This window comes from Acipenser ruthenus, chromosome 27, assembly GCF_902713425.1.
Source record: "Acipenser ruthenus chromosome 27, fAciRut3.2 maternal haplotype, whole genome shotgun sequence".
NCBI classification, from domain to species: domain Eukaryota; kingdom Metazoa; phylum Chordata; class Actinopteri; order Acipenseriformes; family Acipenseridae; genus Acipenser; species Acipenser ruthenus.
In genome coordinates, this window is record NC_081215.1 from 21,627,368 (window position 1) to 21,688,315 (window position 60,948).

Here is a 60,948-nt window from a genome sequence, read left to right on the forward strand (position 1 = left end):
AGTCAGGTTACGCAGCTCTATTAACAGTTTGAATGGCTTCTTCTCCTTGCTAAAATTGTTATCAGTATACCAATATTTTAAGCGAAACATGTGGATAAAGTGTGGAATGTACTATGTATAACATGTACTGTGTATAATCTTGGCATGTTGACCCTGCTCAGAAACACAGCTGTCTCCATTTCCGTCTGTCATACAAAATTATTTTAAAATTGCTGATGACTTCTGCAGGTAGGTGCATCCCTGGGTGAGAAGTCTTTATCAACATCATCATGGTGAGCTGTGTTCGTGAATACAGGCATACAGTAACTAGTGTGAAATCAAATAGGTACCAGGTTCTTACTCATTTATGCATTGGCGTCACTGGTTACCAGGACGTGCACTGCCAGAAGGTTATGATCTCCATGTTATGTTGCAAGAGTTTCGATGAAGAACTCATTCTATATGACATTCCACGTGAAGATGACTTGTTACTCAAATGAGAGGCCCATTACCTGGGCACTCATCACCATTTCTTACTTAACAAATGTTTACTGTTGATACCTGTTTTAATCAACTCGATTGCCTAATTCCATATTGGAGCAATTTAGCTTGAGTTTTAGAAACTTTAGTCAGGAGTTTATACGTCGTTCTATCCCAATCCCCAAATATACAAATTAAACTTGCTTTGTTTGGCACAAGTCTTTGTTTGGGCTATCCCCATGTGACGATGATTGATTCATTGTTAAAGCAAGTGTTGAATATGCTTGGAAAGCCATGCTTCAGATATTGGCAGAATATTTCATACTGGCAAGTAATTGCTCTGCATCATTTGTTGCAGAACACTCAGAACAGGATATGTATATGACTGCATACACATGCTTTAATGACTAAGTGGTCATTTCCCACTCATCTAATTGGTAGTACAGTAGGTGATGTAATGTCTGCTCCAATGAAGCAGAAATCACCCTTTGTCTGGTTTTTGATACTGCACGTGACCTCTGGACCAAGAATAACAAAACCTGTTTCCTCCACTGAAGCCACACTGTTTTTCCCATCATGCTCTGGAACACTTTTGACCCTACAGACTGCATGAAAAAGGAGGCAGCAGAGAAGTCAATGACATGAATTGTTAGCAAGTTCATGTAAACATCGTCTGTTCCAAAGCCAATTCAAACATGATACGGACGTTACACAGAGCTCTGCCTCGTTTTGTTGATCAAAATCTGCCTGGTTCAATAGCAACACAAGCAAATAAAAGGAGAGCAACAAAGGCCAAAGAGAAATCTATTTTTTTGTCTCATTTAAAAAAAAATAAGTTAAAAGCCCTCTATTGTTTAAATGGTTTACAGTATAATGCACCATGCACATTAAAAAAGATAAAAAGATAAAAGCTCTATAACTGATCAAAACCTTATAAAAAAGTACATGAAAGTATTGTTTTTTTTTCACCATTATAGATACAGACTTGCAGCCAACCCAATCAATTTCTTCTGGTGCCTGCACTGACCATTAAGAAAAAAGTTGAAAGGTGAATGCCAGACAGTGCTCCTTTCATTCAAAGTTCAGTGTTTCCTATTTTTGGAAAATGTATTTCTTTTGTATCTCTTAGATACTAGTATGTGTATAAATGATATCTAGAGTGATGGAGCAATGGGCCAATCAGAACCAATAGAAAAAGGCCATGAGCCAATTACAGTCAGGAAAAGAAAACTAAAGGGTTTGTGCAGGCCCACTTTTGAGTACCTTCTCCGTCTTTGAACATTCGGTATATCTTGGCTATTCACTACAGCCAGGCTGCTCCCACAAATTCCCAGTTACTCCACACAGTTCCTCACCAGCATCAATTCCAATAATGGTCAATTTACATCAATTGAAACTGAAGTTTCCTTAAGTTAAACTTGAATCGATACTGCTTTGATTTGATACCAGTTCTCCATGAAAACAGACACAAGTAACATTGATTTTAAAAAGCAAAGAAAGAAAGAAAGAAGTTTATGTCATCTAGTTACAAAATTAGTGTCAAACACTTACATAAGGCAGTGTTGCACCCAGTTGCAGTATATACTTTGTAGCTGCGGGCTTGTTTTTTTTCAGATGTATGACATAGTGGAAAAGGAATGCAGCTACAGTTCCATGGAATTCAAGAAGGTGTGGTGAGCAAAACAGGAACAAGAATAAACACAGGTCACATGTACTCGGGTACAGTTCAGTAAATAGACAGAGCAGCTGGAAGGCAGATTAAGTTCTGTGTTGTTCACTGAAAGGCCAGACACATGCTTTATACTGTTGGCCAAACACATGCAAATATTGTTTAAGGACTGCCGCTTTTTTATTTCTTTGTTCAATAATGCTATTCAATCAGAAACAAGAGGAACCTGTGATAATAAAAAATATGAAATGATTGTGTTAATATCTGTAAAGCCTTTAATTGGAAACGCTTCCCTTTCGCTCTGAATAGGGAAAATAACGTGGGTCACGAAGAAGGACAGTGTTCTTTTTATTGTCTCTCATCTAGTTTGTTAAACTAATTTTTGGCTTCTGAACAGACCTGGGACAAATATAGGTGTATTTGATATTGCATTTGTAAACACCAACTATTTCAAATAGTTGAAATATTTAAATATATATGCTCGAATAAATCAATTTTGTTTTTAAATTTTCAAACATTAATTGCACAGTCAAATATTATTTGAAAATATTTAAATTGTTTTGCAGAAAACAAATACTATTTGAAAATATTTAATATATATATATATATATATATATATATATATATATATATATATATATATATATATATATATATATATATATATATATATCTTCAACTATTCCCAAATAGTTAATGAATAATCAAAAACTAAAATCTAATTATTACCCTGTATAATTTATAATTATGTACCAAGTCTTGCAATTACCACATAATGGTTGAGGAGGATTTCTAATGAGGAAAATGCTAACGTGTTCAATTCAATAACTTCAAAACAGGTCATTAAACCAGTGGTTAAAGAAATGTAATTGTTTTCAAATATTTACCCACTATAATAAAATATTCAACTATTTCAATTAATTGATCAAATTAAATCTAATTGAAATAGAGCAGTTTCCAAAAGATAATTGAGTGGTTAACAAGGACAAGACTTAACCTGCTTAGAATGCAGGACAATAATTAGGCTGCTGTATGTTACAGTTACATATTTATGAAGAGTTTAAAGTATTTCAATGTATTTCAACTACTTTACTCACTTAAATATTTTCAAATGATAATTGCTTTCCTCAAACCATATTTAAATATTTTCAAATAATAGTTACTTTCTGCAATCTGTATTTAATTATTTTCAAATACCTGTAATAGTTACTTTCTACAATTTGTATTTAATTATTTTAAATTATTTACAATTTGTATTTAATTATTTTCAAATAATAGTTACTTTCTGCGATATGTATTTAATTATTTTCAAATAACAGTTACTTTTCACAAACCATATTTATAACTATATTTACCCCAGGTCTGCTTCTGAACCCTAGTGCAGCAATGGTTTTTGAAAAAAAACATTACAATAAAACCTTGACAACAAGTGTAACAAAAACTGCCTGAATTAAAGTAAGACTAAAGTTAGAACAGATGTATTTATTTTGTAGAACCTAGGGAGCCTGTCAGAGAGATGTAGAATCACACTGGCTTTGGATGAATAGCCAGCACTAATCATTAGAAATTCTGTATCTGTAAAGAATTCAAGATTTTGCAGTGCAACATCTTTTAGACAAATCTGCAAAATACAGCCATGAACATCAGAGTGATTTTGGAAAATAAATATATAATATGTTAGTGCAGTTATTAAGTTTGTATCTCTACAGTGCAAATTCATCTTAACCAGGTTAGCGTCTTGGACCAAGCTGAACATGATACAGGTGTCATTACAGAACTATACTGGTGAATAAACCAACTCATTCCACTCAGAAATCAATTTCTTCCGTCCCTGGTATACTGCAGAACAGTGTTCACATGCCAACAAGATTTGTAAACTGTATTGCAAACACAAGCCTTAAAAGGCAGTGATAAGCCAAATTGCAAATGACGCTTCTGGCCTTGTCAGTTTGAAGGCTATATCCTGGTGCACCCATTCTGATTACAGTAGAGTTTCTGTGGAAAGTTTATCTCACGATGATGGCCTTATCCCACAAGAATCCCATTAATGTTTCTGATACAGCATGTCAACCTGCAGGTCTTATCAGTGATGGAAAGCATCTAGCAGACCTTCACAAAACTTGATCAAAGGTAATATCATAGCCAGTGAGGTACCTCAATGAACTATCTGAATGGCTTCTTCTCCTTGCTCATTTTTGTATCAGTTAATCAATATTTTAAGCAAAATGTGTGGATAAAGTGTAAAATGTTAAAGTAAAATGTACTGTGTATAGTCTTGGCATCATGATCCTACCTCTACTTAGAATCACAGCTGTCTCTAATCCTGTTCATATTTATTCTGAATAATTCAGATTTAACTTTCTTCTTGCAATGTATGTGTCTTGGTTAAGTTTCAAGTAATTACACAAAGTGCAGTTACTCTGAATCCAGATGCATGTTCCTAATGCATATTCTTCCTTTTTGTCTCTTATCTCAAACACAGATGAAGGTTACAATCAGCCTAAATATCAAATCCATTATAATGCCATTGAAGGCAAAGACAGGTTTGGATAAAGCAGTCAATGACACAGTTGCTTTAATTAAGAGAAATTGTGCAGAGATGTTTTTTTTGGAATCTGAGTTAATGATAACATTACAACACAAGATTTATGTGAGGATTGGTTTAAAAGAATGACGACACCCATGAACATTGTAACGCGACACAATAAATCACTTTATTTAAACACACGCTATCAACACATTGTTTAAGAAAACTCTGATGTCTTTTAAACTTTTGGCAGGTACAATCTGTACTTTTCATGTTACTGGAAAGTACAGCTTTTTTTACAATTTATTAGGTGTTTAATAAACATTACAGTACCTGTTTAATACATAATTATTTATCATCTCCCCCCAAGTTATTTTAAAAGGATTTGCTTATGGTTAGCAGAGCTGTTTCCAGGCAGTTTCCTAGGCAGTTTTAAAATATTTTTTACATTTCAGAGAAGGTTGTAAGTCCAGGATGACAATATCAGCTATAGGTATTTTATGTAACAAGGAACATTCTCTGGAGACAAATTTGAATACCCTGTGTTTAATTTCAGCTATTACAGAGTTTGAAGGGGCCATTAAAAACCTCCAACTGCTGCAAGTAATACAATATATTATGAACTGAACATCTCTTATCTGTTAACCCTTTTGACAGTAATAGAATAGTATTCATTTTTTAATTGCTAGGTATTGCAGTTTGAACTTTTTAGTAATTGGATATAATACAAAAAATGAAAGAAAACAAGGGTAGTAAAAAAACTGAGGAAACAAGTAAGTGTATAAAGCATTCAATCCATTTATTTATTTTTCTTACAGCGTTAAATATTATAAATAAAGCTAAACATGTTTTCACTGTGTGCAAAATACAGGACTGCAGGTGATTTTATAGATACACATTTTAATGTAATTCTTTAATTGCAAAATGAAGACCATCTGAATGAACAACAACAACCCAAATATTTAGGAAGAACAAGACACATTTCTTGGTTGGCTTTCTGAAAGGTAAGCGGGTGCTGCAACAGAAGATAAAATAGGAATATATATATATATATAGAATATACAGAGAGACAGAAAGAGCTGGCTATTTAAACAAGGCGCAGCCTAAATAAAACGTGCAATTTTTATGTTTTTTAAGCCAAAAAAATGTTTATAAAAAAAAAAAAATGCTACAGCACTTCTGTTAGTAAAATAAACCCCATCAAACATACCATAGTAAAGCATTGAAGGGATTCTTATGTAGCAGTTTCAAGTCCCTTGCTATCTTTTTGAACTGCGTGTCAATAATACCAAGTTACAGTGTTTGATCAGATATCTGTTTTGGAATATTAAAGTTTAAGGGGTAAGAAACAACTACTTGATTTAAGCTCTCTCACAGTCAGTGCATTGCTAGGTTAGAATGGTTTCTGCCAACAATGTTGACATGCTTCAATATGCAAGACCCATGCCGTTTTTTTCAACAAGGTTAATGTGTTATAACAAGCCACAAAACACAACATAGGCCATTCACCTTCCAGCTGCAATGCTTCAGCTTACAACTGGATGCATCATTGGAAAGTTCAAACGGACTACAAGCAAATTGAAGGAAGAGAGAGAGATTGGGGAAAGAAAATAAGAAAAAAGAGTTTTTAGTTTTGTTAAAGCAAAGAAACAGAAGGAAAAATCTGAGGAGGTTTGCCATTAAAAAAATAACAAAAAAAAACAGACCAACTTATAAAAAAAAAAAAATCTTTTCTTGTTTTAGAATAGAACAAATAACGAACCTTCTCATTTGCACTCAAGCAAGAAGCCAATGTAATGGTACTATAAGTCAATTAGAAATCTTTATCTAAGGAGCATTAGCAGGAAATTCAGAGCTCATAGGCTACTTGTTTGATCATGATTGTTATTTTAGTCCCTGTGCTTTGTGAACAATGTTTAGATTGTTCAATGAGAATGGTTCATTGTTGGAGCACAGTTTCCTACCACAATCACGTTTAGATGATGCTGTAAATCTCAATTATCTCCTCAAAGCATCAACTGTACTGTAGGTATCAAACATCAACAGACTTCGTAAAACTGAACTGGTAATAAAGTGTCATAGGACATAGTACATGATCCCTGAACTGAACATCTATCTTAAAATTAATGAATGTATTCAAATGTAATAACTTCCAGTGTACAAATTCTGGTTTAGATCTAAAGCATAAACCTTTGGCAACATCAACTTAATATATTTATTGTTGCTACTTTATATTGCATGTATATGAAAGTATTTAATTTTATACCGGATAATGAAATGATATCCTGTATTAAACCCTGATTTCTTTTGGTTAGTATTTAATAAGCACAGGGGGGTTGATCTAAGTAAAATGGCAATGGAAATGGATTTGCATGGATTTGTGGAAACCCATAATGTTTAGCATTATTTCACACCCATAAACACACAATTTTATGCATGGCATACAGCTCAAGTACCGTGTGTCTCCTCCCAGTGACATGTGGTTGCACATTGAATCTGAAGATGCTTTTTATATAGAAGCTGGTGTTGACAAAGGTTAGAGTTTTAATAGTAAAATGTGTAAACTTGTTGTTGGCTGTGAATTGTTACAATAGTAAATAAAACACATTTAATAAATTCAAACGCGTATATTCAAAAGCAAAGCACTGTGCATACAGTTAAAAAAACACAAACACACTGTCATACAAAACATACGTTTCAGCCAACCGTGACTTTTAAATTTAGTTTCATATTTCTTGGCAACAAAATGACCAGTATAAAAATGTAAACTTCTTTCTTAAAAAGTTAAAAACAATACTTAAAAAATGGCTTGTAAAAATTGTTTTTGGCAATTCCATTGCACTTTGCAAAATGCATAGCTGCTGCACGTATATAGTAACAGGTTCTGCACATTTCAGTAAACCCTCTGACTGAATCAGATCACTATTCATATGAAATCAACCTTCGACTCTTCTACAGCCCAGGTGAAGTTACAGGGCTTGAGAGTCCAGGTTAAAGTGCTTTCAGTATATCTACCTTACTTACTTGCACAGTATTAATGAGATTTTAATACCAAGTAGTAACCTGTTCAAAGCCTGAATAAAATAGGTCAGGCAATCTTTCTTTGCCTTAGCCAAGTACATACTTTCTCGTTCGGTAACCGCTAATCTGAAATGCACATCAGGTACCCGGGGGACCATATCTTCAAATAAGTTTCACTCCCAAGTAGTTCTCCGCCCATTCAAGCATGTATTCAAGTGTGGGGGGAGCTGCTTCTTGGTACATGTGCACAAGGACCTCTTGAAGCATGCACAGCAATGGCACACCGAGACTCAAGAGCTCATACAAATAGGCATAGTCGTCAGCATTGTCCCTTAAATGGAGGCCGGTGGCGTGCACCACACCATGCATCCAGCAAGACAGGCGCCTGGGGATATCAAACAGATCCCGCATCACACGCATCGGCCAGCTTATGGTTTTCCTAAGGAAGGAATCCATGGTACCTGCGGGGCTGTCCTCCAAGGTGCTGGCAGCAGAGTAGGCATTTGCTGAGTCTGGGGAAGACCAAGCCTCCTCCTGCTTTGACAGCCCTGTGTCCTCCTAAAAATACAGTCTGCAGTCAATCTCTGATAACATTGAAATGGCAATCTAATAGGTTGTGGCCATTTAGCCTCTTAGCAAAGAAACATCGTGGTTAGTAAACCAAAATACAAGTACCGTGTGTGTAACCTTAAAGCAGATTCTGAAAACTAAGCTGTTGATGTACAGTACTTTTTCTTTACCAGTAACTCATTGGAACCACATTGGATATAATATATTTACATATAATGCATATTACCTAACATAGGATTGGCTACTATCACTTAGAAGGACATGTATCAATATCGACCGACGCAGAGCTAAATAGGTGGAGTGAAAAGTAGTGCTCTTATTGTCATATGTGAATTTCATTTCAAAATACAGTGACTTTTCCGGGCCCCTATGACTGCTGCCATAATGCTCTTTCTTATCAGCTGCTTTCTGAATTTTTCTTTGCGCCCAAATAAGACCTATTTGAAATCGTCTTGTTTGTGGACCCTTTTAGAGCCGGTGTTGCTGTTCTGCCGCTTCATAAATCTCATTTTCATATCACAGACTTCATTTCCAAATGAGCCCCATCTACAATTTGCCCACGCATATAATTAAGGCTTGACACGCCTTTAGGTGCATGGCTTATGAGCGTCGGAGCGCATTTTGGTGGTGCTACCACAGCTTTAACTAACCAAAAGTGTCATGATACATACGGGGCAATCCCCCTTCATTTATTAGTGTTTTGAGAATTTGTTATAGATTTTTTTTACCTTTTGTAACTCAGTTCTCCGTTTTCTGTGCTTGTTGTTGGTTTTGCGTTGAGCAAAATGTGTCTTGCAGTAAAATTTACCTGGTAAAAAATATGAGAGGTGTTACATTATCATAGCATGATAACTCTTTAAGATGATAAGCCATTTAAAGGATGATCAGCAGCATACTTTCATAACATAGTCAACAGAATAAAGCAACCCAAACAGGGAGAAATAATTACAAATACTAATGTTAGTACAGAAAGAAAAAAAAAAAAAAAAACGTTTGCCAATAATTGAGTGTTGACAGTGCTTCACACAAAGGGATTTCATTCTGAGACAGTTTCTTTAATGGTGAAAACCTTTTGCTGTCCCATATTACCTTCCTCTGTGTCAAAGGCGTAGATGCCCATGCGCAGAATGGTGTTGCAAGAGTCACACCTGAAGCACTCCCTGTGGAAGAACCTGCCTTCCGCGCTCAGCCGCTCCATCACATACACACGCTTCGTACAGAAGTGACAGCTGTCATTGCCACCCAGTGTCTGGGGGAACTCTTTACGCAGATAGCCCTGGGAAGATCAATGAATAATACAATGAATAATTATACGATAGTCCGTCGCATATCCACCCGTCACATATCTGCCCAAACTGTTTATCCGCCATGATCAACCTCTTCAGCAACGCCAAAGTTTTCGTACACTGTGTTGTATGTGCTCCGTGCGCAACCATTGCTGGTAGTGTCACATGAGCTGTTCATTGTGTTGCTATGCAAATAAATCCTGTTCGCCTGCGGGGGGCGTATCAACTTTAACCTCCGTCTCGATTGCCTGCCTGTCACTCAGCAGCGAATGCACGCATTCACACGGCAGACGGCTACTCTGTCACAAGCATCAATACCCTATATCTTCCTAAACAAGGGATCTAAGGGAGCTCCCTAATAAAAGCTGAATCTCAAAACAATAATCGTGTCAATATAATAATTGTTACAGCTGTGTATAATGGTATTTAAAACAGGATTCACTTATCCACCTTTTTACATATCCGTCCTTACTCTGGTACCACAGCAGCCAGATATGCAACGGATTACTGTACTTGAAACAGTGACAACAAATTATTAAGGATGTGCAAAATGTGCTTTTTTTAATAGCTTGAATTAGCTTTTTGTTGAACTCTTTCAACACTTCATAGAAATATATCTGTCTAGGAAAGATAATTCAACAGACAGATAAATTGTCCTTGGTGTGACCTTATATATAAAAAGTATACATGGGTGTGGTAGGATAGCTTGTGGGTGACGGCAAACCAGGAAGAAGCCGGACATACTGGGGTTGAATGCACTGGTGCGCGAGTTTTAATTATAAATAAAATATTTAAATAAACAAAACAAAACACTTATACAAAACAAAATGGCATGGTGGCCAAAATAAACAAACAGATACAAAAACAAGTAACATGCTGGTTTATAGCCAGCACGAGTAGCAATTGTTTTTATTCTTACTTTCTTTATCTCACTACTCACGTCTCTCCACTCTGAACACCAACCCCGTTCAGCCAAAGCTGCAGATTTTTATACATGTGACCATCTCCAGATTAACAATAAATTAATAAATCTGGAGACGGTCACATTCTACACAAGTTTAGCATAGATGGGGAATTTTAACCCCATCCATGCTGTAAAATACTTAACAACAAAACAACGTTCAAACAAAAGACAGTACCTTTAAATAACAATACTAAAAATACAAAACATAAAGTATGCACAGGGGGTGACGGGGCAGGGAGTACCCCGTCACAATGGTTTATCTTTCTGTTCAGTTACTTATGGTAGGAGTGGGCCAATTCAATCAAAAATACCTGTGTTATTTCCCTGTCCCATAGCGAAATGTAATCAAACGTTTCAGAGGCACCATATATAGATATTGAAATCCTTTGTCTTGAAATTTGATTGAATACCTACTTAGAGCAGGGAAATAGCACAGGCCATAATGCAGTGCTGTATGTTTTTACTGAATCTACCCCTTGGGCATGCGCATGGAGCTTAATTATTGAAAGCACAGCCCATCACCACAAGCGACTTTGCAGCCTTTTGCAACCAGTCAGCCCTTTGACTTCAACAGCATATATTCCAGGAAGGGGAGTAGCTAATGGGATAGGAAGCCACTACCATTACCTCTGCAGAAGATCTGGCCGTCTCAACACAAGCCAAACTACTGCATAGTACTGAACAGGCATTGATTATGGCTTATTTCAGTAAGACAGTAAAAAGAATGGTATATGAAAATATGTTTTTTACAATGCAAAGCCTTTAAACTGAAGTGATTTGCAATCTAGAAACAACTGAAACAAAGTGAAACTAATGTCCTTGGATTAGTAGAGTAAAGTTTATTGTACACTACAGTACCTCGTGTGTGTACTAGATCATTATTGTAATATAATAGGAAATCGTATTACAATATGTTGCCAATACAGTAAAATGCAGCTGTTTCTGTGTGAGATTTTCATGACTGCTGTGGCAGCTCAAGTCACTATTTTTTCTATACTTTATGAGTGGCACACACTACTGAAATTCATGGTATTGTTTCTGTGAAAGAAGCAAACAAACTGTATCAATGCAGTGTTGGCCTAAATCATAATACACAATATAACGGTAGTACCTGAAAGTTACAACACTACACTTACAAACTGAACGGTCAACCAAACTCACGACTTCAAACCAGAAACAAGGCACCTGGCGACTGTAAAAGACCTGAAGGTCCAATGCTTAACAGTTATACAGAGCTCTCCTACATTACTTTATGGTGTATTATTATTACTCCTCATGTTAAAGTGTAGACATTTTATTAATACAATACACACATATAAAACCAGGTTAAAAATAATAATACAAGCTTCAGAGTTTTAGACATTTCAGATTTAGGAACGCCCTTGATACCTGATGTGTTCATATCTTTAGAGTTCTATTGTACCAGAAGTTTGATATAAGCGATTTTCCCTGAAGGTGCAAAGGGAGGGGTGAGCCATGTGGTCTGCAAGATAAAATATCTGCCAGTATTTTTCCATTTGCGCTTGTATCAGTTACCTTTCGGCTACAAGATGGAGAGGAACAGGAAAGGGAAGCAGCACATTCAGCAGGAAAGGGACTTGCAGAGAGGGGAGGTTCACAAGCAGCAGGAGGAGCAGATGAAGCTCAACCAGGGGGCTAGTACAGCGTTCAGCATTAATACACTGGGTACAACAGACCGCCTGCTTATGGCAACATTGTCTTAACCATTTAGGGCATGTGAGTACTTAAAAAACAACAGGAAGTCAACTGTATTATGGGAAAGTTCTACTGTCATATTGTCCTACTGAAATATGTGCAATTGTACGTTTATGATTGAGATTATTAAAGCCCAGTAAATGCATTCGACAGGCAATGGTCATGTACCGGATTTTAGCGCATAAGCTGGCTTTTAATATGACCCTTAACCAAGGACAATATTGTTACCAAGCCAGGTTTCTGGTATCTGCCCCCTTGCCTGGATGTGTTGGTCTGTGAAAGGTAACAAACACTGTATACAGTATATTACTCTAGATGGGAATGGACACCTGCAGTCTGGCTACAGACCTTTACCTTCAGAACCAAAATCTGAATTCCCCCTTTAATAAAGACAAACAGAATAAGATTTTAAAACCAGGTTTATTTTCTATTTAATGTATTATTGTCTACTAACTCTAATCAAAATGAGAGTGTGTATTGAGAGAATGTATAGGAAGTCATTCTTAACTTGACTAAAGCTTTCTAATGCCTTGATAAAGAAGTTCCTAATTTTGCTAGCATAATCCTTGAACTGCCTATGATCGTAAGGCTTACCAGCACAGGGGAAGTAGAACGTGGTTTGGGTCTGTGGTCATTCTCATAGAGAGTGACTAGTACCTCAGCCACAGATCCTATGACAGAGGAAACCTTCCCCACAGTCATCTGGCAGGCAGAGGAGAAAAGAGTGGAAAGAACAGGGAAAGTAAGAGAGGCAGAGTGGAAAGAGGTTTTGCAAGGTAAACATAGAAATCAGTTAAGTGGAAGCTTAATAGGTTTGAAATACATGCACCCAAAACTAGAAAACCCAGGACAGTTAACATTCTGCAATAAAAACAATATTGATTGACACAGAAAACTGCATAAACATTATCTGAAGTATATTGGCAGTTTTATTTCTCAATGTATAACAGTAGCTTTTTCTTTCCTTTTAAGAGTTAATTACTGACCAGAGTAAAGGCTTTGACAAAATGCCCCTTATTGTGCAACAGAGTGATAAACGTGCTGGTCAAATAAGCAGTTAAGTCTTGCACAACACTATTAGTCCTCGTCAACACAATGCAAAATGTTCCATCTGTGTAATAACAAACAAAAATAAGCAGCTATCGTTATTTTTGTAACATATTACTTCAGTTAAAAACATAAAATGTTGCTCTCGGAAACGTTTGCAGTCATAAAAATAATAATATAGTAGACTTGTAAATGGATGCAAGTGTTACACAAAAGCATGCCTTGCTCTTTGAGAAATACCTGGCCTGATGACGTATGTATGGGTTCAGTGTGTTTCGTTTCTTTGTTTTCAAAATGGTGGTTGTGAAAGATTACATGAGAAGTACTGTTTGTAACGCACTACAATTAAAGAAAAAAGAGTCAACAAGATGTTCAATTCAATGAAGGATAAGAACAGAACAGGCGAAGATTCTAAACTTTAGGAAGTTCTCTTAGTAACAAATAGGTAAACAACACAAATGCGGTTTACTAAATAAAAAAAAGATAAAACATTTTTATTTGACATATTTTGAGATTATACCTTTCATAGACATGTATGTTTAAATTTATTTGAACAAATATAGCATATTAATTTACAGATTTAGTAAAAAAAAATTGTTTAGTAAAAATTATATTATTTTTAAACCATAAAAAAGTATACTTTATGCAACATATATGTACCACTATTTTTTTTTTTTTTTAATTAACAGGAAAACAAATGTGTTTAAACATAGGTAAAAAAAAAAAAAAGTTTATAGTTTATGGAAGTTGCAGCAGGAAGGCTAAACATAACACCAGCAAAAGTACTCATTATAGGGATGAGTTAGATTATAAAAAAGCATGTATTTTAAGAAAGACATTTGTTTTCAGCTAAGTGTCCTTAGGGGTAGGCACTCACCAAATTTCCATTTTTCAATTGTTCAAGTGGCTTTTCCTTTCTATAGGACAGCTTATCTAGATCCTGGGTTACATTAGTAAGTCCGTTTTAGCCAGAAGTAGAAAAGGAAACAGTTGAGAAACAGAGAAACAGTTTAGTAACAAACATGAGAACATGGAGTAATAAAACAAATGAAACGGGACACACAGCATCACAGTTGTCATAAGATGTGAAGCATTTGCTATATATCCTTCAGACCTCGGAATCCACCCCGACATCTCAGCTGAGCCCAGAAACTTCAACATGAGGGCTTCGAAATCATAATTTAACAGCGCTCGTAAATTAAAACACTCAGTAAATTATACTGGATAAGAGGTTCTCAAGATAGACGTAAAAGTCTAAAGTGTGAAACGAGTACTTATAAACTATAATATAATTAACGAGCGTTCCACAATTACAGTTTAATTTGAGAGATTTCCAAAATTGCAGTACAATTTACAAGCTTTCTAAAATTATAATTTACAGTAGCTGCCCTCCTATATCTCTGTCACCAGGGACACCCTTCATAGATTTTTCTTCCCCAGTAACCAATAAGATGCTTCCCCTAATGACTGAGATTCTTTACAACCAGTAGAATGCACGCAAACTGCACGCAAGGCACGCAAACCGAGAACTTTCCTTAACCCACTGTTAAAAATACCTGGAATAATCTTATTGTTTTATTGTTAGTATATCTTATTGAGTATGAACTATTTAGGTCTCTCTTTGTGTTACTGCTCGCACTATTGGGATGTTCCTGTGTTGGCCTGCTGGCATGAAGTGAATAAACTAAACTAAACTAAACTATTTCAATATGTAGTGAATGAAATCTACAATCACCTTCAGTTGAATGCCTTGGAACTGAGCATGTGAAGTCATGCTCTTTTATACAGTACAGTACCTGTGGAGCAAGTTTAGGAGATGGAGGTTTTACATGAGATTTAAGACTGGCAGCAGCAGAGGAGTCAAGGGAAGGGCAGGTGGAGACAGCTTTGGCTCCAGGGTGGAGGGAGCTGGGGGCAGGCTGGGCAGTCTGTGTGGAGCACATGTACATTGCCAACGAGTCAGGAATGTACCACCAACAGAGAGAATTGCGAAAGCAAACAGTTAGATTAAATTATGTATGGAAGAGGAAAGTAAAAAATCACTCTGAAAATATAAACAAAAGTCCTATTCAAAACTGTAATGGCTGTCAGTCTGTTAAAGCCTAGACTATTCACACGTTAGTATCATAAACATCATGCCCGAAGAAGGTCTAAATGTTCTTCATATAGAGACTTGTTATGGTACTTGATCTTCTGGTACCACTTCTAACTTGGCTCTGTGTTTGTTTTTTGATGAGGTGTATGTTTTAAGCTAGTGGGAGAACATACTTCTCAATATTGCCAGCCCTTGAAGAATTCTACATTGGAGATTCAATTTTGGTCAGCTGTACAGCAAGCCATATACTGTAATCATCTTCATATCTTGGATGACAGAAATGCTGTTTTTTCTCCTGAGTAAACCAATGCTAACGTCACCATGGGCTGGATTTCCACTTCCCCTTATTAGGTTGTGTTAAAAATCCCGTCATTTAAATGAAATGTCACAGTTTATAAAAAGTCATGCCTTATTATGGCAGCACAGTGGAAACTAGTGCACTGCAGAGAAGAACTGTAGACAAATCATTTTTGAAGAGGAATAAATGATTTTAAAGCTACTAAAACTATCAAGAAATATTCGCTCGAATAAAAGTCAACCTTGTGTAAAAGTCGAGCTCCCTCATTGTGAGGGCAAGATTCGGGTATAAGTTTTTTTTTTCATTTTTTCATTTGTTATTGAAACAGAGATTGTAAGATTAGTGTAACAGAAAACAAAAGGCAACCCCTGAAATCGAAACTGTTGTTAGAGTGCTCTTTATCTGTTAGTTTTCCTAAATATATGTATTTAGATATCCTGACGGCGTTTGAGTGGCAGATTTGCAAAAATAACAATTTTATAGCACTTCTACCTAGAACCGCAGTACATGTTTCGTTTTTTTTTGTAGCCTATAATAGTATTATTTTAGTATACACGCCCCACCCCCAGGGTCCTAAACTCCCCTGGGTCCTAAACCCTACTAGGTACAGACAGGGATTGCAGTAACAACACACCGGCCATGACTTTTGCAGACATTAAAGGCTCTAAACTGTAATGTATTCTTTACAGAACACAAATCACGAGAACATGCAACTCTTATACAAGTTTACCCTCACCAATTTCCATGTACATTTTGCAGTTTATCATGCTACTATGATTAACTGTGCTTATATTGGCTATACCATGTTTTCACAAAGATTCACAACACTTCTGTATGTTTTTATCATGGTACAGTGTGGTAAACTTTCGTAAGGGAATATAAATCACACACAGATGGTCGGGAGGGAATCAAGCAGGAGGACACCAGATAGTCACCTGAGGCTGGAAAGCCATGTACCCAAATAATGAACAAAGATGGGTTGCCTTCTCCTTTATGTTCTTTTTGTGAAACTCCCTAGCTGACAGAGACTGAGATCTCCTCTGTAAGATTTGAACAGCAAAGAAGAAAGCAGGATTTACAAAGCAAGAAAATGAAAAACAGGAAACCATTCCTCTGAGAATGAATGGACATACCTATTTTTTATTTTTATTTTACTGTACGTACAGGCTGTAATATTACCTATTATTATTTTAATTTTGAATCTGACAACAAAAACAAATTCCTATTTGACTCTACAGAAAAGTGTAATTATGGAACTACCACGCTGAGAGACACAAATAGGCTGTTTACACATGTAGAAGTCAAGTCTTTTATATCATAGTGAACTTTACTTGACTTTTAAGTGTAACTCAGTACTGACTCTTTTTTACTCCCAATTGAGGTTCTTTGCAGTGAAGAGAGGTGGCTTAGTGCATTGACATCATATGCATTCATTTTAATTCCTGGCTGTCAAATTTGAATTGATTTGAGCTGTTTCTTTATACAATACCTGTGGTGCAGTTTCAGATAGAATTGTTGCATGAGATGGAAAAGAGGAAGCAACACAAGAGTCAGGGAAGGGGCGGACCGAGAGAATTTTAGGCCCGGGACGAGGGGAGCTGGGGGGATGTCCGTTTTTTTAAAATTTTATTTCTCTAACCCAATACAGTAATTTGAATCAACCAGTTTTACATTCTTTTATTGCCAGGTTTGATGATATCAAGATGATCTAAGTTTAGAAAGATAGTAAAACAATAAAGAAACAGAGATATAAGTAAGAAAAAAGGAAGAAAAACAAGAGGGAAAAGTGCAGTTGGTCACCTGATTGATCTGATCCTCAAGCCGCTGAAGGCGTTGTAGCATTCCTGACACTGCTAAGACAGTGGAGCGACGAGAAGCCGAGAGGCCTGTGCTCTCTGCCTGCGTGTCTGTTTTATCAGCTTGTTTAGGTTTCCTGGGAATGTACTCAGCGCAGTGCAATGGCTGACTTGTTCTGTTTACCACATGTTGAGCATTGGCTGGAGACTGAAACTAGAAATATACAGAAAATTTGACTTTCCATCAGTAAGAAATGTACTTTGATCGGATTATTTTGTACCGCATTTTTTATGAATCTGGTAATAACATTAGAATGTTAATAGATTTTAGAATCTAATTGCGCTTCTAATCTGTATTGATATTGGTTAATACTACACACCCATACCTGCCTTTTCGGTGGAATAGAAGGGATGGGGTTTTGGTCCTTAGGTTTGGCGAATTGGGGACTCTCTGACATATTAAGAGAAGGAGGCCTTGGTGGTTTTGTATCATTTGAACCAGATTCAGTCTTTAAAAGTACAGTAGTTATAGCCAGAACACCACAGCGGTTGTTAGGAGAAAGTTCAAGGAAGTGTTGAAAGAGAGAAAGAGAAAAGGGGGGAGAAGGTAGGCAGTAATAGAAATATGAACATGACAAGCAAAATCCACAAATGAATAATTATTGTTTCTCTGTAGGACTGCAAAAACACTGGTTGCCAGTTTCAGAAAATATTTTTCTTATCATGCTACTTAGACACTACAAAATAATAACTATGAGAAAACATCTAAACCTGTACGTTATCCTGCTGACGTAGAGATGGGCCATTATGCAATCAATGTATTCAACATTCTGTGTCAAGAGAGGTAACTAAACCTTATTTCATAATATCTAGATACAAAATGTTATTATTTAGTGTTAGAGGGTTTCATTTAGTTAATGAATCAGACAAAACCTCTCATTCACATTGCCAGGCAGATAACTCAAACTTGCATCAGTAAAGTAGAGACATATGTTTGCTATATTAAACATTTAAGTATGATTATCCCACTGTGGCTTGTTCACAGTCAAATCCCATAAAACTGACTATACTAGACAGCATTCCTTAATAACAAATGAGGGGCAGACAAAACCTTATCTGTCTTCTTTTGGAAATAAAGCAGCTCTGAGAATCTGGCATTCACTTCCAAGCATAAACAACAAGTAAGCACCACTGGAATGCCCGGCCAGCATTCCTTATCATGGTAACAACAATGGCATTCAAAGCATTTCTGTTACACAGCGTTGAAAACATAATATGGGAGTACATTAAAGTCTTTTCTTGATGTCGGACATAAATGTTTGATCCATTACTTTACAGACATGTTTAACTTTGATAAAAAAAAAGCTAGAAAAACATAACATTTTTTTCAAATGAACATTTTACCAAGGGGCTCCTTAAAGATGACTGCTCAGTTACTGAATTGGATTAATATGAATTTATATGTTTGTACAACTTGTGCTAGAAAAAATGACTGCTCAGTTACTGAATTGGATTAATATGAATTTATATGTTTGTACAACTTGTGCTAGAAAAAATAGTGCAAACTCAAATGAAGACATTGAAGAAGACTTGTCTGAGTTTCTTAATGACTGTCTTTCTTTGTGTGCCTAAAAGGGCTAAACCAACTACTTAAATAATCATGTGAAATGCATAATTTAGAACACAATAACATGCACTTTTAGGAACCACCTTTACATTTAAAAGAGCTTCTTGATCTCTGGACTATTGAAAGCTTCTTTGGAAACTGGGTTCCAATGTCCTGTAGTCCAGTAGCCAAATAAGCTCCTTGGGTTTCTAAGCTGGACAACAGGAACAGTGAAAATAACTCTACTGTATAAACCATATCTTGGAATTTTAAACACAAAGGGCAGTATTCAGGGAATAGCATGCAACCAGTTGCATGGGACTGCTAAGTATTTAGTGGTGCTAATGCTTTATAAATACAGCCTTAATACTGAAGGGCACAGGACCTCAGCTGCAGATTCTAAGCCCCTTCAGTAATTGTTTTCCTATTCGTATTCCATAAGTTTACTCACTGAATTGTGTAGAAAAATCAAAGAACTGTTGCATATATTGTCAAGGCTTTAGTTCAATTTAAGATGCTTGGAATCTGACAATAGTGGTGTTTTTTACCTTTCTCCGTAGGGATGAGCTGGGCGCATTTTCTTCAAACTTGGCCAGCAGCTGAGAAGCCATTGATTTGACTTTGTTTTGATTCCCACCATCCTTTGCCTCTCCCCCTTCACTCCCAGAACTTTGACTGGAGAAGTTAGAAGCCTGCATCAATTAGAAAAAAAACACTTTTAGCAACTTGGATATCTTATGCTATGATAAAGATGCTTTGAAAATAATTTTTAAAAATAACTGTTTTATGCTTTAAACTAACCTCCTCCAAATGATTGAATCCCTTTCTCCTTCTTTTGCTTGTAGTGTCGTTTTCTTCCACTTTTTTATCATCCTGAAATAAAACAATTGATGCTGCAACCAACATTACTGAGACTACCACATTGCCATTTTTAAAACAGGGGGTAGAATATTGGATTTCAATTTTGTACAAGCGTGTTATGACAGACTTCAATTAATGAGACAGTGAACAATTCTGTGGAAAGTGAACAATTCTGCGAAAAGCCTTGCGATTACTAAGAAAAAAAGAGCTATTGAGGTTCAGGTATTTTCCATTATTCAGCTAGGGATTCAATTTGATAAAGCATTGTAAGATCAGACAGTGAGTCATACATGCTCTTTGGTTAAGAGACAGATCTTACTGCTGTCATTGTGTGACAGTGATTAAAAGGACACAGATACAAGGCTCGAGATGTACTATATTAACATTCCACTGATGAAGGCAGTAGCCGAAACGTATCAGCTAATGTTCAAAGGGTTTGCTTGTGTATCTTGATACAGGCAACTCTTTTGTTCTCTGCACGCTAACGTTTACTTAAATAATCCCCACTGCTTTTTAAAAACATTTCTAGAGTATAGGTTTACCCAAAGAAGGTGATTACATTGCATACTGCAGGATCCTATATGAAAAACCCTGCCAATTCCCTAGAAAAACATTATTCTTTTTGAAAACTGCCTACAGCTTGAACTGGCGCAACAAACCACTTCATTTCCTAGGGTAACGAATCTTGAAAGTGCAGTTTAACAGTGACCTTTTGGTCAGCTTTCTTTTGCATGAGTCAAAATATAACTCTGTAATTATTCATAAAGTACGTCTGAGATTATTATATTTTAAAGTGCCGCGTGATATGTTTTCCAGGATACAAAAGCAGCCATATGCAGTTGCGCAATAACTTTAAATATTTAGACAGCTATTAATGTTTTAGTATTGATCACAGAATTGTCAGTCTGCACCCCTGATGCTTAAAATGGGTCTAAAATGATGTTCCTAGCATATAAATGTGACTGCTATTGTATATTGTGTGAATCGGGTGTTGCTGTACCTTTGGTGTTCGTTTTCTTGGCAGAGTTAAGTTAAGGAAGTTATAAAGAGGGTTTGCTGACTTCGCTGAAGATACTTCATTACTATCGCCAATTTCTCTCCTTAAGTTTGCTGTAAAAAAACAAAGACATAAACATATTTAAAACCAGAACATTAGCAGACTATCACTGCATCGGTGTTAAATAACAAACATAACACTTTGAATTATGAAGACAATTATTATTGTCTTTTGCGACAATAATAAGTTGTAAAACCTTGTCTTGGTTATGCTATAAAGAATTACAGACAACAATGGCAAAATCAAACTAAAAATTGACATGCTTGTTGCTGCGAAAGGTTAATAAATTAGAATGCGTTCTTTATGATACATTTGCATTCCGGTCCACAATTGTGAAATGCATTTTATAACTGATATTGAATTCAAAGCAGATACAACATTCATATAGAAGACACCATTCCGTTTTGACTACTGGTAATAAGAAGAACTGCTTACCAGCTGCAGGTAGTGATGTCCCTCGGAAGAGCTCATAGAACTTGGAGAGGTACATGACCATGCTTAGCTTGTCAGGCTCGCTGTCAGCTACCATCTCTTTTCCAGTAGTGACTGGAGGAATACCAAACTCCCGCTCTACCATGTCGAACGCCAACTGGTTGTTTTTGGCCACATCTTCTTCATTGAGACAATCAAAGTCACTGCAGAACAAAGAGCGGACAAAGCCATCAGAGGGACTGGGAATGCAAATTAGGCATACTGACTGACAGGAATGACGCCTGGGAAAATACAGCTCTGGAAGGCCATCACAGAAGAATTCATTACTCTGGATGATAAGTGCTGGAAGGGTAAAGACTAAACGCTTTCAGGCACATATTGTATCTCATCTTCCTGTGGAATTATATGAATGAATACCCATGGTATGTTAAATAGTTCAGCAAAATCTTCTGTTCTCATCCTAGACAAGAACACCATGTGTAAGACAAACTTGTAGATCGACTGATATAGACACCGATTGACATGGGACTGATAAAAATAAAGAGATTGGTGGCCGACTGACTCACTGAATACAGTAACAAGTAAACTAAATAAACTTTACTGAATGAATAATCTGAAGTTACAGTAGTTGCACGTGAACTAAATGTAAGTTATACAGTCTTATTGATAAAACATATTTAATGCCTTGAAAATGTAATTTTTATACAAACAAGAATATACAAACTTTATAATAATAATAAGTGGCAGTTCAGATGGACGAGGCTGGAATGGATCATGAATGCATCATTTCTTTATAGGAACATCTTTGAAGTCAAATATAACTTAATTTAATTAGCAGGTGAGCCCTGAACAGCTACATATTACAAAGGCACATGTAACCCAATCTGCAGCTTTGTATCTTACAGAAGGTCAGGTCGAAAGTGGTGTATAAGAGCACACAGTGCCAGGCCACTCCTCCATGAGGTGGTGAGGTCGGATACATGAACATTCTTGTAGCTCTCCGTCTGCTTCTGACACCAGGTCAAAAGCCTGTTGGGTCGAATTTCAGATTCTGCAGCAAACAAATAAAAATACATGAATGGCAAATATTGTTCACACAATTACCAACATGTAAACATATGGATATGTAATTATGGAACTTATCAGCAGACTGTGGAGTTATCTGTTGTTTATTACATGATAATTCCCTAAAGCAGCATAGTGTACGGTAGATTTTGATACTCCTCGTTACCAATGACAAGTACACTCCTCAAAGAAATACGCTGTTCAGAATTGCTTTATGATTCGGAGTGGTGTTGGGTGGCCATGGAAGATGGATTTATAATGACTTTTTACATGTGGAATGCTGATAATCCAATTGTAAAATCCCAGTTGTGATGTATCCCTTTCTAATGCTTTACAGAAACAACCAATGCATGACAACAAATATTGGAAAGGTTTATTTTACTGCATTGGAAAGTGATTCCAGAGTTGGGTCAGTCGCTCCCGTTCTTAATGTTAGTAAGATATCCAATTTGTATCAAACCAGCAACTCTGTGGTTGCTAAGCGACTGTTGAGAGGTAATCGGTATATTACAGAGGCACATCAACATCATGATAAAAATAATCAGCTCCTTTTAAACTGAATTCGTAGACACCAGCAATGACTTCTTAAGCTTTCTGCATGTCTGTATTTATTCTGTATCTCCACCAGAGAACCACAATGCAGTGACGTGGGGGGGTGGGTGTGTTCTGTCCAGAAACTAAAGTCCATCAAATGAATTCTGCCTATTCAGTCTTACCACGTCGTGAAAGATTAACAGATCGTCTGACTGAAGATACTCTTTCAAGGGGACACAGTTGCAATTCACCAGTAATGTACAAGTGGCGTACCTAAGATACAGAGAATAATTAAGGCAGACAGATTTAGTTCCATGCATTGCACACATTGCACAAAGAAGCTTGCCGAAAAAGGTCTAGCTCAAATCAAGGTATAAAAACAGGTCTTTCATGTGGGATTACACCCATTTAAACAATAATTCTGCAGCAATTCTGTGCACTAGGATATGGAAATGAATCTCTTTAGGAAATGTCATTTCTGTGTGGCTTTTCCACAATGAAACAGTCTGATTTGACTATCTTGCACCTACCATTAACAACTCTATCCTCCACTGTCTATATAACATTAGTCAATGTTCAACGTCTACAATAACTAACCTGGAGAGGTCGCACGCAGTTGCAGTTGAGGTTTGGATATCGTGTCACTGGATCGATTGTGTACTGGTCAAAGTTCTTTGTGATGTTTTCAGGGGTTGTCTGAGGCAGCAGTCGGTAAATACTCTCTCTGAAAAGAATAGATGCTCAAAATATTCAAAATATGCATCTCCTGTTTTGTTCTCTAAAAACAACCTTATTATGTGTTCTCTGTGTGGGAACCTGTCTTGCTGAGAGTATTTGATCAGACATTGTTTCCTTATTTTCTCAACTGGTGAAAGTACTGTGCCAGCTAACCTAAACAGCCTGGAAAAGAATAAACTCCATATGAGAGGTGTTATTTAGATTTGTATTTGTAATAATTAGTGATTATTGGATATTATAATGATCTTCATAACTGAAAACTAGTGTAACCATGCAAGTATTCAGCACAGACTTGAGTGTTGAAACTCTGCACCTCTCTGCCAGGATCTCCAGCGGGGCTCTACCCTGAATCCAGCTCCTCACCATCCACACCGTGTCAAAGGCAGCCAGGAAACCTCGAGCACAACCAGTCCCCATTGGCCAGAAAGGCTACAAAGACATGGCAGTGATTGGTTTGTGAGGGAATGGAACTGGAACATTGCACGTTAATATCAAATCGAGAGACACTGCAAGTATAGGAGCAATAAAAAAGGAAAGATCACAAAAACATCTCATTCCCTCTTGTCATTAATTGCCTTTTGGTCAAAACTGGAGAGGGGGCTATGAGGGGAATGAAGATCAATTCTTCTGATCTAACTGGTGTGGGGGCGACTGTTGCAAGAGCGTGTCTGGTATTTTCTAACTTAACTGGCAACGAGATTTTAAGTAACAAGTCTGAGATTTTAAGTATGGAAGGCTTGTTGAAGCAGGTAAGGCTGATTCTGCATAAAGATTTCCTCCTGTCTGTTTATGATGTGCATCAGTGGGATTTAGTTATCGTTTGCATTCGTGCCTCTATTCAAAATCTGTGAGACAAATGTAATGGTTTCAAAGCCACATCACGATGGTGAAACTCGACTTTTGACAGTGACAGGTTCACAGAGACATTACTAGAACATTTCATATCTCTATAACATTTTGTACAGCCAGCTAATCGTTGTTTTAGTCAAAGAAGACTAACATGTGACATTCTACGGAACAATGTCAAGATATGTTAAATGTACTGTAAAAGCAGTTTTTTTTGTGTGTGGAAAATGTAAAATATTAAACATCAAGAATTTATATAAATACCAATGGAGATCCTACAAACCTCCAGTAAACTGTCTCCAACCAGAGCTACAAGCAGCTGATGCCCATGCCTCTCTCTGATCAGTGCTGCGTTCTCAGAGGCGTGCATGCTGGTGAAATCAAACATGGCCACGTCAGGCTGGCCGTAGTGATTTATTGCGAAGTCCAGAGACGGAAGTTGATAGTTGGTACCAAAGTCAGCTGCTTCCCGTGCATATGAAAGCAGGGCTTCCTGATTCATGTTCTCGCTACTGAGCAGCATTTCGGTGTCAATGTAGTCCTAATAAACAGAAACAAATATTTTAAGATTACTCCAAAACAGCGATTAATACCTATGGAAAAACAACAACAACAAACAAACAAACAAAAACTTCAGCAGTACTGTGCGATGTAAACTGAAGATGACTGTCAAATTAACACTTGTCTGATGCAAAATACACACTCCTCCAGCAGTGTTTTTGACACTGTAGTTATCTCATTATTGGGACAGCTTCAGCAATTGCTTGTCAGACTGGAATGCTGTCAGCAATCCGTAATTCTTGACATTTATCGAGAAGACTTCTCAGTCTTTCAATGACACCCAGAAAACTTTGCACATAACCAAGTTTTATTTAGTTTGTTTTAAAAACATAACAATTAATTTACACTGTTGCCTACAGTGTTGCTCCAGCATTGAACCATTTTATATCTGCTCAGGACTGCCTGATGGGTGCTGTGAACATGTTTAAGTGGAGTCAGGTTTTTCAAACATACATGTGATATACAGTGGAGCATAATAAAATAATTCAATGTGAATCTAAACTTACATGAATAATGACCCCTTTGTCCAGCAGGCTTTGTTTCTTTGCTGTCATTACAAAGTAATGCGTGTTATCTCTATAATATACAATGTTCTCCAGATCAATTCCTAAAAACACAAACAACAAAGCACTTTAACAAAACAAAGAGCTTGTGTGAATTAATAATGAAACACATATTGATCTTTCAACATTTTACATCATTAAATGACATACATCAAAGAAGCATGTCCAAATTGTTAAGGAATGCTTATGAGTATATGAACCAATTAGACAACTTGAATGGAAAGATGTCTTATTGAGTGGCTGGGAGCCAGTCCTAAACACCTTCAGTAACACGAACAGAACTGCAATAGAAAGCTATCTCAAAGCTGGCCTTTAATTGATCCACACACTATACATTAATTGGAGCTTAGGTTTTCAGCTGGGAAAAAGCATTAGCAAAAATGTGTTTGATTTGATTAATGCACTGTATAAGATAAAATACTGCTTTACTTGAAAATAACAGAAGTGGACAGTTTGTGTTACAACACCTAGAACACTGCATACAGTTCCAGACACTCTTGGGTTAACTGTTGCCTTGCTGATACTTGAAGCAATGAACCTCATTAATTCTGATAATCGCTGTTTAATTCACCTGGATTCATTTGGCTCTGGACTCCTGTGGAAGTAGGCAGTGGCTGGACATTCCATATCACACAGAAAAGACATTAATGAACCCTGTCAGCAGAGAGACTTTGTGCTGTGAAACATTCCCGAGTGCTCCCCTTCACGTGACTGTTATACTTGGGCCTCACAGTCTAATTCCTGACTACCTCACATTTTCTATCTGGGTGAATTTAAGGAATCCTCTCCAACAACGTTGGGATATACAGTATTGCATGACAGGTGGGATCTCTTCATCATTCACTTTCATTGGTATTCCAAATCTTGGACTAACACAACACAGAACAGTTTAGATAATCAAATGTATAAAGCCTGTCGCTGAGACACATGACAAAGTTAAACTGAGAACGGCACTGAATTATTAAACTAAAAACAAGAACCTTAAAACAAGGAAAGACCAAAGAAGACATCACACTATAGCTATAACTGGAGGGCACATTGTACTTGGTAACATCAGCCCCCTTTGTAAGTATAAAATCCTCCTTCTAGGGACTTTTACGCTCAGAACTTAACTCTCTTATACAATAGAGGAATTATGAGAAAGGAATTAGCAGCCCACCTGTTTCTTCTTTGAGATCCAAAAAGAATTTCTGGTTGAAGATGAAAGCAACACCACTAATTTCTTCTACCTTGGCTTCGGCTGTTGTGTTTCTATTAATAAAGTTGGCAGTGATCGCTATGGCCAACTTTCCACGGAACTCTTTTCTTCTGAAACCTGAACAAAGTGAACAAGATTACCTCCCTGCTGTGCTGTACGATACAGAACATTAATCCGACGACGGTCTGCCAGTCTTAAAATAATTTGGGGTGATTTACACAGAGGGGATGTGAAGGTTAGCCATTAACAGTCAAGGGTTGTGTAACCAACTGAGAAAAACCAACCACATCATGTCTAGCTGAAAGTTTCAAAAGGTTGTTAAATGCATGCGTTTCTAAATTAGGCGATCCATAAAAAAATATGCTTCCTTGTACTTTTAATGAGGAATATTCACCCACCCTTTTTTTAATATGCTATGGTTTAAAATTATATAAAGCAGATTTGATGCACGGTAGGACCAATAAAAAAATAAAAAAAATAAAAACACCTGAAGGCAATAAACAGGAGGAGAAGAATCCTTGCATGCTTTGTAATGTCCTGGAGTGCTTAAGTTATGAACAGGAAATCGGTTCTTGGATTTAGTCACGCAAAGTTTCTATCAAAACCAGGGCAGCATACGGGACCCCAATTGGTTCACCTAGTAAAAGCATTAACGTTTGCAGGGTGATTAGCTCTTTCAAAGACACTCAGCGAGAGCTGCATTGGCTTTTGCACTACCATGGGGTTAGGAAGAAAATCTGATGGGGACTGGCCTAAGCTAGCCCCTATCCTCTAGGGTTCAGTAGCTTGTAAACATCTGTTGCTCAGGTTCGGGGGGTAAAAAGTAACAATTGGGAATGAGGGTCACTGGCTGAATTTCATTAAATGGGTTGCAGCAGGTGACATTCGATTATGGAATTTCAAATTGGTTAGAAAAAGGGGTAACATTAATTAAAAAAAGAGTACCATATGTGATCCTGCAAATAATGAATCTGCATTCTCAACATTTATGGAAAATAATGTAGTACTCAACACCCGATTTGAGATCAAAATGATACCTTTTGGCAATCCAAACTTTTAGATTTAAGATGAATGCAGTTTTCCTTTTTTTTATGATTAACATCTGTATTGTAAAAAAAGGATGAAGACATCAGACCCACCAAATGAAAACATGGACAACAGAGCGCCTGCAATGCTCAGCCAAATCATTATGTATGCTTTGTGGTTGGCTTTGTTTTACAGTTTGGCAACACATTTAACACGAGACCTATCATTAGAAGCAAAGTCAATGACATCATACATGGTTTGCAGAAATTACACGTGAAATAGTTACAGAGCCAAACATGAATTTATAAATTCATGACCTTTTATGTGCATTGAAAGAAAGACAGTAATCTTTCCATAAATGATGAGGAGCAGCAAGGAGCCTTTTGCTCCAGAGTAGAATATGTACCACTTTTTCTGAAAGGAAAAAAAAAAAAAAAAATTGTAATGCTTAAAAACTGTTATAATACTGAATGATGAAAACATTACCCTAAAAAAACACATTATGTATTAGAATTCATTTTTCTTTAAGAAAAGCTGTAGCTTACCAAAGCCGTACAATGGTTTAGCACTAGGCTTTGACTCCATCGTTGTGTCTTTCATTCCTTACCTTCCAGTGTGTTTCTCCGTCCATCTGCCCCCACAACCACATCAAACTCGAAATCTGAAACAGGGTGATCCATGGGCCGTATTTCAGCTCTCCAGCCAGTTCCTGCAATGCAGAAAGGCCCGCTCTTTGTATAACTGCTTCACTGTACATTCACCTGTGATACTCATTAGATCTAATGGTGAAACAGTCAATATTATGTGTGTCTGGCCCTCTCAGGGAGTGGTGCTGTTCTCAACATAATTTGTTTGTTAATGCACTTCAAGTTGTATATTATTGTGTGTAATGTTCTTAAAATCATGATTTAAACAGTCAACTGACCTGCGTGTTTAACACCTTTTAAAATACACAGATAAACTTTTAATACACACCGACACATCTTATTGAACCACAGTGATAAAAACAGTACAGGACCAACAATACGACTTTTTAATAAAGGGTATTCATGCATAATTGCTTTAAACTTTATAATTTTTACACTTTGCTTCCTAATTAGGACGAGAGATAATAGAGTACAATATGAATCCATTGTAAAATCTTCTAAAATCTGACCGTATAAGGTCATAGACATGATCTACATGCAAAAAATATAATATTATTATTGAATAGCAATATGTGAAGGATATTTTATCCAGATTGACAAAACATGAGCTACGACTAACAGAAAGGACAAGTCAAATTCCTGTCACCTCATTTAGGAAGCACTCATATTTATATCTGCCTGCTGACGTACAAGCAGTTTGTATGCTGATAAACAGCCAAAGAAAGAGCACTATGTATTTGAAAATTGAAAGTTCCTAAACATAATGTTCCAAGCGAAAAAGGATCAAAATAAATGCACTGGGCTTTGTTATTCAGAATGTGCTTTGGTAATAATATGTAAAAATAAACCTCCAGATATCTGGTTACATGTGTTGAAATATTTTTTATTGGCCCATGCTGTTGCTATCAACACTGTGGGGACGAGCACAGCAAAGAGAGATAGTGAGTTTCCATGTGGGGTCACAATGTTTGTCCTTCTAGGTCCAGTAAGGGTCAATCTGTTAATAGACCAACTGCAGGTATTTTTTAAAAGGGCACTTTTTCCATGGCAACATTTGGATGTTATTTTTCAACACAAAGCCAACCACTACAAAACAAAATATTTCACAGTATGAGAACTAGGAAATGACATAACACTTGGAACTATGCTAATAGTTTTGGACTGGGACTAACAAGCGCTTCCATATAAAGATACCATCTATTTTTTTGTAAGTTCCCAGTGTATTGCCAGCATTAGACCAGCATATTGTTGTGTACTTTTCGTTGTTAAGGAAAAAGGTTATTTATATACTTCAACGTGTAAGATTAACTTGTGAAATTGAATGCTTCAGTGACACTGGGCAGCAGAGAAAATGAACAGCAGTGTTAACACTATCTTCACACTTTCTACTGCCTAACTTTATCGAATGTAATAAATGGAGCATACAGTTGAGTAAAGTATGGTAAAAGGAGACAAGCAAAGAAATGTCTAGCAAGGCTTCCGGGAATAAGAGGATAAAGAAAAAAAAGAAAGGAAACTGGGGTGATAGGTATCCTGTTCTAGACACTGGAACACTGACACAAGTTTTTTTTCCATAGGAGGTTCACCATGGTAGTTCGGAACAGAATCTTACCTTGATTCTCTTGATCTTCAGGCGGTTCGAGAAGCTTCACGAACTCCACGTTGACGTGAAATTCTACCCCGACAATAAGAGCTACTTTTACCAGCATCAGCTGCAGCTGTTGAATACCTGACAATGAGATTTAATATAGATGCTTAATTAACCCCCCATAAAGTAAACGACTTCTCAAACAACATAGTACCATGGCGTTTATTTGAATACTCATCCTTTTTGCTCAAGAGGTTAAAAATTGGTGTTAGAAATATCGGCCTGTCTGCTTTGTGTCATGCTTATTTTCCATAAAAGACACGGACTATGTTATGTATATCCATGCAGACAGAAAGAAGAGTCTGCTGTAGAAACCACTGTTATCAGAGAGCACTTACTGATATGGTCTATTGCCCCGGCACAGAACTTTCCATAGAACTTCTTGGCTCCAAGTCCTCGTAGATCATGAATGGTGTAAGGCCACAGGTGCAGCACGTTGTTCCTGGAGAAGGTATCCCTCTTCTCTATCACCACCACCTTGGCGCCAAGGAGAGCGAGTTCTATGGCAGTGCGCAGCCCACATGGCCCGCCTCCAATAATCAGACACTGTCCATAAAAAAGAAGACTAGACGGTTATCCTCATGCAAACTCCTCAGTTTCCAATTAGTGCCTGGATTTTAAATGCCATTTCACATGAACTTCCAAGTGAACTCATTCCAAGTTCATAAGAGCTACAGCTAAGGGTAACCATTAACATCTATTAAAGGACTCAATCATTCAAACAAGTGTGATGGTACTAGTAATAAGAATCGACATGTTATTGCTGTAACTGGACACTTTACTATACTGTAATTACTGACTATATTATAATGTACAGAGTTTCTGAGCATCTCCAGTTCTTTTTGACACTGATCGGGAGATAGACATGGGGTTTGCATGATCAAAGAATTCCAGATATCCTTTCATCTAGAAATGCATTTTTACCCATTCCCAGTTAACAGGCCAGTCTGAACATTTATGTGGTGGCGATGATCTCACCCTGAATGAGTGTGGCTAAGAGCTAGGTGGTGTTATTAGCTTATGCTTCAAAAGCATTATCTCACTATCTAGCCACGCTTGAGTCACTCATAAGAAGACTATTAAATAAGATGAATGGCTGTTTTGGTTAAACCACAAACCTTTTTGCATGCTTAGTATTTTTTCATTTGAAGAAAAAAATACTAATGACTGACAATGGGTATAAATAGTTCTATGCAGCTGTGGTAAGCTATTTGTGGAATGAAACCAGATATTACATGTAAAGTAATACATATGTACAGTAGATGCCGCTTATTAAGAACCTCTCGGTTCCCAGCAAAAAGTTGTCATTAACCGAAATTTGCCAATAATGGAAAAGCTCCTGTTTCCAAGTGTATTTATATGGAATAATATATACTGTAGTTGTACAAATATGGCACTGAAATTTGTTTTAAATGTTACAGTGTTAAAAAATTAACATTAAAAACACAAAATGCCCAGACATAGAACTGTTTACTTCATGCGTGTGTAAAACAAAAAAAAAGAAGTAGGCTTAAACAGTACTACACAATGATGTACTACACTTGTCCTTACAATGAGTAAAGCAAACATACAAAAAATATGTGTTGTACTTACAATCAATTCTAAAGAACACACGTTTAAAATAAGAAATTGTACAACATTGTCTGCTTTTTACAATGTACCACCTCCTGCTGTAAATCCATCTCAATTTTGCGTGCAGCTTCGTTGCCAGTTTCAAAGTCACGATTCTGCCTCAGTCCACCAGAAATACGCAGTTCTGAAGTCAGTGTGTTATAAAAGCTGCATGAAGTATGTGTATAAATCATGCAAGTGCGCTCTGTAGCACTGGCAACTAGTAATAAAGTTGTCAATAAGCGGCGTGCAGTTGCTAATATCAGAATTCCATTAACATTAAAGTCTATGGGGGCGGGATTGGTTCCTTGGAAAATGTTGTTAATAACCAAATGTTGTCTTTATCAGGGTTACTAATAACTGGCATCTAATGTATATGTGTGACTGATTTGATTTTGGATACTGGTACCAATTTACTGTAATAATCTTTTGTTTCGGGGCAAATTTTGCATACATACTTTTTTTTTTTTAGCTAAAAGAGAAATATTCAACTTATTGATGATAGTGGAATACAATGTCTGGATATGTAACTGAACCCTTACACCCTCTTTCGTACCCATAATGCCAAACAGTGTATCTAAATACATTAGCTTTGGGTACCAGGCAGCCTATATTTTAAAAGTCTATTTTAAAATAGACAGGCTCTTAGCAGGTTAGTTGTTGGTCATGACATCTATGTGGGATTGAAGGCAACTGTTCTCTGTAAACAGTGCTTTTTTCACTTTAATTGTTACAGTATGTTTATTTCAAGCTGTTCTCTTTATTAATGTGATTGCAACAACTCTGTGATGTCCTGATTGTTCACCATGATTGTTTCATGGTTATTCATGGAACTCAAAGACCGATTGTGACGTATATTCATTGTTCTAAAACACTACGGTCTGAGAATGAACATCTGTTGAACATGGTTTGAATGTAGAGCCATATGCCAACATACCAAGCATGGTCTAGTAATGGTTAACAATAGTAAATCATGACCAAATCCAGGCTGAACAGCTAATAGTTCTTATTTGAACTGTGAACCAAACATGGTGTAACATGGTTAACATAACATCTGGGTAGCTCCCATGTTCCTATGGGAAAGGTCAATTATCAATGATATAGAGACAGTTAAAAGGAATAGAAAATTGGCTAGTCCCAATTTCCTATTCAAATATGTTTCAGAAAAATAAATGGGAACTCATGGGTGGTAGGGAAGTTTTAAGCTGTTGAAAATATTTTGACATGGTAGAGTTTCTGCAGAGGATTCCTACGGCTCACCAAACACAGTTTCCAAGGCTCTGGTCCAGGATCTTATCCTGTTTGCATAGTGTGCTAAGTAAGCTCCACTCTCACTGGGCACACGAAGGAGTATTCAGGGTTCTGCTTTCTCAGCGCTACTCACAAAGCTGTGAGCAGTGGTTAGAGAAGTCAGACCATAAAAGGCCTGAGGCAGCTTTACTGGTAATAAAATAAAGTAATGCTTTAGTCATTTTTTTGTTGTTGATTAGTACACGTCAACCAAGTACAGGAAAAAACAACAACTGAAAAACCTGGCAGATGTAGCTGATACTTAACGCTTGATTTGGTTTCCACAGGAGTGAATTAATTCCATTAAAACTTGTTGCATTCTGCCCATTTCAATGGTTGTCCGATCTTATTAAATCAGGAGAACACTTTTATTAGTGTTATGAAAACTCTCCCTTTGGATGCTGTAGAAAGGGCTGATGAATATTACGCTCCCTGCATTGGGGGACATTTTTAAGCTGATCAAGCTTAAGATCAAGGATCAAGGATCTTAGAAACAATCTTTTTAAATCATATCATGAAAAGTATTATCACTAGGATAGTGAACTTTGAGAATTTTTTGAGAACCTTGTAGGCTGAAGGCACTAGTTTACTTCAAGTCACATGTACACAAGCAGGTCTTTGTACGATATCAGTTATCTGCACTGTGTAATAATTCTCCTGTCTGAGATACTCACAGCTGGTAAAGCATGTGTAAAAGTTGCTCCATGTTAGAGTGGCAATCTCTACCCCTGACATTGAGGAAACTGGCTATTTGCATCCTCAATTAACAAATGGAAACCACCCACATCCTTAATCTGCTTCATGTCTCATCCTGTAAGGAAAGACTGGGATCTGAGCTTTTGACCTACAGCATGTGCATCAGCATGTACTGTATGCACAATGTTGGCAAGATATTGTGTAGGATGGCTAAATCTGCCCCTTTTAAAAATATTATTTCTCTTTCATCTGATTCTTTGCCCCAATTAAATTTACTATGTGTAAGTGCTATAGCCTTGTTAGGGGCCATTACTGGCAAAGCATGATAAACATGGTTTAATCATGGTAGAGAGCCATATCACATACCAAATGTTCCCTCGGCAGGAAATATACCTATACTGTTAAACCAGCTATTCTCACCAAAGTATTGTCACTACACCATTAGATGATTTAAGAGTCCACTTTGATTAGTTATTGAAGAACGTTGAGCATTCAAACCATACAACAGATCCCTGGCAAACACGCACCACTCAACATGGGAAACTGGACTGAAAGCAATACTGCTAAATATAACAGTACACGAAAAACAACCCAGGCCTCAAATAGAGCCTGACAAAGTCTTCATCTTATCGCTTAGGAACCAATTGTTTGTTTGCTCAAAATATTAATATTAACAGACCATTGGGTTATAGAAGTATTTCAAGTTTATAACCCCCCCACCCCCTCCCACTACATAACATCTAAAAAATGTAAGATCAGAAAAGGTTAAGGTTAAAAATATAAACTTGGCAACCGGGGCGTAGCTAGGAATGGAAATTTGGGTGGGCCCCAAATTCAGGTGGACGGGCAAGTACCAAAGGTCTGACGTCACCATGTTGCCATAGTAACCAAATTCACAGTGCTGATAAAAGTATGAATTCACAGTGTGAAATACTGTAAGGAAAATAAAATGCTTATTTTTTCACAATAAATTGCAAGAAGCTGAAAGCAACTTTTATTTTTTGCTTACGAAATGTCTATAGACGGAACACTCCCAACCACTATATCTCCCATGTAAACCATTTAAAATGTTTGAAGTAGACAGAAAATAAATGTACTTACATATATTCGCAGTGAATGCACTTTAAAAAGTCAAACAGGTAGCGTCACCAAAGCAGCGAGAACACAGTATTACGTTTTAAGCAATTATTAAATACAATGAAAGTCAGTCAATTACTTACCATTGCCTAGTTAGTATCCTCTCGTCTCCGCTCCACCTTACACAGGATAAAGCGTCGGGGCTATAGTCATGACATTCCAGAGCAATTTTAAGGTATTTGTCAGCATTCGGCCAGCTGTCTTAATCCTGTTCACTCGAGCCTTTCTACTAAACTACTCTTAAAAGTGTGTGCAGGTTTGTTTCGCCATGTTGACTTTTTAACTTAATTTAAAAATGCACTTTAAAATAAACGTCTTGGACTTTTCAACAGACTTTCAACAGATCCGCGTCAACTGCCTCGCAAGCTGTCAATCAAACGTGGCTTGCACATGATTTGTTGTGTGAGTGGAAGACCCCACCCAAATATTGCATCACAATGTATACTTTGATTGGCTAAAGCCTGCGGCATTTAAAAAAATAGCCTATTTGACCTAAACTTAAACACCCGCCTTCAGGGCGCACATTTTTTTTTTCATAAATGTACTGAAACTTGGCATTCAATGGCTGAACGTAACGCAAGTGTGTCTCTTTGCTGCGATAAGAAACAGATCATCAAGAAGCCATCCTTTTGCTTGTTCCTACTTCCTACCTGCTCTATCAATCAAAACCAACCCCTAGCAAAAATCAATCACATTGAAGAGACCTCTCTCACAATAAGGTCTATTTAATTTTCTAAAATAATGCAAATATAATTTCATACGAATGATTACTGTATTTACAAGCACTGCAGTGTGAACGATAATTATTAAGTAATTGTAGCTAACAAATTTGTTCCTTAAAGTTTCTCCGCCTTGCACATCCACTCATAAGATTAGAAAAGTGTGTTTTTTTTAAAGAAACACTTGTTATAGCAAACATACATTTTCATTTCAAAATGGGGTTAAAGAAAACAGTTTAAAAGCCATGCTTGTACTTCCTGGGTCATTTCACCGGGGGAATGAAATTGTCCGCACCCCTCCACTGGCTTCCTTCCTGTCAATAATTAATCAGCAGCTTCCCCTATTGGCATTTAGCCAGTAACATGTTTTTACCCAGAATACACTGCTGTGCTTAAATGAGCCAGGAAGTTAAAGTGTGAACAGAATAAGGCGTAGAAAGTGAGGGCTTCCTTTAACCTAAAGCAGTACCAAATATCATGCTTTAAAATGAATATACAGTGCTATAACACGTGTTTCTTTTAAAACTGCACACTTCAATACAGTAGTGTTGCTAGTAATTATAAAGAGAAGTTCCTGAAAGTAGAAGTATAATACATTTTGATTGCTTTTACAATGCTTATTGTAGAAGAATTTACCAAGAAACCGTACCTTCTGCATACTGTACTTTAACATGATTATTAAACAAATATTTATATACAACTTCAGGCTATTAAAAATGTTTCAAACGATTCAGAGACTATGGGACTGAAATCCTGGCGGTCAAATAAACCATGAAAGTCAGGAAATTGCATCATAATAGTGTGCTAATACCAGTCTGTACATATAGTACTATTTTAACACACACAATGCCTGTTTCATCATGTGGATCTATAAAACCTAAAGGAACAAAAATATGAGAAGCACAACCTTGTATTGCTGCATCCATGTAGGTCTGTGAAGTGCCACACTGTCTCCACAAGCACTGACAAAGCAAAGCTGACTTCTTCAGCAATCTGGCAATTGTGTGCTTGCTGGTCTGGCAGTGACTGTGGCACCACCCTGTAAACATATGTCTGTTTTACTCAGCTCTTTTTATTGCTGCCTCTATAAAAAGACGCTGACCCATGTGGAAGTTCTGAAGTCATTCAGACATTAGATACAGAATTTATTATTATTATTATTATTATTATTATTATTATTATTATTATTATTATTATTATTATTATTATTATTATTATTATTATTATTATTCACATAAACTGGTTATCTTGCAAAAATAAAAATATAAACATACATTTAAAAAAAGCCAGGGTTTCAAAATACAATGGTTTTCAAGCAGTGATACTTTTGTCCTTTGATAATCACGTTGGTTATTTATCGGCTTAGTGTATTACATTGCTAAACATAAAACTAAGCATACTCTCACAGCACAAAAGGATAAAGGAGCTACAATATAGAGCTGCAAAATTGTCTGGGCCATAGATTTAACAGTTGGAACTGTACTGTCTATAAACTATGGTCCGATGCAGTGTTTACATAATAATGTAATTTCCCAAATGTGTCCAATATTAATAAAATTATATATATAAAAAAAAAATTACTTAATCCTGTTTTACTTGAAATGTACTAACCAAGTGTTATTTACTTTGCACTATAACTCCAAAATGTAGCCTTGCTGGTGAATGAAGCAATATCAGCGAACACAGAGGGGTTTACTTTACATTTTAACAAGTACAGTAATAGTGATCTTCTTAATATGTATTGTAAAAAATGTAGTATGAAATGTCATATGGGATGATGAAACTGTTTGGCCCAGGGTCCTGAATTGTCCCGGGTCAGAGGTCAACCAAGGCCAAGTGATGGAGGACCACGACCCCCAGAAAAGGGGTACAGTTGCAAAGGAGACAGTGGGAAGGCAGGGGAGAAAGACATGCAGAACATTTAGTAAAAAAGTGGGCTTGGTCTATATAGTATTAGGTTTAGCGTAGCGAGTTGAGCCTCGCCCCTAGAATTACGAAAAGCCTCCAAAAAATGTTGCTGAAATAATATAGCAATGAAAAAAAATGTTCACGCCATCTTATGTTGAAAAAGTGATAAGAAACAATAGCCTCCAAATGGGATTGACTTTTTAAAAATATAATTTTGAGAATCAGTTAAAGACACAACAAAATTGTTTGCCTTTGTCTCTATTTATTTAAAAAGAGCTTGACATTTTTGAAACCCAGCTCATTCAATGTCAATGACTGTCTAGTTCAGCTTTAACCTGGTTTCAGTCAGACTGGTAGCTATCATAACTATCAAGCTGCCAGACTTCATAGCTATCCAGGCTGCCAAATGCTTTTTGCAGCTGTAATGTGTGGAAATAAAACCTAATTCCAATTTCCATGGCTTTACACACAATTTTGAAAAACAACCCGTCTATAATTGGGGTTAGAACATTATAATGTCTAGCATTACAAGATATCTAGATATTCCCCACAGGTAATTTGTCACGGCACATATTTCTAGAGTAGTACTGTATATTGGTGATGTTCACGACAGTATAAAAAGTACAAAAATACCAACAATTTAATTAGTATCCATTAGTATATCCAAAGTATATATCTCTTTAAACTTAAAATCCATCCTTAACAAATGCATGGATGACTTAGTGTTACATTACAGATGCAAGAAACTTGTGTGTTATACTTCTCTTGTAATTACATAGTAATTATCTTGTTTTAACCTTGTAATATGTGTAATTAAGGATATAATTAATAGTGTAAACTGGACTGTTGAAGTACAACTAAGCATCTAGAATAACTGAGAATACTTGATGTCTGAATTTTAATTACATTTTTTAGTTATTGCTTCACCTTTGCAGGCACAGTGAGCGTTCAGCCAGTGCTTGAGGACAAAGTGCAGCACACACCTGACATGACTTAGTAGATACATACAGATACATGCCTTTAGAATGTAGTGTCGACACACTGGGAGGGTAAGTGAGCAGCATTACTTATTGAGACAAACAGTGGTCATATTACGGAAGTGTATCACCAGTCCTGAACTTATCAGGAGTCTTGAAAAAATGTAAAAGTGTTTTTACTTACGCAATAGAACCCTGATTATGGTGAGCACACAATGTACCAAACAGAGTTTGTGGATTGGTGGTTTGAAAGTAAACTACAATTTATATTCTTCAAACAGTGATTTAAAAGATGGATGTGTAGCGGCACTGTAGCGTCTGCTGTCATCTTTAGAAGAACAGTTTCCTGGACTGACTAAACTGTGATTCACCAACCTAAAAAGTTATTTTGAGGACCATTTCAGAAAAAATGACTTTTAAGCAATGTTACCATGCATTTTGCTACTGCCTAACATGTAAACTCTCAATGACTCATTTTATACTGAGAGAGAATGGCATATACGCTGTTGCCTGAATTTATATTATAAGATGCATATAACAGTTACTACATCTATGAATGGAGAATCTTACTGGGGTTCTGTCTATGAATAACAGAATGAAATAGCACTTCACTATGTGAGTGTTGCTGTGGCAAGAGGTACAGGAGCAGACATATGAACACGACTGGTTATAGCCATAAGAAATCATTACTTTATGATGAGAAATTAGAGGCTTGGCAGATTTCACATAATACCTCAGAAACTCTTCAGCTGTAAGCTCTGTTCCATTACTACACTGTGTAAAAATGACTTGCCGCTTACTCAAAACTTTAAATAGTCCAAAAAACTATTACTAACACTCAACCTTTCCATCTCCTGTTTTACCATTCGGAGTGAAGTAATTTGAAAATTCTAATGAGGTGAATGTTAAATTGAAGGTGGTGCATACAGGATGTATAGCAGATAGGAGCCAAGATTTTGTACCTTGATAATAAAGCCTAACTGAACTTGTTTTAACTTTTTTAAACTATTCCAGCTGAAAATAATGGATTACAACTGCAAATAAAACTAAAACACTCATTCAGTACATATAAAGTCATCCTAAAAAGTGTTTTCCTCTATAAGGCGGCTGTGGTTCAGAAAATTAATGCTCACATGTGATTTTCTGCTTTTATTATATCAATATTTGTGTTAGTTTGTTGAGAGTGGGTCCCCTTTTTAAACAAGGCTTCAGTCTCAATAGGTTCAAGTCCTGGTGAACAAATCAATACAATTCAGAAAGAGTACGTTGACCTCAAGAACAGCCCCCTGTGCGCATTTTAAGATGCAATGGTTGAAGAATATCATTGAATTGAGTGCTTACCCTTGTACCCGGGCAGGCTTTCCCTTTTTGGTATTCTTTATGACCTGCCCGCTTGTCAAGTTTACTCCACAGCGCTTTGGCTTTCCAAAAGGTCACCTTGGACTTGAGCGCGGTGTAGAAGCTTTTATAATCCTGGGGGTCCAGTTCAAGCTGGCGACAGAGGATGTTGAAGGCCTGGAGGGTGCCCTTGCATGTTGAGGCCTGGACAAAGTTCTCAAACAGCTGACAGGCTTGGCTGTTCTTCTCATCGTCGTTGTTGCCCATGGTCTCTCCAGATTTCTCAGCAGGGACAGGCTTCTTACTCTTTCCAGCTGTACTGCAGCTAAACTGACTGACGACTGTCTTTCAGCATTTTCAACCTAAACTGATAAATGAAACCTTAGTCAGTCTGATGTCATCTCAGAAGAGAAATAAGCATGACATTCTTAACAGATGGCTAATAAAACTGCATAGATAAAATTGTTTTTGTACCAATTGGAGTTAAAAAAAAAAGGAATTGTTACAAGTTACTCTTTGTAAAATAACCACAGGAGAATTGTTACTTTACTTTTATCTGGTGTAATTTATGCCATAAAAACATCTCCAGATAAAATAATGGTTTATGAACAACAGTTTGCTGAAACCTTGGCCAATACTCTTTGCTTTGAAGATGATGTGTGAATGAGTTCAGACAGTCTAAGCCTATGCCTTCATGGCTTATGTACGTGATTGCACATTTCCATACCACCACTAACTGGCATGCTTTCAGCAAGTGCTTAAAACAGGCTTCAGGCTATGTATGTTTAGAGAGTGAATCACATTCCCATTGTCTCAGAAGACATGTTCTAAATGAAGGGGCTAAGATAGTCCATGCCTTAAACAAACACGTAACCAGCCCAGGGCTGTCAGTTTTTAGGTCACTGTGCTATATTTTCAAAGCGTTTACTCCAGTCTTTAATTAACTCCTATTTTTTTGGAGGAGAAAAAAAAGCTGCTGCATTTTATAAAACAAGAACCAAACAACTTCAGTTATATTTTTCATGGACTTTTATACACCCTAAAGCTGTTTGCTTCTCAGTTTTACTGTATATCATTTACATGCTTTCTCCATTAGAAAAATAGGAGTTAATTAAAGACTGGAGTACACGCTTTGAAAACACGGCCCTCTGTAACTGACTGTACTGTTCTGAACTTCAAACATCATCTTACATTTTTTTAATATAACACCCAAAGCATTTTAAGCTTATTAATAAACATCATTTTAAAAAATGGTAATAAAAATGGTAATAAATGTCAACTATGAAGCTACATCCCAACTGGATCACCTTCTCATATACAGTACATGCATACCATGGATGATTGCCTCCAGAAATATTTGTGGCAGGGTGATAATAAATGAAGATCCACACTACGCTTTTAAGTGTTCTCAGATCACATTAGGACCCTGTAAACCACCCTTGAGAGTACCACTCCTCATAATCATGCCACCTTCATAATTAATCCAGCATTACAAACCTGCTTGTGCACGTACCAAATTAGAATGTCTTTAAACAGCAATTACACCAAAGACCTTAATGATTGTCGAGTAGAAGTTTTTGATGCAATGTGTTCTGTTCTTTTCTGTTTCTGTAATCGATCCAATCAAGAACTCCAAGCTAAGAAAAATGCCCTGAGCGCTACCTTGCTCATTTCATTCTATTGGCTGTTTGCAATTAATCAGCTCCTATCACCTGATTGAGCGATCTGTCTAATTTAGGAAACCAGAGAAAAAAAGAAAAAAAAAGCCTTGTGCTTTGGTCTTTGCTTCAAGGCTAATGCTGTCTAAAAGGTTTAAAAACTGAAAACCAAAAATCAAGTGTTCAGAATCTCCCAGCAATTGCAAGAGCGTAACAGTTCCCAACACTGTGTTTGGAAAACATACAGTACGATGATGGTGACAAATATGCAAAATTTAATGAAAATTGCCAAATTGCATTTTAAAACTTCAATACGTCCTGTGGTTTGTGCATATCCATGTGCCGTGCTCAGAGGGCAATGTAATTATATTTGCTTTTGGTACTTAAACAGCATTTTAGATTATTGGTCTGCCTTGCTTTCTTAATAACCCTTCAGCCTTCTTTTCAGTGTCATGAAAAATACTAATGATTCTTTCCTAAATGGCCACAGTTTACTCCAGCGGCAACACTACTTGATGTTAAACTCAATTGCATACTTAATAAAAGAAGATAAGTGACCCATAAAAGTTGATCATGCTTAATTGCACAGTGGGTTTGGAGATTCCAGTATTTTTTTTAATAGCTGTGCTTTACTGAGCTTGTTCTTCAGTTCAATAAAACAGAAACACAATATAAATGTACTGTCTTAGACTGTGTCATGGTATAGATAGACTCTGGTTGTCCTGTGGGTTCTACTAAAAGGAATCTTTTTCCTGCACCCTCTAAATCAAGCTGCACTTTGTGACACATTCCCCCACGTGAGCTCTGCCTTGCGCTCTCATAACACTGACAGCTCAATTGCTTCAGCTGCTCACTTAAAGGTGCAGCGTCCCTTAATGTTTCTGCACAGTATTAATATTGTTGACATACTTCATAACCCCATATCGAAAAATAGAAGCTCTAATGTGTTCCATTAATTGTTATCAGTTGGCAAAGGTTTCAGTCTGTTTTTGTTACATCAAAGCGTGAAGATGTACCACTAAATCTGTATATTTATGTATACAATTTACACCAACTTATATACCGTTCTCATATTGTAACATGCTTTTCATAGGCTTTAACTGTGCATTTACTGTGTTTTACAATAGCTGTTTTGTTTTACCATGCTTTACTTCTCTGTGATTTACCTTACTTGCCTCAGCTTTCCCATTATGATTTTTACTACATATAAAAAGTAACACAATATGTTTTCCTAAGGGAATCTAATATTATTTTTGGTTTAGTTTAGTGCTAGACCTCCCATATGAATGTCCTGTTGGCACACAATACCATTCTGTAACGTTGGCTGGTGAAACTTTAATCTGTCTGGCAGAAATGTTTCCGAGTCGTGCTAAATCAGAGGTTTTCTTTCCACTGCGTGTGAAACAAGAGCACTTTGATATTCAAATCACTCGTTACGTGTGTGCAATATGAACAAGTGTGAAGCCTGGATAGAGTGAGGCTCATCTGCTTCCCATGATGTACGTGTACACACAGTCGTGCTCCCATTATTATGCCTTATTATGCCTTTTTGGATCAGTCTCTTGTCCCTAATAAAGTTTGGCAGTGCTTCCATCATACAGCAAGCATTGAAAGATCTCCATCTCTGATCAAACGCTGCTACTATTTATAACTCATAAGGGGTTGTGCATGGAACACATACAGGAAGGAGCAGCAGCAGTATTTATGCAATGATCTGGTGCTATTTGCATGCAAGGTTTTAATCACACTGCAGTGCTTTCGCAATACGTTCAAATTTAGATTTTCTGTGCTGATATCAACCGCTCCCCATTTTATGCTGAATCCACTGCCCAGGGGAAGCCTTTTAAAATGCTTTCTTCAGCAGAGCACTGACAGCAACAGTGTCCTTCGATAGTCCTTTTCAGTTAGACTCTGTATTCAGTGCTTGTTTGGTAACACATTTTTTTTTGTTGTGCATCTTCTCCCTGTTTCTTTATCCTCCAACCTCTGATGCACCAATACAGCTGCCCCTTACTGATCTCGAACTAGGCTGTGAACTTCTACAGAAACATGATCAAAAGGAACTGGTATCAACAGAAGCTTTTATTTTACAGAAGAGAATCTATTTCTTTCACAGATAAAGGTTGCTACCAAACAGGTTTGGTATTTCAAAGGCTGGATGTTACAAAACAATTGTAAAATACCACTGGGATACCATAACACCTGTGCATTTGTACAGTGGCTGAACCATAACAAAATCAATCCTAAATCTTGTTTACACAACCAAGGCCAAACACAAGCCCACATATTATTAACAATGCATGCTGTAGCATAATTTATCATTTTAAAATAAATCCCATTTGCTGACCTAGATATTCCATTATTACATTGTAAAAGGAATTGTTGATTATCTTAAACACAAATAATCACATTAGTTTTGTATAGAAATAAAAGCATGTGGTTCTCCATCAGTAGCTTGAATTATGACAAACAACTATTCATATGACTTGAGGTTTCCTTTCCCTACGTTATTATAAACAGTCCTTTGTCTGTAAGATTTGTTTAAAATGCTAAATTACAAGGCCAAATAAATTGAACCTATAATTCGTATGTTTACATTCCAGACTTAATCTCTAGTAGCAAGTTCCTATTAGAAGCATCGCTGGTTTGCAAGGAACACAAGTTTAAGTGACAACATTACACTGTTTTAAGAGAGGGCTGCAGACAGTAGTACTTTTAAAGTGGAGCAATGTGGTCAGACATTTGTTGTAAGGCTTCTTGTAAAACTTACAGATCAATGCACTGCTATTATAACCTGGTGTTGAATAAATGTCTGGAGTACCTGACTGCGCAACTTTTATTTTTACCAGTATAACACAATCTTTTTTTCAAACAAAAGCCAATCTTCAGATGCTTGTAAAACCTTTATTTGACCCTTATTGACATAAGTTTTTGCTACATACTTAGTTTAATGCCTTTCAATTATAACATCGCTGAAGGCATTTGTCCAAATATTTGTAGCTTATTGTGTTGCCTCAACTGGTATATCAGTGGCTCAAAAAAATGACCACATTTTCAAGATGGCTGTAAACTACAACTCAAATCCCCTTCATCTTTTGATTTCTGATTGTTATCAAGCAGAAGCCTCTGCCAGTGTTTACTATGCGCCAGACACAAATGAGAAAATTAAAACAGGAAATCAAATTAGAAACAAAACCCACACCCTTTATTTCCCGCCTTCCAAATTCCTTCTCATTCTCGACAGCCACATGTATTACTATTTTTCTTTTACTGCACAGACAGTTGACTCCAACTGAAATGGGATAGGCCTCCTCTGTGGTCATGGAGGGAATGCAAAACAGTTCCAACGGAACATATTGTGATTCTGGGTTTACAAGAGCACATGCTACCAGTTTGCTTGAGTGCAGGAAATCTTCAAGAATTTCAGATATGTTAAATATGCACCTGCTGGAACAAGTGGTGCTATGTACTCTGGATTCCTGATATGACAGTTGATATCAATTACAGCTAAATATGAGTATTATTGACATATTCATACTGTTAGCAGCTGCTTTTTAAATGACTTTACTTAATGCAGTTTACTTCACAGTACAGCAGGGGGCGCTGGAACTAGGGGTGCTGGGGGTTACAGTTTTGCTCAATGGCTTTCACCACCCCCACTTTAAGAATGGTTCCACCTCCTTTGCAGTACAGTATATGCTAACAGATTCTTAAACCTAATAGGGTTGGCACAGGCATTAAACAAGAGTTACACAAGTCTCTGGCTTATTTTTACTCAGACCCTTTTGATTTTTATCTGGAAGGCAATTTTCAGTGAGTTCACATCCAGCTACACCCAGTCTTAATGATTGTCGTTCTTTTCCCCTCCAAGACCACTGTACCTGCATTTTGACATATCTTGGCAAAGAGAAATTAAAGTAGAATAAGGCGTGACACAGTGGGCTGCAGAAACAGCATCATCATCACCACCAGAAAGCTATCATAAACAACACAAGGAAACTGATGTCAGTGTAAGTGGTGAACAATGTGAGAACTGGGAATTAAGAGAAACACCAGTAATTACAGTACAGTGTCAATAGGCCCAGGAAGGAATTTGGGGCTGCCTGATAAGGAAGCCTAAAGTATCATAGCTGGAAGCCAGTCAATGCAAACAAAGTCAGAATTACCAAAAGGCCTACATTTTATTCCATAGGTTCAAAGCCCAAAGCTCTAATTGTAATTTTAAACATTTAAAAAGCACATTCGCACTGTGATAACTCCCCTAGTGATCATTACAAAATGTAAATGTTTATTGACACAGTCAAAAAATGACAACCGGTGGCTAGACATTAGTGCAGAGCTACAGCCAAGCCTCGCTGTTTGCTTTTCCACACTTGAGTCAATGCTGACTAAACATTTTCCTTTGATTTCTCTGTTTATGGTTTATGACTGGGATTTTAAAGTGTAGCACAGGTGCCACTCTGCATTTGAAATTACAGAGACCATCCCTAAAAATAAACAGGACCTGATCAGTTTTCTAACCGGGCTTTTTCATGTGACGCAATGCTTATTTAAAAGGGAATCATTATAAAAAGAGGCGGGTGGGGTTACCTTAAGAATAAAATATGTATAATGTTCAGTAGACTAGATCAGCAAAGTTATAGACAGCAATCCAAATATGCCTTTGAGTTCACATGTCAAAAGTTTAAATATGTAACAGTATTTTAAAACTGAAATGAACCTGCCGCGCCCAGCTCTCTCCAAAGTTATACACTAATGGGTACACTAAGAAATAATCAGGTCTACAGAAATTGTGGTGGTTCTACCAACATTAGACAGTATTCCACTGAACTACACTCATGATAATTGTCAGTTATTTGCATATTGTGAAGCACATTATTATCCTTAGGCTATACATTTAAAAGGAATCTACAGTATCCCCTCATATATCTGGTTGACAGCTTATATCTGGCACCCTGTTAAAATAATTGAGCAAAACTGGAAAGACACACATGCTAAGATTGTGTTGTTCCATAAATAACACAAGCCATTATTAAATCTTTATATTTCACAGATAAAGTGGGAGTCTCCCAAGCTGCTTCCAAACGCAAACACGCCCACCAGTCTTTACTCTCTAACCTGCCAGCAATTACAGTATATCTTTAAGTGCTCCTAATGACTTTAATAGGCTGTTACTTTATAAGCCCATCACCTCCAAAAGCTTGTCTGTAAAAAAGTTATCAGTATAACCAAAAAAGGTAAAGAAAATATTGGTGATAACAGCGTTTATACAGTGTGTAATGGAAAATCTCCTACTGCTCCAAGCAGTAGTAGAGGTTTCCCTGTTTGGATGACAGATTTAGGGGACTTCTAGTTTGTGTTCCAACCAGTGGACACAAACTGGAGTTCAAACAAAGTCTGGTTTTGGATAGAGTACATAAAAAGTTGAACTATGGAAGATTAGTAAATAGATATCAAATAATTATATCTAAAAACAAAATGGCAGTGTACTTGACTGAGCTCCCTGCAGATGGCAAGCCTCACAGCCTTTCTAGGATGAATTGGAAATTAGTTGAAACACGTCCAGCTTGCCTATCATGTCTCCTTTCTGCTTGCTTTATGCTTGGCTAAAGCTGAACGTACAAAAGCTTCTGGTGGCTAATTACTTTGGACAGGCTGGTTCAGCACATTGACGGCCATGCCCAGTCCGGCTGTTTGGTATACAGTTTCACTTCAAAATATATTGCTGATGGGAGAATTTGAAGACGAAGGCTCCATTTCTTGTCATGCTTGGCTGGTTGGTATCTCTCAGCAGGCGGGTTGCACAGTCTTGTGGGTGAAGATGTCTGGAGTTCACTTGGTAACCCTTCACCTCTTTCTAGCCTTTTCTCACTTTAACTGGTATAAGATGGACACCTCTTGGCTACCTGGCTGGTGTAGTCTTTTACTCTCACCAGCAACAAAAAAAGCAAATGAAAAAGATCATGTAGATAACTCCTTGGAAAATAACTGGCACAGCCTGCAGTTCTTTTATAATATCTTCATACTTGCTTTTTATTAAATTATGTGAAGAACTGACAGGGAATTAAAAGCTATTTGAGTTGAGCTCAGTAAATTATTGTTTGATTATTGCTGGCACATCAAGGACGCCATAACCTAATAAGAATGAGCTACTTCTTTTTGTTCTGGTCATTACATTTTCAACTGCAATAAGGCACAGAAACGTGAGCTTCCCAATCGCCAGTTATATTTGGCTTGCCCTTCTATAGGTATTTACAAGCATCCTCTGTCAATGGCGAGGGAAGGCCTGCCAATACATGTCCAATAATCCAAAAGATGAAATGACACATGCTGTCAATTTGTGTAAAGACAGGGTGGGGCTACAAGTTCAATAGTATCTGCTGAATGCCTTTTACAGAGCATTATGAAACGAATACTGTACATAATGGGCAAAAACTTCCTTTATGTAGCCTTGCTTAAAGAATAGGTTGGGATTGAATATGAAAAGTTTCTTTAGAAAACGATCTGTGCCTACCCGTAAAAGAAGCTCTACTTATTTGAGACATTAAGAATTCAATTACCATAATATTATTATGGAGTTATGGAGCCGCACCTCAGAATGATATATTTTTAAATCTTAATGAGTGAATGTCATATTGTGTGTGGTGTAATACAGCGAATACAGGTCAAATATTTAGCGTAAAAAGAGCACGGTAGAATAAAACACCACAAATAGACCTCCTTTCCAAATCTTGCAAAACGTACGCTGCTGCATCAATAAAATCATTTTGAGGAATGTCACAAGAGGACAATACAAATATTAAGAAGAAACAGATACATCATAATTAGTACTCATGTCAAGACCATATATCTATAAACATATTAAAAACAAGTTTTATTCAAAAGTGCACTTTATACATTCAGTCATTTAGGACAACTTCAGTGAATAAGAAATGATTGAAGTTGCTCAGTTGATTGTGCATGGAGCAGGAAAACTTGGCCAGTAAACAAAGTAACTAAGACTCTCCTTTTGTTTTGGAAAATTAGGGAGGGAGGGAGCAAGCTGCACGGGCATAACACCAGCAACCAACTAAACACTCAGGCTTGCAGAATCATAGTAACCACATCTCCTCTTATTCAGCTTTTTGGATATTAACTTCATGGTAGTGGACTGATAAATGAATCATTATTTTCTACCCACCCCCCCCACCCCCCCCCCCCCCACATCAGAAAATATTAATATAGCTATTTGGGTTTGGAGAGACCAAATGTAAGCGCATAAGGATGTCTTGAGAGACCAGAGGGAAAAGACACAATCACATGATCTAGGCACCACTATATCTTCATGTGTTCCCTTGACCTGATCTGTGTCACAGAACAAAGAGCTAACTTTTTAATAGGCGCACACTGGTTATTAGTCCTCTGAATTACAGTGATTCATTCTTAAATTGTACAACAGTACAGTACGATTATTGTAGGTCGAAAGGTACAAAAAGTCCTTTATTCTTTCTGATTAAAATGCTAAGCTTATTCAGGGAGCACCCATGCATACTAAACAATATGCTGCACTACCACTGCTCACTTGAACTATTATCGGTCTCTAAAGTGAATAATATCAGCAGTAAGCATTCTTACTGTAATATGCAAGCCTGAGAAATAGGGATTGAGAGATGAAAAGAACAGATACAATTTATTGCAGTCTGTCCTATTCAAGGCAAGCAGAACCAAAAACATATTCCTCTGCCCTTATAAAAAAAGATCCCTGTGGTGTACTTTGATGATGAAAGCGTTACAAAGTATAGTAAAACTTGATGAATTGTAAAGCAGATTTAGAATTTATAATTTTACATTGATTTTGATGTTCGCAAACAATTTTCACGTATGATGATTTGCAATGTATCAAGATACTATGAAGCAGTGGTACACAACTCTGAGATCCAGTCCAGTCCAGGCTATTATTCCAAGCAGGTTCTAATGTAGTTAATTGAAGCTGCTAAGAGGCATTACCTGAGTTTGGAGCTGTGTGTGTATACTGTGTTTGGAAGTTTTGGAAGACTACAGTTGGTCTTTTGTGTTTTGTTTAACCCTTTTATTTTGGTCACTGTGCCTGTTTTTGTTTAATTAAACGTCCGCAACAGCTCTTTGGACTGCAGCTTTCTGTCTCAGAGTCTCATTATTGATGCTATCCTGTTACCATCTGATTGATTGTCATTTGGGAATACCTGCCATATGACTAGCTTTCAAGAGGCTCTTCTCACATCTTTCTGTCAGCTTTCTGACAAACATTCAAACTCTACAAAGAGTGACAGAACTGATGGCTAACCCATGGACAGGCTAGTCTGAAAATGACTTCCAAAGAGTAATTCAAGATATAAGCCACCAGCAATATGTTCTGCATTGATCTATTCTGTTCTGCATTGCAATTAAGTGTAAACAACATCAAGCATTTATGGAATGTATGCAGTGATGGGATTTGAAAGATTACAGCAACTGCTTCAGTGTATGTCTTTAATTATTTCAGGTGTCTATTAATATGGAATGCCAGTGTGAATACATAAGCCCTGGTCGCTTTAGAATAAAGACATAATCCATCTCCTCAGGTCAACCTGAAGCCTTTATGCTTTATGTGAACTACATTTGCCAGACGATGTTACCTAATAATATTCATCTGACCTGCTGTCGTACTGAAACTCACTTGCAACAGGGATATACAGTTTTTATATATTACAGAACATGTTTCTATTTTCTGTATATTATACATACTTTAAAGGACTTGAAATAACTTTCCTATAATCTGTATTATTTCAAGCCTGTTCTTCCTAATAACATCTTCACTGTGTTTATTTGCTAATTTAATGATGGGAGCCATTGTGTCATTGTATAGTCATGAACTGATGCCAGACTATTTCGTTACAGTGATCCTCATATCTCAGTTGAAGTGAGGGTTAAATCACATGCCTAGAAGTCAGACAAATAAATAAATATAAAATCGGAAACTTCTATTTACCTTAGGATACAAAATAGTGCCCAAATCCCTGCAGGCTATGTTTTCTATCACAGCATTACAATCCACTAATCAGAAATAATACAAAGCACTTTATCAGTACACCACTTTCAAAATGATGCCCTTCATTCTTGCCTTATAAGTCAGCAGTGCAATATGAACAATGCTGGAAGGTTGCAGTGCAACTTTTGTATTTTATATAAACAGAACCATTGATTTGGGAACTGCAGTCTACACAGCTTTTCAGCAAACATAAATAAAGACAGCTCATTAAGCAGAATGACTAATTGCATGACAAACAAAACTAAACACATTGAAATCATAACAAGGGGTAGAGAAAATATGTTTAGTACTGTACTGCTACTTTTTCAAAAGCTAGAAACAAAATATACAGCTATGTCCACAAGTTTTGCATTAACTTATGAACATAATTTAGATCTTTGATTTGACATCATGTAGTCAAAGAAACTACAAAATTCTACCGGAAGCCATAATAACATTATTCAGCAGGTTTCATTCCACATTATGTAACTTAACTAGTTCATTCTGGCCATAGCTGTAGACTCAAAAAATGTGTATAAGATTTTATTTTATAAATGAACTAAAACAACACTTCAGAGGCCTCTATTAAATGAGCAGTAAAGCCTCGAGGTAATGAGCAGAAACAGCTGTAATGACTAGAATTTGCTGCTGAAGTTATGAAAAGTTATTTTTTAGTCCCTTACATAAAGAGCCACATAGCATTCTATATTAGGATATTTGGTGTCAGCGTGTAAGTAGCTAAGAGGGAGCCAGAGGTCTATGTAACCAGCTTGATAATGACACTGATACACCAGGTCAGGTACAGTATTGCTGTTATGACACCGTTTCTCATTTGCTCTCAAGTAGAGAAATGCATTGCAGAGTTTTTAACCCCCTGTACAGTGTTCACTCATTCAATCCCTATGCACATTAACATTTGTTGTGAAACCTGAATTGTGGAAGACGCATGTTGGCACATGAGATGGATCATGTTACCCCCCTCCTTATGTATGAAAGTTACAAAAGCAGCCCCCGCAGTAGTGTTTCCTATGATCATGAAGACACCAAACAGAAATTCAAACAAAACATTTACTGTAGCTAGCTGCATTGCATTCAGTATCTTGCAGCTGTTTAGTAATATTTAAAAAAAGAAAAAGACACCTCACCTAGTATTTGTTTGATACGCTTTTGTCTGCGCTTTTGTCCTGTGCAAACTCAAGATTCAAATTTAAGACAATTAATTAATTGCATTCTGTTTATGGACTGTAATAATCCAGTTCACCTATGAATCTGAGTCATTAGGAAACAAAAAGCCTTTTAGAACCTCATAAGCTGTTTACAGTTCCCAGCACAAAGCACCACAGTTGGATAATAAGGATTACAAACTAAATACTGTAATATGTTTTCTAATTCTTGTAGACACAAATTGGTAAATATGAAACAATTGGATAACTTTTCTCTTGTACATGTACAGTGTACACTCAGTTTGCAGATCTTCTATCACATTACTGTAACTCCTTTTATGACAGTAGTTGAAGAGTGTTGAGCAGCTTAAAACCCTTAATACTTTTTGGTACAATCAACACCAAAGTAGTTTCACAGTTTGCTGTCATCACAACTATGAAATAAATGAATAGTTACCGAATCACTTGCATCACTTCTGGTTTGCAGGAGTGAGTTCATGAATGCTCAGGTGAGTGTTGCAACATGTTAGAAAAAAAAAAAAAACTGCAAATTTCCAATAGGTTTATGGATTAATAAAATCAAAATTGTTGAATACAATATATTATATACATTATATATATATATATATATATATATATATATATATATATATATATATATATATACATTGTATAACAAAACAAAAGCAGTCAACACGTTGCATTTGTATTAACACTGTAGAAAAAGTTACGAAACAGTACTCTGCACTATAATGTGGCTCATCCTAAATAGTTGTTCTTATCTTTTTACCTACACACTCCTACACACACACACACGGTCAAAAAGCAGGCAATTCTGTAATGAAACTTGAAGGCTTCAGGTAGAGGTATTAAATAGGCAACAGGCTAAGACTACAACAGTGGAGCCGGCTATAAATTGTAGTATCTACGAACCTACTGAAAGGTAAACAGCTTCCATCTGTCTTGTTTATATATAATAGAAAAAATTAAATACTTTCCTAAACTACTAATAAGGTGTTGCATCTCAATGGACCTATTTATTTTCAAACAACAGTGACATAAAACAACAACAGTAAATACAACTAGGAAAATATAGTGAGCAGAGTTCTGTTCAATGTTTTTCAGTTTCAGTTGGGACTGTATTTTGCATTAAACTGTCATTCTATTATTTTCCACATTACTATCTCCTAAACCCTACAGAGTAAAATTAAACAAAATGATAACATATTAGGGTGCTTTACCTCTGCTTACACAAACATCTACACGGTGCACCACACCCCAAAGTCTAGACTGTCATTTTGTGCTTCAGTAAAAAACTGGGCAAGCAGTGTGATGAGTGCATCCTTTTGACTTTCTGGGAAAGCCACACATATTTATACTTCGCGAAATTTCGAAACCAATTTGGACTCACTGTACACAACATGCCATGAAGTCTTGCTTAGTCTTTTTGTGTGTTGCTACACTTAAATAGCAAACTTAGTATTAAAGTTTGTACGAGACGGGGACTCCAGAGTGGCGCATCCGGTAAAGGCACTTCGTGTGGAGTGCAGGATGCACCCTATAGCCTGGATGTCGCCGATTTGAGTCCAGGCTATTCCACTGCCGACCGTGGACGGTAGCTCCCAGGGCGTGGCACACAATTGGTTGAGCACCACCCAAAATTGTAAAAAATACAATTGGCAACTACTACATTTAAAATAAATAAATAAAAAAGTTTGTACGAGACAATCAAAAAGGCACCTTTGAATGTGAAGGGCCTGCAAACAGGGTCGTAATGGGCTCTTTTTTTTTTTTACACAGTACAGGAACCAGCTGTCCTAGTGGAAAGATAAGATACTATACATTACAAATATTACTTTGAGGTAAGCTACCTGTTGTCAAATAGCTGACTGTGGTTCTATATTGCACTGGCTTGATGTTCTAGATGGTCTAAAATACCAGTAACCCTAATAAATAAATCATGTTTCCCATTAACACCTGTATGTTTTCATTAGTGGTTTACATTAGGAATGTTTACAGAACCACCACGTGCCTTTTGAGTACATTATTTGTGGGATGTAATGAAGCCTATTTAATATAAATCTTAAATTCTAACTTATCGTGTGTTACCGTTTCCTTAGAAATTGGGTTCTGCCTGTCCTGTTCTCATGGTTGGAGCCCGAGACGCTGTTGCACCGCAGCTCTGAACCTGAGAAACTGCTGTGTACAGAACAGAAACATAATTCAGGACTGGAACCTCAAGTGAAAACATATATCAGTACTTCCGTATTGTTTAGTACACTGGACAGTATGATGTAAGGGTTCACCACGACTTCCATTCACAAGTATTGTACAAAACATGTTTGACAAGTAACAGATAATTCATTCCCAACTACTAGCATGTGAAAGAACTTCTTTGACCTTATTTAGAATACATTACCTGCAGAAACCAACCCCAAAATTAAACACAATGTGCTATTCATATATCTGAACCAAATGAACCCAAACATTGCAGGTTCATTAACTGACACACAATAGCAGCTGCTTAATAAACAATTATACTATGTTCCTCTGTAGATACTTGACAAGTAGCTTATGTTATTCAGTTCTGCACTGAACTGATTCAATAAACACTGTTGCATATACTGTATTGTATATTGGCACAAATGTATTGATTCATTATTTAACACAGTTCCTTTTTTAACATTGAACAGTTTATAAGTAACTCTATACTGCAACAGTAACCTGAGAGGGAAACAAGAATAAAACAGTATTATTCCTTAACCCAAAGGAAATAATTAGTTCAACATAATTATATAAAATAATTATATAATAGTTCAACATAATTATATATTAAATAATTATATAAAAGCTAGGCTTGGTATATATGCGTTATATATTTCTTAGCAAGCCTAGCTTTTGTAAATCTTGAAAATGCTCGCGTTAGTCTCTCTGTGACACTTGCTACAAACAGAAAAGAGGTTAGTTTGCGTCTTAACTTACGTTCTGCACTTGTCAGATGGTTCTTTGAATTGGCATGTGCTGTATTTCCATGAAAGAATTGTATAGCAGTCAAGTGGTTTAGAAACAGTCCTATCATCTATACTTCTTTTACGGTCTCCAGCCACATTTGCAGCAATGTGTAAGCGTCTCGTGTCCTCTCAATGAGATCTAGTGCTGGTATGTTTCACATGTGTGCCTGGGAACTGCTCTCACACTTCTGTTTTTTTTTTTTTTTTTGGTTTTTCTTTGGGAGGGGCTCTCATAGAATGACGTCCAATAGAAAGTTTGCCGACTTTGGAATGACACATCATTATTAAAGCGAGCCCTTTTCTGGTAGAGCGACTGTCAGAATTTTAACAAGTTGTATGGGAAAATACTTTAGTGGCAGTTCTAAACTGGAGACACACGTCTCCTGTGCAGTACGCTGTATTTGGAAGTAGGCGAGCGACGTGCGTAGTTACATTGAACATGAAAAGGGAAACAGCACCTGCGTAGTTACATTGAACATGAAAAGGGAAACAGCGCCTTGTTCAGAACACGTAAACTGAAGTGGTCAACAAATACAGAAGTCAATTTCAGTCTCCGCTCTGTTACTGTTTAACAAAATAGACAGTGAATGTCTGCGCTTATAAGGTTTTGTTTTTTGTTTGTGAATATGGGCATTATGAAAACAAATACTTTTTGTTTGTTTGTTTCTGTTAAACTGTGTTTTGTTTGTATTGTTAGTTAATTTTATGTCGTTCAATACAACAGTAGTTTATAGTTTATAAATAGGTTAATACAACTTAATTATTACAAATAATGAACAACATATATTAGAATCGAGTTTCTAAGAAACTAAAAAGTGCCCATGTTTTTTATACAGGTAAAATCTCAATAACAATACGTTTTGTTTTCATGAACATCCCAAGAGAACTAGACATGGTTACTGGGGCAACATTGAAATTGTGAACACACATGCAAACACGTCTAAATGTATGCTACACACACACACACACACACACACACACACACACACACACACACACACACACACACACACACACACACACACACACACACACACACACACACCTGTGCACATACCTACCATCGCCCAATATTATCAATATACTGTCCTATACTGTAATTGCTTTAACTGAGTAATGTTATTGTATATTCTGACTACATGCAGTTGTTTTTGCCAGAATTGGTTTAAAAAAGGGACAATTTTCTACAGGTGTCCTGACTGTCTTTATTATGTCTATAATATCCATGTAATGGTTAGATTTTGTGGAGGCCTGGGCTGCAATGTAAATTACAAATGTAATTGCAAGCACTGTTTGGGAAACATTATGCAGCTCAGAGGGTTTCTGCTATTATTACTGCTATGCTGAATCTCAGCATGTATTCTATAGCCCATCTCCCATTGTATATGTGTTCTCTGAATATCAATCACTTATCCATCTTGCAGACAGTGGTGCCTAATGCAGCTGTTTAGGGGTTTGACACGATGCAACCTACTTCTGTATCTAAACTGAGCTGCACAATATTCTGAGATCTTCAGCCCTCCACGTTCATACTGCTGCAAAAGCTGAATTTGAAATAAATCACACCAGACTACTGTTTTATTTATTTGTTAAAGCACAGGACAGACTTATTAATACAACATAATATGCAAAAGTGATTGTAAAACAATGTTATAAAACAAATTGCAATCATGTTATAGGGCTTTGAAATGCATGCACAAGCAGCATATTTGTATTATTAAAAAACTTATAAATAGTTTCTTCTTCTTCTTCTTCTTCTTCTTCTTCTTCTTCTTCTTCTTCTTCTTCTTCTTCTTCTTCTTCTTCTGGCTCTGAAAGGAAGGTGGCCAAACAAACCTCAAAAAGGAAGTTGTGGAATTTACAATAGGTCGGTAAGGTTTTTGTAAAGGGTATTGTTCTGCTTTTTTTTTTTAATAACCTTGTAAAGCTAACATCATTGTTTTTCAAAACTGTTTGATATATATATATATATATATATATATATATATATATATATATATATATATATATCAAAAATCAAGATTTAGAATAAAGCAATGGAAAACAAAACTGTAGGGTCAAATCAGGCAGCAAATTGTTGTTGAAATGACGTCTCCCTCTGGTGGATATTTTGATTCATGCAATTTCCTGTTACTTAAACCCCAAATCACATTGTGCAATAATGTTACTGAGACATTTTTGGAGCGGTGTAATGGATGCTATCTATTATTTCGGAGTCATTAACGGTAGTACATTGTGGTTTTCAATTCTGTATAACTTTCCAATACTGACTATAACTCTTATTACTGACTTAATTTAACTTAACACACACCACCACCTGGTGGATATAATGTATTGTCACAATTCTGACTGGATTTTGTTAACCACCTGCACTACACATTCACATCAGTCAATCATTAAAATGCTTTTTAACTGTAGGACTATGCTGTTTGAGACCTATTTTAACTAATTCTAACTCTTAATAAGACTGAACTGGAGCAAGTCACAACTTATACATATCTTGGTATATGTCTGGATAGTGCATTAACTTTTAACACACATATTGACAATCTACAAGTTAAGGTTAAGTCTAGACTTGATTTTTTTTATATTGCAACAAATCTTGTTTAACTACTTCTACGAAGTACAGTACTGTGCAAAAGTTTTAGGCAGGTGTGAAAAAATGCTGTAAAGTAAGAATGCTTTCAAAAATAGACATGTTAATAGATTATATTTATCAATTAACTAAATGCAAAGTGAGTGAACAGAAGAAAAATCTAAATCAAATCCATATTTGGTGTGACCACCCTTTGCCTTCAAAACAGCATCAATTCTTCTAGGTACACTTGCACAAAGTCAGGGATTTTGTAGGCATATAGTCAGGTGTATGATTAAACAATTATACCAAACAGGTGCTAATGATCATCAATTCAATATGTAGGTTGAAACACAATCGTTAACTGAAACAGAAACAGCTGTGTAGGAGGAATAAAACTGGGTGAGGAACAGCCAAACTCAGCTAACAAGGTGAGGTTGCTGAAGACAGTTTACGGTCAAAAGTCATACACCATGGCAAGACCGAGCACAGCAACAAGACACAAGGTAGTTATACTGCATCAGCAAGGTCTCTCCCAGGCAGAAATTTCAAGGCAGACAGGGGTTTTCAGATGTGCTGTCCAAGCTCTTTTGAAGAAGCACAAAGAAATGGGCAACGTTGAGGACCATAGACGCAGTGGTCGGCCAAGGAAACTTACTGCAGCAGATGACAGACACATCATGCTTACTTCCCTTCGCAATCGGAAGATGTCCAGCAGTGCCATCAGCTCAGAATTGGCAGAAAACAGTGGGACCCTGGTACACCCATCTACTGTCCGGAGAAGTCTGGTCAGAAGTGGCCTTCATGGAAGACTTGCGGCCAAAAAGCCATACCTCCGACGTGGAAACAAGGCCAAGCGACTCAACTATGCACGAAAACACAGGAACCGGGGTGCAGAAAAATGGCAGCAGGTGCTCTGGACTGATGAGTCAAAATTTGAAATATTTGGCTGTAGCAGAAGGCAGTTTGTTCGCCGAAGGGCTGGAGAGCGGTACACGAATGAGTGTCTGCAGGCAACAGTGAAGCATGGTGGAGGTTCCTTGCAAGTTTGGGGCTGCATTTCTGCAAATGGAGTTGGGGATTTGCTCAGAATTAATGGTCTCCTCAATGCTGAGAAGTACAGGCAGATACTTATCCATCATGCAATACCATCAGGGAGGCATCTGATTGGCCCCAAATTTATTCTGCAGCATGACAACGACCCCAAACATACAGCGAAAGTCATTAAGAACTATCTTCAGCGTAAAGAAGAACAAGGAGTCCTGGAAGTGATGGTATGGCCCCCACAGAGCCCTGATCTCAACATCATCGAGTCTGTCTGGGATTACATGAAGAGAGAGAAGCAACTGAGGCTGCCTAAATCCACAGAAGAACTGTGGTTAGTTCTCCAAGATGTTTGGGCCAACCTACCTGCCGAGTTCCTTCAAAAACTGTGTGCAAGTGTACCTAGAATAATTGATGCTGTTTTGAAGGCAAAGGGTGGTCACACCAAATATTGATTTGATGTAGATTTTTCTTCTGTTCACTCACTTTGCATTTTGTTAATTGATAACTATAAACTATTAACATGTCTATTTTTGAAAGCATTCTTACTTTACAGCATTTTTTCACACCTGCCTAAAACTTTTGCACAGTACTGTACATTCTAGTTCAGAAGTCGGTTCTCCCTGTTCTTGATTATGGTGATGTCATTTATAAAATGGCCTCCAGAATCACTCTCATGAGGTTGATGTCTTATACCATTCAGCGATCAGATTTGTGACTGGTGCGCCTTTAATCATACTCACCACTGCCATCTTTATTCTTTGATGAAATGGCCCTCTTTACGTACAAAGCATCTGACCCATTGGTATTTATTAATGTACAGATCTCTGCTTGGTGGAACCCCTATTTATTAGCATAATTTGTTACAATTTTAATCGTCATCTTATAATTTAAGATCAGATGAATTTATTAAACTAGTCCTACCTAAGGTTTCTACAGTCTTTGGTCATAGCTCATTTCAGTTTGCTGCAGCTAATGATTGGAATGTATTACAACTTAGACTAAAGTTATACAGTTTTCTTACTGTGGATGCCTTTAGCCGCAGTGCTAAATCCCTACAGACTGATATCTGTGTCTGCTAATACTGATTTATATATATATATATATATATATATATATATATATATATATATATATATATATATATATATATATAGTATGAATTGTATTGTGTTGTGTATTTTTGCAGCTGTGGCTATGGTGTGAGCCTCTTGGCCAGGTCGTTATTGAAAATGAGACTCTGTTCTGAATTGACTCATCTGGTTAAATAAAGGTAATTAATTACATCCAGTTAATCTGATTAATTCACTGGTCTCTCACCTACTGCATTCCATTATTGGTGACCCTTGTGCTAGTTGTCACTACTGTATTACTACTTGATTGTAAGTGACTAAACAGCATGTAACACAGGACTTGATATGTGACCGTGTGAAAGGAATTTATAGGTCAACAGTCATCAGCACTGGGTGAAGATACTGCTTATATTCACAAGGGCATGCACATGATGTGGTAGGTGGCTCATTCCCAATTACTGGATGACATAGAGTGTATTAAGGTCTGCATTAATACTGGGAGAAGAAGATGGCCGGGGACTGACAAACACATATTTAACTTCAAAGAGATTAATCTCTGCAAAGGAAGAACTAAGTGGAAGGAAAACAGCAAAAATAGGAAACTACAGATGTAAAGCTGGCAAATGAAAATCCTGGAAGGCCAAATCATGGAATGAGTAGCTTGCTTTGCTAAAATGGTTGATTTATTTAACCAATGCGAATTTGAGGTTTCTTGAACACACTGAACTGTAAAGTGAAGTACACTCCTTAAATGTAGATAACAGCTGTTGCCTGCCCTCTATTAAATCCCCTCATGTTGCCAAGCTGTCTTGGCTGCCCGTTTCCACAGAAGCCCTGCAAATCATTTGTCTACTTTCAAAAAGTAGTGATAGAAGTATGGCAAGATATCCGCTTCCCAACTTGTTCAACTATACCCCACTTCTATAGACAAGCTGGGATCATTTCTGCCGCTAATGGACACTGAGAGATCTTCCAGAAAATGCAGATGCTTATATAACAGCAACATTTCATCTGGTGTTTATTTCAGCAGAACCAGCTCAATGTCAGTGTGCAGCAATGTTGAAAGTACCCTTAAAGATAATACTGTGAAAATCAGAAGGAAAGCTTTGATGGTTATTTCAGAGGCTCAACTGGTTATTTTGGTTTCTTTTTACTCACTGCAGTATTTTAATGCTGTGTTGACAGTCATCATATTCACACTCACTAAATTGCTAGTGCTAATAGGAAAATGTGTTTTGAAACATTGTATACAACTGTTTTAACTAAGTAAATTACTTTCCCAGAGATGTTTTCTTTACATGGGTTAATATTAAAACACAATTCCTAGTTTAGAATTTTGGGGATTCTTTTTGTGAAAAAGGGTTTTAAGAATGGAAGTGGTTTTAAAAAAGGACGATTTGTGTTGACTATGTTTTAATGATTCAAAACAGAAACACACAGCAACAAATTGTCACAAATCCTTTATAATTTGCTCATAGAAAATCGTTTCTACC

General features: G+C 36.8%; 1 protein-coding gene across 18 annotated transcripts; it reads right to left on the reverse strand.

The window, feature by feature from the left end:
- Positions 1–5,433: 5,433 nt before the first annotated feature.
- On the reverse strand, positions 5,434–54,937 carry LOC117432252 (F-actin-monooxygenase MICAL2-like). 18 transcript variants are annotated; one of them, XM_034053893.3, is made up of 28 exons: positions 54,735–54,937; positions 39,910–40,273; positions 30,569–30,776; positions 30,195–30,311; positions 28,543–28,644; positions 26,871–27,026; positions 25,655–25,755; positions 24,871–25,128; positions 24,055–24,170; positions 23,601–23,727; positions 23,186–23,276; positions 22,308–22,455; positions 21,408–21,607; positions 20,916–21,025; positions 19,856–19,927; positions 19,603–19,746; positions 17,835–17,957; positions 17,453–17,662; positions 16,588–16,692; positions 15,056–15,187; positions 14,137–14,199; positions 13,500–13,598; positions 12,807–12,914; positions 9,336–9,522; positions 8,975–9,054; positions 8,138–8,234; positions 6,165–6,222; positions 5,562–5,670 (listed from the first exon to the last, which is right to left on the reverse strand). In XM_034053893.3, exons 2-27 carry the CDS (start codon positions 40,171–40,173, stop codon positions 6,182–6,184), a joined length of 3,459 nt encoding a protein of 1,152 aa, XP_033909784.3. In that variant the 5' UTR covers positions 40,174–40,273; positions 54,735–54,937; the 3' UTR covers positions 5,562–5,670; positions 6,165–6,181. The 18 variants fall into 18 exon arrangements, with proteins under 18 accessions (XP_033909782.3, XP_033909783.3, XP_033909778.3 ...); XM_034053891.3 differs by lacking the exon at positions 6,165–6,222 and having other exon boundaries at positions 5,434–5,670; XM_034053892.3 differs by having other exon boundaries at positions 5,434–6,222.
- Between the last annotated feature and the right edge of the window lie 6,011 nt (positions 54,938–60,948).

What these genes read in the sequence shown, in the direction of transcription:
- LOC117432252 (XM_034053888.3), bottom strand. Translation starts at nt 40,173, where the DNA reads ATGGGCAACAACGACGATGAGAAGAACAGCCAAGCCTGTCAGCTGTTT. An exon ending in GGATCTCAAAGAAGAAACAG is followed by an intron (nt 25,756 to 26,870) that starts GTGGGCTGCTAA and finishes TTGTGTTTTTAG; the next exon opens with GAATTGATCTGGAGAACATT. An exon ending in GGAGAACTGAGTTACAAAAG is followed by an intron (nt 8,235 to 8,974) that starts GTAAAAAAAATC and finishes CTGTATTTTTAG; the next exon opens with GAGGACACAGGGCTGTCAAA.